Genomic DNA, 59,648 nt, shown 5'->3' on the forward strand with positions numbered 1-59,648 from the left:
AGCTAAACGATGATTGATTGAAAATAATGAATGTTATATATTAACATACTGTGAAATAGGAAAACAACTAGATCATTGTTGAGAAACATTAAATAATAACAAAGTTATTAAATCGTCGTTAAATTTTAAGAAGGAAGAAAAAGTATGTAAGACAAAAAATTAAAGAGATGGAAATAGGTAGAGTGCGGACACTGGACTTGAATTTTGAAAAATAGGTAATTTGCTGAATATCTCGTGGTAACTTATTCCACAATCTAAGTCCAGATATTAGGGTGTTATTTTTAAATAATTTAGTTCTTAAAACTGGAAAATTAAATTCATTATTGTGTCTAAAATGTCCACTCTTGTTAGATTCAAAATGACTTTTTTAGCATTGGGTGAAACATTATTTATATATAATTTATAAAAAAAAAATATAAGTAAATAAAATTTATATAAAGTAGTGATTATAATGTTTTGTTCAGATCAAACAAATGAGAAACATGGTCAAATTTTTTTAGATTATAGAGAATTCTCAGAAATATTTCTGACATTTAACTATAAATGATTAGTGACAACACGGACTGTTGCCCCAAATAGGTAAGCAATATATCGAGTAAGAGTATATTAATGAATAGTAAAGCATTTTAGTTACTGCAAAAGGATATATGTTTCTTAATTTATTTAAAATTCCTAACATTTTTGAGATTTATACGTTATATGGTCTGACCATGATAAATCAGAGCGTATAGTGACGCCTAAAAATTTTATCTAGCCAACTTCGATATATAATTGTAAGGGTTCAATTCAGTCCCACTTGCAAATTTCAAATTTTTATTAATGGTGGAGTACGAATGTGTGCTTCTTGTAAACTTGACTACTAGGTTGTTGCCGGCTGAGACGATGTTGTGAGGCGTTCGGCGGTGACAACGGTCGTAACTAGGTTGAATTGTTGTTGAGTCTACTACTGTCGACTGAGACCAGACGTGAACACGTCGAACGGTTTGTGAAGACGAGGTTGTTTTTGGAATGCGTGAATATAAATTACTAACTGAAGACGCGGTTGTTGTTGGAACACATTTGACATAAACTACTAACTAAAGACGCGTTTGACATAAACTACTAACTAAAGACGAGGTTGTTGTAATACGTTGTCAGCACTACTGCCGCATCATCAAACCTTGAATACTTACCGACTCACTCAACTACTACCAACATTTACTATTTACCAACTCACTAACTACTGCCAATAGATAACAAAACCAAATAACTAACTCCACGTCGAAAAAATACGTATTCCAACCCTAACCCAGCTGAGACCTTCTTTTTATCTCTAAAGCACATTCCTAGCTCCAACAAATCATGAGGTGCTCAACTGGGCACCTCGAACCCTGACATACCTTTTCCCCAAATGATGAATATTCCGGAGGAATATTCACACCTTCCTACGCTCATTTCCGGTCACCTCCTCCGGCTCTGTCAGCCTGGTGAGTGGGTCTACTGCATTTTTGTTTCCAGCACGATATCGAATGTGTATATCATATTCTTGCAACGCCAATACCCACCGCATCAATTTAGAACTCTTGGGAGCCACCTCCGTCAGAAAGGTCAGAGGATTGTGATCGGTGTAGATATAGATGACAGACATGCATATCCAACTACGAAATTTTCGCAAAGCCCATAAAATGTCATACGCCTCCTTTTCGATTGTGGCCCAACGACGCTGGGTATCTGACAACTTCTGGCTTGCGAATGCGATCGGACGTTCATTACCATCGTCATCAGGTTTCACTAAACAACATCCAACCGTGTAATCACTGGCATCTGTAATTAAACCAAAGGATCGAGTATAGTCTATGATATACAGACTAGTGGCGTTTCTTAATTGCCGTGTCACCACCTCTAACGCACTCTGATGTGCGGTCGTCCCATGGTACTACACTATATGCTCCTTTCTTTGTGGGATCCGTGAGGACACGAAGTGTCCGGGCCAGATGGGGAATGAAATTTTGAAAATAGTTGAAAAATCCAAGGATCTTTCTGACCTCTTTCTTTGTAGTTGGAGGGCGAATGTCGTCGAGTTTTTGCAACTTTACCGGGTCTATCTCGATTTCACCCGATCCCACAACATGTCACAGATAGGGTATTTTGGCCTCTGCAAATCGACACTTTCGTATGTCGAAGGTTATACCAGCCTGCTTTACCACATCAAAAAACTTCTGAAGGTGTACCATATGATCCTCCCAGGTTTGAGAAAACACAGCGATATCATCGATATATGCCTCGGTGAAGGGCTGGATTTTTTTGGTCATTTCCTTCATGGCTCGAACAAACGTGATACTCGCCGACTTCAAACCAAAGGGCATGCGTTTGAATTCATATAAACCCTCATCACACACAAAGGCAGTCAACCATCGAGACTTTTCATCCATGGGGATCTGCCAGTATCCGCTCCTTGCATCAAAACTCGCCGAATATATATTTATTTACACATCGGTAATCTACGGCCAGTCTAACTCCTCTGTTTTCTTTTCAATATTCAGACTATCGGACTTGCCATTTCACTGGTTGACGGTGTAATTATATCTTAGTTAAACATATCCTTTATCAAACTCCTAACCTCTTCTTTCAGTAATTCCGGCACCTTGTATGCCCGTAATCGCCGTGGCTTAAAGTCGTCCTTTACTGTGATTTTGTGATATATGGTTGAATACAATCCAACTCCTCTTCATCATTTCGAAGTATAGCGCAATTGTTGACTGTGGCTTCTTCAATTCTATAGTTGAATTTACGTAATCTGTTGATATGGACATGGTGTTTCTGACCTTCCAGCTCGACCACAAATGAGTGAGGTGTTTTAACTCTTATAATAGTTCCCGGTCCCTTCCATCGATTACATCATTTATTTCGCATCAGCGTTGGTATCAATACTATCACCCCATCTCCCAACTTGAATTCCCGCTTGCTACTCCTCAAATTATAATAGTGAACATATTGCCGTTGTTCCCTATCGGAGTAGTACTCGGCATAGGTACGTGCTGTCTCTAAGTTATTGCGTACTGACTTGAGATAACCTTCCAGTTGCATACCTATGTTTAAAGGTAAACAACGTTCTTCCACCCAAGATTCCTTTAGAATGGCCAGAGGTCCACGTGGCAAAGTACCAAACAGTAGTGTGAATGGGCTTACATGTGTTGTGGACGACGGTTTTTCCCGCAGGCTCCATAGTACGTAAGGCAACATTCGATGCCAGGTTCGGGGTTGTTCATGAGCTAACTCGTATATCATATTCTTTAATGACTGATTGCTCAACAACTCCGGATGCCTCTGGATGATCTGGAGTATTGAATATGGGACTACATCTCAACCTTGTGAGCATCTCCTGTGTGAGTTTACTCGTAAAGTTAGTACCCCGGTCGGAACTGATGATTTTTGGAACCGAGTTGGTCATGAAAATTTGTACCAACACGTCACATGTTGCCCTGGCACTGATAAACTTCTTGGGGTGCGCCATAGGCCATCGGGTGAATAAATCGACCACCACTAGTGCGTAATTATACTGTAGCTTTGGATCGGTTTCCTGCGGTTACATGGGCCCTATACTATCCATCACCCTTAGTTGACATATAGCACACGACTGACAATGCTGACGCATGCAATCTGACATGTCAGGAAACCCAAAACTGAGCGCGAGGCGCTGTCTGGTTGATTTGGCGGCCATGTGTCCGGCAAACGGAGTATCGTGTCCCAGTTCCATAACCGTCTGGGTTCTATTGGCAGGTAAGCATAATTGTCTTACTATATGTTCCACCACCGTCTCTTTATCATATAGTATTCCATCTTCAATATAAAAATTCTTTTTGTCCAACGGGCCAGCTTCCAATAAACTTGCAAATAAGGACAGTTCCGCTGTTCTTTTAAAAACTCCTCACGTTGCACCGTACATCCCCCTTCCTCACCCACATCGTTACCATCATTATCACTGACTTCCTCCGGTTCTCTTGCTACACCATTGTTATTATTGTTATTACTGTGATTATCTCCATCATCTCCTTCTGCCATGACATTACATTTGTTTACACCACAGAAATCTATTTTACATTTATTAACTTCTTTCTCCTCATGACCATCATTAAATTTGACTGTACCGCTGACATCAAATTTACAATTATTACCATCATCCTCTTCCTTCTCCTCATGACCATCACCAGACTTTTCTGCCCCAGTGACATCAAATTTACAATTATTAATATCATCCTCTTCTTCATCTTTATGACCATCACCAGATTTTCCTGCACCGCTGACATCAAAATTACATTTATTAACTTCTCCTCATGACCATCATTAAATTTGACTGTACCACTGACATCAAATTTACAATTATTACCATCATCCTCTTCCTTCTCCTCATGACCATCCCCAGACTTTCCTGCACCGCTGACATCAAATTTACAGTTATTACTATCATCCTCTTCCTTCTTTCTCATAATCATCATCATTCCACATTGGGTACACTCAGACTCAGGATCATAAAACGTCTGATCTTTACGTTCCTTCTGTGGACCATCACTTGAGTTCTTTCTCTTTAAAATTTTACCCGGGGCGTTTCCTGTCTCTCCCTCTAACCTCACAAACAGCACAGCATATCCTTCTGCCCCTTTCAAACTTTCAACCACATCAGGGGTGATAAGTAGTCTTTTGTGTACATCTGGTATTATGGCACACCAAGCTTCCACGACTGGTGCAATGACTTCACAATGCTTCACCCTAGGAGTCAGCGTTACCCAGGCGGCGTCTACCTTCTTACTCTGTCCATTCAGTTCTGTGATTCGCAGCTGACCCATTCTGTCTAGATTTCACTCATTAAAAAAATTTTCACTGATACAACATACTTTTGCTTCACTGTCCATCAGAGCATCACAGAATTGTTTACTCTGTACCTGGACCTTTATGAAGGGTCTTTAAAAAATCTTTTGGCTTGCGTCCTTTTACACTTCACATCTTGGATCTGTATGTTCAATGGGCCACTTGACATCTGCGTCACTTGGCATCTCATCACCCGTTTTGCTGACTTGTCCCATATTTTTTTTGATAATTTTTGGCAAGATGTCCAGTGTTACCACAGATATAACACCTTACTGATGACACTGGCCAATTTTTTGTCTCTATATACTGCCCCTTTGTGTTTGCACTACCTTGGTCCATCATGGGTGTGCCTCATACCCTGCCGTGAGATTGGTGGAACATGTCATACTCATGTTGGCTTCATAGCGCTCCAGAATATCAGCCATCTGATCATGAGCAAACCATTCCACTCCCTCTCGGTAAGGATATAATCCAACAAATTCTTCGGCAACAGCTCTTTCATTCGATCTGCTACCAGAAATGTCAATACTCGTTCGAATTATTCAGCCCGTCGGCTTTGAAAATAATCTGAGGTAGCTGTGTAATCTGGTTGCAAATGCTGGAAATGTTTCATCCTTCGTCTTTTTGGATAAAAAAAAATTCAACACGTAATTTCGTGGGAGAGAAACGGCATCGTTGAAGTATCTGCTGTTTGATTATATCATAATTTTGTAAATCATCTTTATCGATTTCGTTCAGCACATTTCTCATTTTTGCATCCAACTTAGACACTAATAATTCAGCCCTCAATCTATCTTCGACTTTAAACTTTTCAAATATATCTTCAACCAGCTGGAAATATGGTGCAATCCGGCGTGGATCGGACGGGCACGTGTCAATCATCGGTCCCACTCATTTCTCCCAAGTTGTCCTAGCTCTTTCTCTTGAAGTTTGCGTTCCACCACCCGGATATCTACTTTTTTTTGGACCCTCCTATCCTCGTCCTCGGTCATCAACCTGTGTCTGGACTCTTCTGCCAATATCTGCATTTCCAATTCTAACTTTTTCAATTGCGCTGCCTTTATCGGGTCCACAACGTTTTTCTTGGGTGGATTTATTTTTGATCTTGTTTGCCGCTCCATTCTCCTCTACCAACACTAACAAGACAAAAATTTGTTATTTAACCAATAAGTACACTTCTTACAAATTTTAAATTATTTCATTGAACGTTGTTTTTTTTTTATTGTTTTGAAACCTTTTTATCGTTACTTTTAAATCACGGTCCAACTAACTGACGCACCAGTTTTCGTTTATTCACGTTTATTAGAATTTAACAAAAACGTTGAACGAATATTTTTTTAGCTATTATTAAACTTTTTATTACCACCAATTCGTAATAAATTACAATTATTAATACCGGTTTTACCGAGAATTACTTTTCAACAAAGAAAATATTTACTTGTTCGATATCTGACCGTTGAGTCAACAAAGGCACTTGTTTGTAGTTTAATTTGCTGCAGAATTGATTACTGTGATGCAATAATGTACGGTATAAAAGTTTCCCTTCAGAATGACATGCAATCAATGCTTAATACTGTTATCTGAAAGAGCAGTTCCAACCAGTATCCGAGGTTACAAACAGAAACAGATTAAGATCTTCTGATAATGGAGATCTCGTGATCCCAAGGCACAAATCTTCACGCTTTGGAAAAAGAAAATTTTCGGTGTCGTCAGCTCAAATTTGGAAGGCACTGCCAACAGATCTGAAAAGATTCAGCGGCATGGATCGACGGATGTTTAAGAAACGTTTAAAAAATCATCTATTCAACAATCCACAGCGATGCTAGCGCTTCTGATGTCATTTTGGAGGGGCGCTATACAAGTCATCAAATACAAATACAAAAGTATCTTCTGGTTTTTCTACAATGGAAATTCCACTATTTACCTACACCGATACACACTTTCTTCCTTTTAGTGTGTATCCCACTTCTGACACCAAAAATGTAAGGGTTCAATTCGGTCCCACTTGAAAATTTCAAATTTTTATTAATGGCTGAGTACGAATGTGTGCTTCTTGTAGACTTGACTACTAGGTTCTCGCCGGCTGAGACGATGTTGTGTTGTAAATTAAAATATTTAACTTTTATAATTTAATCTTTGTAATGAATTTAAAACGAAATTTTTTGAGTAAATATGTCAAAGTGGTAATGCACGTTAATTAACTGGCCAAATTGAATTTCTACTTGACTTATAAATAGGGATTTTTAAGAAAATTTCTATTCACTCTTATATAATAAATAATTGAAAAAAATCAACTGACGTCGTCATCATCGATCGTATTTCCGTCTAACGTCATCATCATCGACCGTCATTTCAACTAACGTCAGACGGAATGTGGTTGCCAGTTCACTTCGAAGTTGGAAGGCATGTTTAAAGATATGACAGTATCTAACACCATCATGGAGGAATTCAGGCAACATGTCAATTTCACAAGAGTAATTTTTTTCTTTATCCTTCATGCGTAATTCATTCATTAACTTAAATGTGTTTTAACATATCTCCTCACCACAGCTTCCAAAATTATTATCTAGATGTTTCTTTTTATATTAAACATTTGATAACTTTGCCATTACATGATTATTTTTAAATTTGTTTAATTTTTGGATTTTTTAAAATTAATGTTCAGCATTTAGCTGACAGAAATTTTCCATAGAGTCGATTAATCAATTAATCTTGATCCCTTTTCCTATCTCTTCTCTTTTTTATTTTCAAATTCTTTTTTATTTTTGCCAATTCAGTTGAATCCCAACCCATTCTCTACTTTTATTTATTTTTTGGCATACTTTCCATTTCTCTAATTTTCCTATAGTTTTAAAATTCAAATTTTTTTTTCTATAAATATACAAAGAGTAAAAACCGTCTTATGATATTTTCTTTGTTTTACTGATTTATTCTACTGCTTTGCGAGCAGTATCCATATTTTTTACTGTTGCTTTCAAGTTTCAGCTGGTCGTAAGTTTTCATTTATTTTTGATTATATCTTTTATGTCATCTAATTTTTTAGTCATGTTTGTGCTGTATCTCACTTTGTTTATTCTTTCAACCGTTTTTGGTTTGTTTATTCCTCTCCATAATGATATTATACTGCACAACAAAAAGTGATGGTCCCATCCCACGTCTGCCCTTGAGAAAGCTCTGCATTGTCATAAATTTCATCCATTTTTGTTCAATAAACATAATCTATCATTTTCCACAGTTTTTCCATCTTGTGATTCCCATCTTTACTGTTTTTTTTTGTTACATTCATTTTTTGACTAATTTTAATAATTTTTGCTAATTTTAATTATTTTTCTCCTCTTCATCCCTTTCTCCTAGACCACATTTTTCCATAACGAATTCTATATCTATTATCATTACCAATTATTTTCATTACATAATTTAGTATTACAATTTCCGATTACAATTTTGTCATTATTTAATAATGTTTTCATTATTTTATTTTGATTTATTTTACATAAAATAATTCGCTCTTTTAATCTATATTGAAATTCGTCAGAAAATTGGATTTAAAAATTCATTCATAAATTTATTTCACGTAATTAAAAATTTGCAAATAATGTCATCAATATATAGCAGTCTTCAAATCTTTATTTTATACTACTATCCATCAAACGTCCTGAAGACATTATTTAAGACACACTTGTAATAAAAGGCACAAACACACAGTTTTCATTTCTCACTCAACTCTATTCAATTCTAACTGATGTTATAGGCTTTGAATTGTATTAATAATAGGGAATAAAATTTAATTCAAAATCTTTCATCATTAAATTAATATCATTATATAAGATTATTGTCACGACGATGTAACAAAATAACAAAAACTGTGAACGCATTAATTATTGCAGGCGAACATGTTTGGCATGGACTTGTGTGTTAGAGTCCTCACCACTGGCTTCTGGCCATTTCAATCATCAACTACCACATGTAACATTCCTGCAACTTCCAGGCAAGCATTTGAAACATTCAGAAGGTTGGTATTCCGTCTGCAAATATTAACTTATCAACATATGAACATATATATTCGGATGTGTGTGATGCTTTGTCATAAGTCGTTATCATAGAATTTGTTGTTTTATGATATATTACTCTACTGGCGATGAAGGAAAATCAATCTTCGTTTAGCGTCCAGAGACCCAGTTCCCCAAGGTAGGACGTTGTTTTGTTTGCCATCAAATTTTTGTGCCAAATTAGGCGATCAGTTGTATCCATTTCATTTAAATTTAGAGCTTTCATGTCTTGCTCGATTGTTTGCGACCAGGACTTCTTTGAACGGCCTTTGAGACGTGTGCCAGGTACTCCAACATCTGCAAGAGAAGTTATGGCACGGTTTCTGCTTCGTTTGACATGACCAAACCATGTTGCCGGCATTCGTCCTTTATATCATCTAAACCAGCACGACGCAGGATTTCGGTAGATTTGATGTGGTCCTTTAGACTAATTCATTGCATCCATCGGAGCATTTTCATGTCGGTTCGTTGAAGTTGTTGTTCCAGTTTGGTTGTCATTGGCCATGTTTCTGCAACATATAACAACACCGGACGTATCACAGATTTATAAAGTCTTGATAGTAGTGGTAGTGGGATGTCACGCCACATCAATAAAGGGGCAAGGAGATGCCATTTAATCCAGGCTGCATGTATGCGTGCTCGAACGGCAGCTTTAGCTTTTCCAGTACCTACCTTAATGGCTTCAAAAACATTGCTAATTTTTTTTAACAGTTTTATTTACAAAAGTAAAAAGGTTCATTCTAGCAATAAAATACTAATTTATGGATGGCCTCATGAACAGAATAAATCTCAACTAATTCAGCAGAATTTACACATAACCAAGAATAAAAAATACCAACTGAAAAAAATTAAGCAATACATATATATCTAGCATAATTGAAATGAAATTAAAAATTAGGGATAACAAAAAAAAGAGAAACTGAGTCAATATTATAATTATGAAATAAAATAAAACAATTTACGTTATGAACAGCATAAAAAATATGTTTTCAATAGTTTTTTGAAAGAATTATAAATTACATTAGATTTAATATAGTAAGGCAGTTTATTCCAATGGAGCGGACCGTAAAAACAGAAATTTCTTCCTACAAATTTATCTTTAATTAATAAAGTGTTAATTAATAGTTTGTTGTTATGCCTAGACGAAATGTTGTTTTTGGAAAATGTAAGAGTTTGTAGTAAGTGATTGTCAGAAGTAAAAATAATCTTATTAACAATTTTTTATATGTATAGACAAGATTTATATGAATTAATTTCAAATATTGTTAAAATGTTATTCTCATTGAAAATGTTTATATTTGATATAAAAAATTTTTCCGAAATAGATACGCGACCAATCTTTATTGTCTCGAAAATAACTTATTTATCGTTGTTGAATTTGCACATCCCCAGACTAAGTTGCAATAATAAAAATGGCAGTAGAAAAGCGAATTATAAAGCAGTTTACGAGTGTTGTGGTTTAAATATTTTCTTGTTCTGAGGACTATCTCTAAATTGACGTCAACTTTGGTTATGATGTTGGAGATATGTTTCTTGTAATTTAATTTATCATCAATATAAACTCCCAGTAATCTGAAAGTGTCCACCTTTTGAATAGGGATTTCATTAATAATTACTGGAATATCATCTATACAGCAGGTTTTTTGTTCGGAAATATGAAATTTGTTTTTTTGAAGTTGATCGAAATCTTATTTAAGGTTGTCCAGTGAAATAAATTTGATAAGGATTTGTTGGTATTTGAAACTAGATCTGCTAGGTCATGTGATTTGGAATAAATAGTGCAATCATCAGCATAAATAACACTATGAGATAGTTTTTAATAAGAATTAGTTGCGTCATTCAAGAAAATGTTGAATAAAAGCGAACCCAACACACTACCCTGGGGAACTCCACTAACAATTGGAAACGCTGATGATGATATACCATTAATAGAAACATACTGGCTTCGGTCTGTTAAATATGATCTCAGCAGAAGCAATAATGGTCCTCTGATACCATAGTTATCTAGCTTTTTTAAAACGATTTCATGATGGACGCAATCAAACGCCTTTGAAAAATCATCAAAAACTGCAAGAAAATGAAGATTATTTTTGTGGTTGAAAGTGATGTTATTGGTGAATTTGATTAATGCATTTTCTGTTGAAAGGACTTTGTTGTTGTGGATTGATGCAGTTGCCAAAGGATGTTAATTGCATCAATTGTTGAAGCCAAATTGATAATTACCGATTGTGATGCCTTCTCCCAATGATTTTCTGGACAATTTTCAAAGAGTGTTCTAACAGACGTATACCCCGATATGATAAACAGTTCAATGGATCTGTATAGCGGAACTGTCATGCTATAGTTCCATTCAGTCGGCATTGAGCAATTTGTCCAGACTTCACGGCAAAGTTGTAGTAACGTTTGGATACCTGCAGTACCAGATGCTTTGATAATATCATTTGTGAGTCCAGAGGGCCCTGTTGTCTTTCCATCCTTCATAGCTTTCAGAGCCTCTGTAAGCTCCTCTACAGTGATGTCTGGAATCGGACCTTTGATGGGTGGAGCGTCAAAGTTGACATTGATGGGATTTGTTTCATTTAACAGACGGTTCAAATATTCTTTCCACTGTAGCTTGATCTCATCTTGTTCAAGAACCATCTCATTTTTGTCGTTTTTGTTACATGAGGCACCAACTATGTCTTTTTTCGTACGCTTTGCTTGTTTTGCTATACGATACAGAGATTTCATTTGTTCACCTTTGCTTTTAGTGAGCACTCTGCACTGATCTGTCCGAGCCATTGCAACTTGACGTCTTGCATAGTTGTTCTTCACACGGAAAATTTTGTGGTCATCAACAGACTTTGATTTTTGCCATTGCTTGTATCATTCCACCACCAAGTGTCCCGTTCATGCTGGCGTTCTGTACCAGTTTTCCCACAAACTGTAGTTGCAGCGTTTATCAAAATGGTTTTGTATGTACTCTAATCTGTACTGGCTTGCGATTGGTGGTCTAACTGTGTGGCAACAATCTGTTGAAATTTTTCTCGATGAATACTGCTTTCCAACTTCCACGTTTTGATTTTCCAAGACATTTGCTTAGACTCTTATGTCTATGTTGGGCGACACATGATTCGCCAGGTATAACTTTGACATTTTTGAATAGCTTTCGTCGGTGTTGTTGCTTAACAGCGAAGAAATCAATTTGCGTAGCTGATGGTCCACTTTTGTATGTTATGAGATGTTCCAACCTCTTTCTAAAATATGTGTTCAATAAAAAAACCCGTGACTTTCAGCAAACTCAATTCGTTCTCCATAGCCAAAACCGCCATGCACTTTGTCAAAACCATCTGTTTTCTCTCCAACATGGCCATTGAGATCGCCTCCAATCAGGATTGTTTCAGAATTTGGTATTGTTGAGATGGTGTCAGAGAACGCAGCCCAGAAGTCATTTTTCATTTCTTCTGATTCGCCTGTCTGTGGTGCGCATGCAGAAAAAATAGTCATTATTTGCTTTTCTAGGTGAGTCTTGATCCACATGAGACGTGAGTTAATCCTTTTAATATTCAGTACTTCTTGGGCTAGCGGTTCTTTGACAAAAATTCTAAAACCATTTGTGATGAAGGAAATTAAGTTTGAAAACAACTTGGTAGATTTTAGCGTTAGGCATCTTAGAATTTGTTGGTAGATGCTGAAAAAACAAAGTCTAAGAAAAGTTAAAAAAGGTCTCAAATAAAATAATATTACTTGTTTTTAATACTTTGTTGACCTAAAGCTATAGAAAATAATTTAGCAAATTGAAACGTCACGCTTTCATTTTTGAGATAGCGTAAAAATTATATAATATTTTTTTAAGATTTTACTTAGGAAAACACAGTGGTCGACAGCTAAGTCTGCAAGCACAGCATGGATCTGCAGATTTACATGCTGTGTTTCATGCTTCAAAACGGTCTTCACAAAGCCAGGGTGGTGGAGGTGTAGCAGGAAGTGGTAGCAATGGATCGATGGATGCCAACGACGATGAAAGCTGCAGTGGGGCCGTCGCTCAGGGTAAATCTGGAGGGCTGAGGAAGCATATCCTTCAAGTTTCCACATATCAAATGGTTTGTTACATCGATATATATTGTTATATGTATGATAATAAGTTAATATTTGTAAATAAATATAGTAATATCTATTGTTAAATTATAATTTTAGGTGGTGTTAATGTTGTTTAATTCTCGAGATGTGTGGACTTATGAGGAGATAAAAAATGAGACAGACATCCCAGAACGAGACCTCATGAGATCCGTTCAATCACTTGCTCTCGGTAAGATCACACAAAGAGTCCTCACTAAAGATCCAAAGACAAAGGAGATCGAACCAAACCATTCATTCACTGTAAATGATCAATTCACTTCTAAGCTATTTCGAGTCAAGATCCAAGCAGGTTTGTTTGTACATCATCTAATTAACATTTTTCAACATTTTAACCGATTTTTTTCATTTTCTAATTTCAAATTTTATTTAATTTTTAATTTACAGTCACTAACAAGAGCGATTCAGAACCAGAAAGAGTTGAGACAAGAAACAAAGTTGATGAAGATAGGAAACATGAATATCCTTTTATACTTGGAATTGTTTTTAATGCTATTTCTATTTTTCTGTTAGGGCTGTACCGAGTGCGAATTTTAAAAATTCGGTCGAAGCTGATTTCTGCCGATCTTAAATTTGGATGATGCAGAAGCCGAAACCACATTTGTGCATCAGTTACTAATGAAAGTAACACGCTCATAAGCAATAATAATTTAACGATATCCGGTTATGTATTATTTACCCGGTGCTAACAAATAATACTGACAATATTTTTATGCATTGATGTTGCAAATTTTGTTGAACTTTTTTTAAGCTTTTTTAATTTTTGCTGAAGCTTACTTGAAAAAAGCAAAAAAATTAAATTCAACTTTGGCCAAAATTTTTGCCTAAGCCGAATGTCAAAAAATACCGAATTTCAACCAAAGTCAAAATCGTTACAGCCCTTTTATCTATGTTCTCATTAATTGTTAGGAGGTTGGTTGGCTTTTAAACAGAAATTTTCTTTAACGCATATATTTGATTTGTCATTGAACGATTGAAGCGGCAGTTGTCCGAATTATGAAGGCCCGAAAACAACTACAACACAATGTGCTCGTGGCTGAGGTTAACTATTTTAATTCTAACTTATAAAAATGTTAACGATAAATATTTTTTAGATAATAGTTTTAAACAGGGGCGTCTATAGAAAAAGGGAGAGGAAGCAATTGTTTCCACTTTAAGTTGGGGGAGGATTTTATTGTAAAAAAAACGTTGCATCATAGTTTAACAATATGAAAATGAAAGTAATCGTCTGAGAAAAAGAAAGTATATAAAAGACAAATGCCAGTTATTAAGATAACTACAAACATCTTAATGGAAAAATGTTTTAATTTTTAATAGGGATGGCGTTTGTTGATTGCAAGTTTTTCTAGAAGAGCAAGGTTTAGTAAACAAAAAATAATTAGCGTGGTGCTCCTGGTAAATAAAAAGAAATTAGGTGTCGCCGCTATATGGTCCAGGATTTTATAGCGTGAGTGCAATGCAGAGAAAGAACTGAAATTCCTGCAAAAGTGTTTGATTTCTTACAGGAAAGTTTAGGAGGGTTAATGATTCTTGTAGATTTTATGAAAGATTTTCAAGTTTGATGCAGAATTTGATGTGAATGATGTAATGGTTAAGATGTCGGGTTTAAATACAAAGAAGTCCCCCGCCTATCATCATTCGTAGACTGATCAGACGTCTGACGTTGAAAATTGGCTAAAAAAATTTTATTGTACCATGTTCAACAAAATCAAATATTTAATTTCTTATAACTATTATATCATTGTTTTCAAATTTGTGCAATATCCAACAAAAAATCTTATGTTATTGTTTTATTATTTCATTTTAAACTGTGATAACTGTTGTCAATTGTCAATATTCAGCTAAGTATTAGTAATGGAGAGTATCCTATTTTTATTTTTTGCTCTTGCGTGGACAGGTCACCGAGCAGCTAAAAGCTAGGTTTCTTCCAAGCCCGGTTGTCATTAAAAAACGAATCGAAGGTCTCATAGAAAGGGAATATCTTTCAAGAACTCCAGAGGACAGGTAATCATTATGAAAAATTGTTAATTAATTCAATTAATTTATTTAATTAAATTTTAATTCACGATCTACGGTTCACTTAAACATCTTCATTAATTACTATTTATCATCATTGATTATGCTGGGGCGCACTGGCTATGAGGCGCGTCCCCAGGGGGTGGATAGGGAAAAGTCCTGGGCATGGAGACCTTCTAGGATTGCATCGAATAATACGGAATAAGATGCCGCGAACCAACCTTACCAGAAGAAAGGAGACATCGATGAAAGACGTGGAGGATCCTAGGACAACAGCTCCAACAGCGGATGATTTTCGATTCTACATCCACTGCCGTTGCCTTGTAGAACAGGGACCTTTGACCCAAAGGCTAGGTGCACTGCTTACACCGGTGCTCTCTTGGGCACGAGATAAACTTTAACCGCGCTGCTTTGTGTGCTTTCAGCAAAAGGGTTAGGCTCATTGCTTATAACTGGTGGTTGTCGTTAGGTATTGGGCAATTCCAGATATAAAAATTTTTTGATCCAAACATCTTTCATGTCATCACAAAAAAAATGAAAAGATTCCCTATTTTCTGGAAGACCTTAAATGGTCAAGGGGTGACAATATCCGGGAAGTAAGCAACAGTGGAGAGATGTTGCGGAAAATCGGGCGTCCCCTCCTGGAATATCAGACTTGGCACTTTAAATACTGGATCGCTTACTGGACGCTCCGTGTAGATCGTCGACATGCAGGAAAGGCGAAGGATTGACATCTGTTCTCTGCAGGAAACAAGATGGTAATCAAATGGTGTCTCTTTCATTGGGAGTTACAAGTTGTTCTGGAATGGCCAAATGACAGTCCAAAATGGAATGGGAATCTTCATTCGAGAATCACTGGCACATATGCACCACAGACCGGGTAATCCGAAGACGCCAAAAACTGACTTCTGGAACACATTCTCAGATGCCATCATAAAACACCGTCATCCGAGATACCATTGATATGTGGCGACCTCAACGGCCATGTTGGAGATAAAGCAAATGGGTTCCACGATGTCCATGGAGGCTTTGGCTACGGGTCTCAAAACGAAGACGGTATGCGGATTCTGGAACTTGTTGAAAGCCATAAACTCTTCCTGTTGAACACTTATTTTAAGAAGAGGGCAGAACTTTTGATCACATATAAAAGCGGGATGTCATGCATACAAATTGACTTTATTGTCGTCAGACAACACAGACGACTATTCAGGAATACAAAAGTCATTCCAGGCGAAGCATGCATCCCCCAACATTGATTGCTGGTGGCCGATATGATCATGGAACGATCACGCCCTGTAACTGATCGAATGCCTACTAAAATAATGACATAGAAACTGAAGTTGGTATCGGCACAGCTGGATTGTCTGGAGAAGGTAGACATAACCTGGAAATCTTTTCAGGACACCCTAGTGAACGCTGCAACAGCTGTATGTGGAAAATCTGGACCAAAATGCCAGCACCACCGCGAAACTTGGTGGTGGAACGAGACAGTGCAAAATGCTATCGCCAGTACGAAAGCAGCTTTCAAACAATGGCAGAAGACGAAGACTGATGAAGGTCGAAAGATACCGATCAAAGAAAACAAAAGCGAATCGTCATGTTGCAATAGCTCGTGCAAATCAATGCAAGGTATGGCTGTTTGGAAGTAAAGGCGAACAAATTCGGTTACCCTACCAAATAGCAAATCAGGCCAAAAGACTGAAAAAGGATATAGTTGGTGCCACATGCATAAAGAATAATAAAGGCACCATAATAACCTTGCAGAATAAAGTGAAGAATCACTGGAAGGATTACTTCGATCAGTTATTGAATAAAACAAATCCTATTGGAGTGGACTTTGATGCACTTCCGGTGGGAGGACCGATTCAGGGCATCACAGCTAAGGAGCTTATGGATGCGCTGAAAGCAATAAAGGTGGGTAAAGCGGCTGGTCTCTCTGGACTTACAAATGATATCATCAAGGCTTCTGGTGGGGCAGGCTTCAGAGCCCTCTTACACATCTATCGGGAGATGTGCAGTAAATCGATACTACCAGTGGAATGGAACAGTAGCACAACTGTGCCGATATATAAAGAAAAAGGAGAAAGGTTTTATGCTTCTTATTTCGGGGTATACGTCTTCTGGTATACGTCTTAAAGTTATTGAGAAAGTCTTTAAGAGAAGACTGTTGTCGTGCGTTTCAATGGGTGGTTACCGGTACGGCTTCATGGCACGGAGATCCACCATTGATGCTATCTATATCATTCGTCAACTACATGAAAAATACATGTCTTTGTGGACTTTGAAAAGGCTTTTGACAGAGTTCCTCGTGAGGCTTTCAGGTGGAGTCTACGTAAACAGCTTGTTCCCGGATATCTGGTTTGGCTGGTTATGGCAACTTACTCTAACACAAACTCTGGTCAGCACAACAGCCGGTAACCCGAATGAATTTGATATTAATGTCAGCGTCCATCAGGAATCAATACTCAGCCCCCTGGTCTTTATCACGGTGATGGAAGAAATAACCAAACCGATACGCTCAGATAACATATGGAATGTGATATATGCAGATGATATCGTTCTTACGGCGGTCTCGGAAAAAGACACACCTAAGTAAGTTTGAGGTCTGGAATACCCAGCTTGCCGAACACAGGCTAAAGGTAAACCTTGACAATACAAAATCTATGATCACCGTTGGTACCGCTGAGCCTGTGGTCTCTGGTCATTGGCCATGTTCAGTGTGTGGGGCTGGAGTTGGAAGCAACTCGATCAAATGCCTACGATGTCAGCAGTGGTGTCACAGTCGATACTCGAGAATTACCGACTCACTGAGAAATGTGACTGATTTCGTATGCCCCGCCTGCATCAACCCGCGACAACCGAGCCCAGATAATGATACGATTACCGGGATCGAAACTGTTATTTCATTTCAGTATTTGGGAGATATGCTGGATTGTACTGGAACAGCTGATGCCGCCGTTCGTGGACGCATACGTGCGGTGTGGGGCAGATGGCACCTTCTTGCCTCGGTACTGATGCGGCGTAGCATTCTTCTACCGCTGCGCTCAGAACTATACAACACAGCTATACGTTCTGTTCTAATGTATGGTGCAGAGACGTTGGCCGATGACAACAAAATTCAAACAGCGGCTCCACCGAACTGACATGAAGATGATTCGTTGGATGCAGCATGTTGTCCTAAGGAGCCATATTCATACAACCGAAATCTTGAACCGATCGGGACTGTGCACGTTGAAGAATGCATGTCGTCGTCATTGCCTACGATGGTTTGACCATGTGAAGTGAAGCGAAAACGATACATTAATTTCCGTTACTAGGCACCAGGTGCCTGGCACCCGTCCAAGAGGTCGCCCAAAAAAGTCCTGGACGCAGACCGTACAGGAGGACTTGAAGGCACTTTGTTTCAATGAGACAGACGCAATGGATAGATCGGCTTGGAAGCAGAAACTGATGAATGGAATAAAAAAGTCCAACCCATAACGGATGAAGACTATAAACGAGGATTGATTTTATCATTGATTACAATTTGTAAAGAATTGATTATTTAATAATAAATAATTAAATTTTTCCTTTGCAGAAAGGTGTACACATACGTTGCCTAATCTCCTGATTTTTATGAATGAACGGAGCATCAAAATACATATTATAATAAAACGCTTTTTTATTTGATGATAACTTTTTGAAAATTCATTTGTTCATTTTTCACATTAACGTGAAAATGACTTGTAAAATAAAATTCTCACAAGTATATACATTCATTTTTATTTTGTAACTCTGCACACTCGTCAGGTTTTTAACATTTTCATTAAATGTCTTCAATTACTGGAAAAAGTTTGGTAAATGCTACAGTATGTGTGCGTGTGTTTGTGTGTTGTGTATGTATGTATGTATGTATGTATGTATGTTTTTTTTTATGTTAAAACCAAATCATTGACGAATGACACCAAAAGCCAAGCGTCTGACTAAATTTGATTTTATTTGCTATAACGTCACTCAACCCCGTCGGCATTCAACTCCACATTTTCCAACACACAGACCCGCAAAAACCACTGCTGAATGCACGAGATATTATTCATAGCGAAAAAATATTCCCTACTATCGCCTGACCTAATACTGATATTTTTACAAATCCGATTGTATGTATATATGTATATATGTATGTATGTATGTATGTATGTATGTATGTATGTATGTATGTATGTATGTATGTATGTATGTATGTTAAAACCAAAACATGATGAGTGACACTGAACCGTCAAACATCATGTAACAAATGGATTAACATTTTGATTTGTCGTTAATTGCACATGTCGGCATTCAGTTGGATATTTTCAAGCACACAGACACGCAGGAACCGCTGCAACAAGCACGAAATGTGGTTAGTTGCGAAAAACAGTTCCCTGCTGTCGCCTGATCTGACGCTGATCATTTTGCATATTTCCTTAAGAAATTTAAGGGTGTTGGGGTCCATCGGGCCAAGAACCTCGATGCATATTGGCTGTATGTATGTATGTATGTATATACATATCATCATTCACGTTTATATTTGCCCAGCCCGGGAGGCAAAACCGCCCCGTGTTCGTCCCAATGACTAAAGATCCGGGTTGACCATGTCGAATGAACGCGCACATTTTTATGCATATTCATACAAGGTTTAAGACTCCATAAAACTTGTCAGGTAAAGTTCCTACCTTTACTCAAACTCATCCATGTGAAAAGAGAAGAATCGTTTTTCCTTTCTGAGTGGCATGCTTCTATTTTCCAACAACATTGTGGGGTCATTTATATATATTCTATATATATTTATATATAGAATCATCTCACGCCTAATATAAATATATATATAAATGACCCCGTGTATAATATATATATATATATATATATATATATAGGATAAAGACTGTCGGAAATGCAATTATTGATGAAAATCACAGCATGTTCGGCGTTAGTTAACTTCCAATTTAACTTTTCGATTTTTATTACGGTTGATCGTAAATCATTTTCAAGTTTCTTTAGTTCAAAACCAAAATTTTGTTTTATGCATGATAGAACAGAAAAGTTTTTTTCGTTATTACTATACCATCTTCGGTTTTCTGTTCTGCTCTATCATGCCTAAAACAAATACTTATGAAACCAGTACGGTTTCATGGCAGGGAGATCCACCATTGATGATATCTATATCGTCCGTCAACTACACGAAAAATACTGCAAAGCAAAAGCGACTGTTTCATGTAAAAGGCTTTTGACAAAGTGCCTCGTGAGGCAATCAAGTGGAGTCTACTTAGAGAGTTTGTTCTCGAATATCTGGTTTGACACAAAGACGGAACAATGTGTGTGTGTGTGTGTGTGTGTGTGTGTGTGTGTGTGTGTGTGTGTGTGTGTGTGTGTGTGTGGGTAATAGATCATAATTTTTACAATATTCTACATTTACTCGAAGTTCTGCGACCAACCGACGTAATCTAACAATCGAACAAGATCGCGAGTAGCGACTGCTCCATCTCTCGAGAATTAGAAGTTAAAAGTAATGTAGTTCAAGACTTGTCCAATCAACTAACTGAATTGTTGAATCAATGGGATCACTGTGATGTTGATTGCAGTGTCAAGAATGAACTAAACTTATGCCGGAAAGAATTTATAAATGCATATATGCAGCATGAATTCTGAAATATATACAATAAAAATATATATATGTGTGTGTGTGCGTGTGTGTTTGTTGGTAATAGACCATACTTTCTTTTTACAGTATTCTATTATTCTACAGAATGTTTGGCGTTAATATGTTTGTTGTTCGTTCTTTCGATTTTTCTCACCAAAGTTTTTTGGAGAACGTTTAGTTTATTAAAATTCAAAATAAACTTATTTTCCGAATTCATAAGCCGTGAAATCCTCGACAGCAACATCAAAGTAATATACCAAAACATCAACTACACGCATCTTAAAATTGCAGAAGCAGTCCTAATTGACATCAATAAACCAAAAATAAATATACAACAACAAATGACAACCTCACTCCCAACCTGGCGCTTAATCAACAATGAAAACAAAGACGTAATAAAAACTAGCATTGTAAATAATGACAAAGAAGAATATGATGCTATCAATGAAGAAAAGGAAACCAACGAAGATGGACCAGCCAATAAAGAAATCTGACACCTAATTTCCATTTAAGTTCACTTTCACATAGTGAATATTTCCCTACATAAATCGAAATATGGCCTGCATGAATTGCGGCATGAATTCGGAAAATAAGTTTATTTTGAATTTTAATAAAACCAAAAAACTTTAGTGAGAATAAGCAAGAAACGAGCTACAAACATATCAACGCCAAACATTCGGTAGAATTTATAGACTATTGTAATATATATTTATATATATATATATATATATATATATATATATATATATATATATATATAGGATGTTCTGTTCATACGGTGTTCAAATTGATATGTTTGTGTTTGCCCAGATGCTCAAATATATTGTTACAAACATGAGATCGAGATAAAAACTATTAGTTAGAAATTGTTAAGCATGCATTGAGGAATAAACCGCCTGTAAATTAACTAGAAGGTTGTAAATTAATTAAAGAGTTGTAAATTTTATGTGGCATATTTACAAGCACATAGGTAGCAGAGAAGAGAAGAGGTCACAGAAGACGACAACAAAGGGAAAAATAGAGCGAGAAATAAAGTCGAGCGGGAACAGTTGAACTAGAAGTAAGATTCGATGCGAGGTCGTAAATGTGATTTTTGCAGTTATTTGGGCTGATTTGTTGTTTCTATTGCTGCTGGTATTAAAATGAACGTTCAACTTAGTTTGCGTTTAAAGTAGTTGTGTTCATCTATCGGAAATCTTGAACCTACTGATAAACGAACTCTCGGCTATCGTTGGAAGCTACAACACGGTGTTGGGATATAGAGATTATTGAAGCTATAACATCGGGACTGGTAGTTACGAGGTCGAGGAGGTTACAGCAATATATATACTGTGCCTACTCTACTCTATTTTGTTGATTCCTTGTTTGTTTAAAGTGAATATTTAACGCTCGTTTAATTAGTTTTACAATCTTCAACTTCGTTAAATATAATAACACTTTTACGTGTTTTCATTATCGATGTTTCTACTGTTTCTAAATTTATCGATAGGAAGAATTCCAATTGCCCGTTGTTGAATATTTATTAGCGGATGTCTTTGTTCTATGAGCATTGATTCGGCTAGTCGTAAATTATAGTGGTTGGTACTATAATGTAATATTTCAACATTGTGGTCCAAAATTTGTCTATTAATTTTCTGTTCTATCATATTTTATTGTTGTCATTATTATTATTATTATTATAGTTAATATTATTAAAACTATCATTATTATTATTATCGTTATTATTATAGCTGCTGTTGTTGATGATGTTGTTGTTATCATTATTATTATTATTGTTGTTAGATTGCTGGTTGATCCGATTAACGTTTTTTGTTGTTCATTCTTCGAGTTGGAAGTGTTGTCGTGATTCGTTGTTGGATGTTGATGTAACGATTTTCAGATTCGATAAAAATAGCTTCTGCGATTCTTAGGTTGATTGTTGTATAAAATTTTTATGTTGTTATCTAGAAGGTTCCTAGTTATTGGGGTGTTGTGGAAAGTTTCTAGATGGTTTTTTATTGCACCGTCTCTTGTGCATAGTGAGTGTATGCGATAGTGTTGTAGTAATCAATCAATCTTCGTTTTGCGTCCAGAGACCCGGTTCCCCGAGGTAGGACGTTTTCTTTGCCATCAACTTTTTGCGCCAAATTAGACGATCAGTTGTATCCATTTCATTTAAATTTAGAGCTTTCATGTCTTGCTCGATTGTTTGCGACCAGGACATCTTTGGACGGCTTTTTGGACTTGTGCCAAGTACTTCAACATCTGCAAGAGAAGTTATGGCACTGTTTCCACTGTTGTAGTAATCATCCCTATATATATATTATATATATATATATATATATATATATGTTGGTAATAGACCATAATTTTTACAATTTATAAATAATTTTAGAATTTATAGAATATTGTAAATATATATAATATAGAGACAATTTTCATCAAATTTTATCGCTATAATATTGTTTAATAATTAAAATTTTAATTTTTCTCATAATATTTTGTAATTTATTGTTTACTTTATTAAATGAGGTTAAGAAAACAGAAATCATTTTTCCTTTCAGAGTGTCACGTTTCTATATTCTAATAAGGGTAAACTTGGAGACCACAAACTGGTTTTTTCAGGAATATATATATATAACGCGTCTTCCATATCCATATTATATATATCCATGGTCACAACTTATAGACACACATAAGCTCCTCCCACGGTGCAACTAATAGTTAAACTATGTAGAGCTTCATGTTCGTTGCCTAGGGACCTTATAGTGTACATAACTTTTTTTTATTATTCTTTAAAAATCAGGATCTGACAGACGCAGAAATTGTTACAGCATGCAAGGCAGTAGTACAAAATTAAACAAGTAAATAAATAAAAAACGGAGAAAAAAATGTTTAAATATATAAAATAGAATAAAATAAATAATAATAATAATAAAATAAATTTTAAAAAAATATAAAATAAACTGACAATAAAACCTTGAACCTAAGAATAAACGAACTCTTGAATATCGTTGGATGCTACAAGACGGTGTTGGAGATATAGCGAGTATTGAAGCTGTGATGGTAGTTACGAAGTCGAGGAGTTTACAACACTGCGGTTAGAAGTGGGATCTTCAGGAGATTACACACTCATGACGGAAGTAAGATTTTGATAGCTGGAAACTCACTGCAGTAAAGAACGTCAGAGCTAGGAGAACTCAATATAATTAGTCTGATGAGAGAAGCTTAATTATTGACGATTGGTTGTATTCCATGATTTACCTGTCGATTAGTTATTGTGCTGTATTTTAACGATTTTGACGATTGAATAAACAAGTGATTGATCACAGCAATATATACAAGTGATTGCCAGCCCTTTTTTGTTTCTGATAAAGTTCATCAAAAATAAGTCTGTTCAGAAGTCAAGAATCCACGAAAAGAGAAATAACTGTACCCTACAAGTTGAAGGGGTTATAACAATATGAAGAATATTAAATAAAATATAAACGGTTTTTTGAGTAATTTTTATTTTACAATTCTTAGTGAATTTAAAAAGAAAAAAACAAGAATGAAAAACATTGTTAATGTAATATACTTTTCAACGCTTTCAAATTAAAATCAATCTAAATTTTAAATACGCTTGGTTCACGTTATGTAAAATGTTATAGCTCAATTCCCATACCTACTTTAATGTTCAACTAGGTTGTTTTTTGCTTATATAATTATTATATCTTAACTTATGAAATTATAAAACTTATATACCTACCTGTGTGACTTAGTTATACCCATGGATATACCTCAATAGATATTGTATATCTCGATATGCTCAACACGTTAAAGTTACAGAAAATATATTTCTATGTTGTATTATTTTTTAATTTTGGTTAAAATAAAACTAATGTAAAGCAAACTTGATTTTAAAATATATTTTGGGAATATGGCTTCATTTTACCCGCTTACGGCTTTGGAACAGTTTCATGACTTTTTTGTAAATAAAATTACTTCTTTAATTTAAGAACATCTAATTCTAATTTTTCTCCCCATAACTTTACTAAACTTACTACTGAATTTTTTTCTGTATTTACTCCAATAAATTTTCTAGAACTTACTAAAATTATTAATTCTATGTCGTTTACAACTTGTTCTCTTGATCTATTCCCTTCTAATTTACTTAAAGAATATTCTTCAATATTTTATCCAATCATTCTTAAATTAGTTAATTTATCTCTCCCCCTCCAAATTTCCTACTTCTCATGAGAATTCCATTTTTATTCCTATTCTTAAAAAAATCATCCTTAGATCCTACCTCCTTATCCAATTACTCAAAATACATAATGATATACTTCTCTCTAGTGACAATAGTAATCTTAAGGGAGGGTGGGGTACGTTGAGACAAAAAATTGCAAAATGCTGCAAAATGTAGAAATTTATTTTTATTTTAAAATATATCCCACATACAGGTCAAGGAAGGAACTAATGTTTTATTTCCAAATTTCATAAAATACTTAATAACCAAATTAAATATAAGAGTTTTGCAAACATATTTTTTTGTCTCAACCAGTCCCATAGTGGTCCACATTTAGAAACCATATGGGGTTGGTTGAGACAAACATATATAATATCAATTTAATTATTGTCACAGTCAATACAAGTAAAAAACTTTGGTGCTTTTTCTTCTAAACCATGGCAGGCATTATGATACCACCTCAAACATGTGACCTGTTAGTTCATTCTATTTGTATCATCAGAATACTTGATCCCACATGTTGAACAAGGAGTCTGGTCTTCATTGGTTCACAGTGCATTTCTTCTATTTTTTTTTTGTTAACTTTTTTAGGATCTGTTATAGTAAAGTCCTTTAATAAACATTTTTTGGCTTTGTCCTTCAATGTAGGTGTTAATTTCCTTTTATTTGTATTATTAGCTTCCAGGAGACCTTTTTCTGGAGTGTCTGTAGCTATGAGACTTCTTCTTTTTATCTACCTATGTTGTTTGTTTTTCTATTCCCTGCTTTTGAATATCCTTTAAACTGCTCCGGCGTTAAAAATGTAACAGGTGCTAGCTGACCAGTATAGCTAGACGTTGAACTAAATTTATTATGAGTAGGATCCAGATGATCTGAAACGGATGGACAAGGCCCACTAAGAGTAGGATCCGGATAAACAGAAACAGGACAAGGTTTATCAAGAGCAGGATCCAAACAAATGATTAGATGTACAAGGTCCACTAAAAGCAGGATCCGGACGATCTGAAACAGCACTCGATAAAAAATCTTCATCTGAAAAGATATTACAGTCAAAAGGATAAATTCCAGTTTTGGCGAATCATAAATACTAGTTGGTTCACCAGGATTTTTTACTAACCATGAGTTTATAGCATCATTGTGAAATTTAGTAAATGAAAAGTACACAGAAACATCCAATGGTTGTACCCGATGAGATGTGTGGGAGGTATTGTAAGAACTACAACACCGTGTTCCCATGAAATATAATTACTAAAGTCATTAAAAATGTTTTCTTTTATCTTCACATTTAACTTTAGCATTAAAACAATGGTTAAACAGAAACATATAGAATCCATTTAAATTAAATTAATTATACAAAATTAGCAGCCAACTTTTGCTAAGTCGATAACTGGAAGAGATAGATGACTTTCATGGTTGTCAAGGATGAGCAACGAAGGATTTTCCAAGGAACTGTAAGAGTGTTTTATGAAATGTTTCATCACTGGCAGAAAAAGTTCTGCAGTCATCCAACCAGTTTTGCCTGCCAATCCAAGCGTCCCAACCGGATCACCTTTCAGCATACACTTTTGAAATCAAACTCGAGGAAAGACCATCGCAGGCGGAAGAAATGTTCCATTTACACAGATTATACAACAACTGGTTACTAAACTCCCTTTATCTGCACTTGTGGCTTGGTTAACTTGTTTCATCCCTTTTGCTTTAACTACTTTTGAACAACGTTTTTGAACATATGTTGTTGCTGTTTCATCTAGATTAAAAATCCTAGAAGGATCTGTCAACTGTGGTGATAACCCTAACTTTTCTAAATTTTTATAAAATTGACCAATGTTGTGTCGGTTAAATGATGTAGTCCGTGAGAGACTACATGTTTCAGGGCTTCTAATACTAAGAGATGGATGCCGCTTCATGAACAACCTAAACCACCCTAAACCTGCGCATTAAGGTCGTTACAACGCTATATGTAAATAAAAAAAATTTCGAAATCTTATCGGGGGAACCCCCTAAATTGTGCCACTTGACTAAAAAATGACATTTGTAAAGTTTTAGCTCAATTGGATAATGCTAACCCGTGCCTCATCGAGGTTGAAATTTCGAAAAAAAATTGGAAAATTTTGAAAAAAAAACGCAGTTTTTGGTTTGTAAAATAAAAACGGTTCACTCTAGAAACATGATTTTGGTTTTATTTTGTTCATTGATTAGTTTTCTTCAAATGTTACTATGATCACTATTTAGCTACAAATACATGACATATTTCTGACATATTTGCATTGTTACAGTTACACATTGAAAAAACGTTGAATTTCTCTATAACACAAAAACACACAATAACTTATAAAGAAATGTTTTTAAAATAACACCGTTGTATCTAAATCACTATTATTAACAAATAAACACATTTTTTATTCATATTATATTGTTTATAGTTGTTATACATCAAATAAATTTCTACTTCAACTCATTGTTCAAAAGGTAGAGGCTCGGATAATGAGGCTTTTGAGCAACCAGGTAATTTTGTCCGACATTCAGCAATTACTTGCAAAAGATATTATTTTTGATCTTCCTCTTTTGTAATACATGAGTTGTAACCTGTTATTAATTTAACACCCCTTTTTGCTGTATCATTTGTAACTTTTAATCCGTCCACAATCTTTTTACTCATTAAATATTCTTCATTATTACCCATAATTCTGGATTGGTATGCAAAAGTTGATCATTAATATTAAATCTTTTTAAAAAATTACTTGATTGTGATGAAATAAAATGGTCCGCATTTTTGTCCAATATTTCTGATACTTCATTTATTTTTATTAGTGGTTTCATATCACTGTAGTCATCAAGTTCTTTATCCTCATTTGCTTGAGATATTAATTTTGTTGCCATTCTCTTTTTTACACAATTACTTAATGAAGCATCGAATAATGAAAAAAACAGCCTGCTCTGAATTGAGGTACTATATGCGGTTGATAAATTTTGAAACTGATATATCTGAGATAAATTTATTGACTTTATTTTAATTTACCAAAGATTTTAACAATTGTAAATCTTGGTTTGGAGCAAGTACAGGTTTCGGGACATCCAACCACACTTTCACATAAATATTTATAATAAATAGGCAAATATCATGGAATCCTTGCTTTTCAAAAATTGTCAGTTGAAACTGTTCTCTGAAAATGTATATTTTCAACGAATATATCGCTTTTGCCATCCACCTTGCGTGATGAAAAGCACTAGGAGCCGCAAACACGATGTTTTCTGACGGAAAGCGTTCTAAAAATATAAGACAAAGATTAATCAATCCTTTGTAATCGCTCCTTGGATGATGAACTGTTAATTGTTATAGAAGATAACTTAAAATTTGACCCGGATTAATCAATTTGCTGGCTACACTCTTATCTTTAACTTCAGATCTAAATTTTTTTATCAATGTTGTTCCATTCAGTTTTAAATTTTTTGAAAATATCCGATTGAGGGCCTGTAGTCTTTCCCATCACAGCATCAAAAACGGATCTCAAAACTACCTCAAAAATGTGGTGGCGACATGGAAGATACAATAATTTTTTCTCCATCAATTGCACTAATAAAACGCAAGCACCTTTAATGCGGCCAGTATTCACGGCAGTTGTGTCAAAGGACATTGCTTGAATCTTGTCAAGTGCACCCCACTTTCCATGTTCTGAATAAACAGATTTTGCAATTGTACTGCCAGCACCATTTTCTAATAGGGGAACTCCAATTAACTCTTCTTCTTCTCCACAGCTAATTAAGACTGCAACTCTTTCAACATTTTCTTTATTTAACATATCTGGAAGTAATTTCCCATCCCAATGTATAACTGCTCCTTACCAAAAATGAGAAATCGTAGAAAAACCAAAAGATTTTAATATTAATACATAAAAACAACATAGAGCACCCGGGTTAGTAATAGTAAATAATTTATTGTGTGTTTTTGTGTTACGGAGAAATTCAACGTTTTTTCAATGTGTAACTGTAACAATGCAAATATGTCAGAAACTATAACTTGTAGCTAAATAGTGATCATAGTAACATTTGAAGAAAACTAATCAATGAACAAAATAAAACCAAAATCATGTTTCTAGAGTGAACCGTTTTTATTTTACAAACAAAAAACTGCGTTTTTTTTCAAAATTTTCCAATTTTTTTTCGAAATTTCAACCTCGATGAGGCACGGGTTAGCATTATCCAATTGAGCTAAAACTTTACAAATGTCATTTTTTAGTCAAGTGGCACAATTTAGGGGGTTCCCCCGATAAGATTTTGAAAAAAAATTTCTTGTGACCACCCTACTGTGTTTTCATTCTTCAGTTTTCCATGTTGTTGGAAATCTAATTCCATTAATTTTGGCCATCCCGTATGCAATTTTTTTTACATTCTTTTGTTGAAATTCCATACATCATTTTTGAACTTGTCAAGATATATTATTCCAGACTTTTTTCCTGTTCTGTTGTAAATATTCTTCGAGTTGCATAGTTTGGTTTGAATTTGACAATTTCTCCAGGATGCGCAGTTGATGCTTTTGTGACATAGCGGGCCAATGTTTGGAATGACAAGCCATGAACATGAGCTATCTTTTGTAAAGAACCACCATCCATTCTTTGCCTACAGGATGACGCATGGTTTCTTCAGAAAACATGCCATTGCTGGTTTTTCTTAACTTATTTCTCATTTTTGTCTGCAAATCAATTATTATAATAATAATATAATCATTTAATAATTATTCTATTAATTAAGAAATCATGTTTAACATCAATTTTGTTATTGTCTCAAGGTACCCCATACGTCTCACTGTGGTCCATCATTGTTGTCTCTAGGTACCTCACACAGTCGTCGACATAATTATTCGACGTAGTGCCAAAACCAATTGGAATAAAAATTTGGCTTCTATATGAACTAATTTCTTATTGAAACGTCAAACTTTCATGTAGGAGTGATCACAGTATCATTACAAATAATTGAACCATTACATTCCAAACCAAATATTAACATGTCTAGAAATCTGTCAAAAGATCAAAAATCAGAATTAAAAAACGCAACTCACGATTTTCGTCGCAGAAAATTATATTGTTAACTACCGGTCCTACTAAAGTACAGATTACGTTAACTCTAAAGAAAAAATTATGTACCGCTTAACAATTATTTGATTTGTCTCACTGTACCCCGTGTCTCAACGTACCCCACCCTTCCCTACTCTTTGCCTTGCTCTTGACCTTTCCTCTGCTTTTGATACTATTCTCTTGAGGCTGCTAAATTTTTCTTTTAATATTACTGATTTTTGTCTATCTTGGTTTTCTTCTTATCTCTGTAATCGTTTTTCTTCTGTTGTTCTCAATAATACTACTTTTAACTCCTCTACTCTTTCTTTCGGGGTACCTCGGGGTTCTATCCTTGGCCCTCTTCTATTTACCTACCTTGTATTATTAATAACTTTTTTTTCACTACTCAACTATATGCTAATAATTCTTATATTTTTACTTCTTTTCCTCCATCTAATCTCAATAGTGTTCTTCATGATCTATCTCTATGTCTTTTTTCAATTATTGCTTGGTATGACTCTATGTGTCTTAAACTTAATCTTTCTAAATTTGAATTAATTTGTTTTAATAAATTACTATTCCTCCTGATTCTCAAACGTTTGATGTTTCTCATAAGTTTCGTAGTCTAGGCTATATCTTTGATTTTAGTATGTCTTTTTCTTCTCAGATTAATAGTGTTGCTAGAATAAAAAATAAAAAGACTACGTAGAATAAAAAAACTTTTGCTTTTGTTGATGATCCTACTCTTCTCCTTCTTGTTACTTCGTTAGTCTTATTTAGGATTGATTATTGTAACTCGCTCTACTATGGTCTTCCTGGTTCTATACTCTATCCTTTAAGTAAAGTTTTTAACTCTGCTGCTCGTCTATTTGCAAGTGCCCCTTTCTTTTATCATGCATCTCCAGATCATGTTCTCTTGCACTGGCTACCTATAAAATTAAGAATAATTTTTTAAATTTGCACACAAATATCAATCTAAATTATTTCCTAAGTAATTATCAGAGCGCTGTTGAACATTGCGGAAATAGCGCTTTACAAAAAAATTGATTGATTGGTTGATTGATTGGTTGGTTGGTGGGTTGATTGATTGATTGATTTGTTGGTTGGTTGATTGATTGATTGATTGATTGATTGATTGATTGATTGATTGATTGATTGATTGATTGATTGATTGATTGATTGATTGATTGATTGATTGATTGATTGATTGATTGATTGATTGATTGATTGATTGATTGATTGATTGATTGATTGATTGATTGATTGATTGATTGATTGATTGATTGATTGATTGATTGATTGATTGATTGATTGATTGATTGATTGATTGATTGATTGATTGATTGATTGATTGATTGATTGATTGATTGATTGATTGATTGATTGATTGATTGATTGATTGATTGATTGATTGGTTGATTGATTGATTGATTGATTGATTGATTGATTGATTGATTGATATATAACGATTGCAATGATGATGATGAGCCTATTTAGTGTTTGAAAACACATGCTATACAACTACTCCAAACAAAAGTAAGACTCAATGCTCTTCAAGACGTTCCAACACTTTTGAATCCAGTCATGAAAAGATTATTCTTCATACCACCCAACAAAAAAAACAAGCCATTGAAACACTACAAAACTTGGAAGGTCGAATAGGGAAAAGGTTAGGAAATCTAACAACTTTGAACCTTTACCAAAAAATTAGTATTGTTGATTTCACAGAGTTGCATGATCCAGATGAATTATCAGAATATCTCAACTATAAAAGTTGAAAAAGATATTGACCCAGTCACATTTTGTAAAGAAAAAAAACTTGTATATCTTTTACTTTATGAAGTAGCTTGTCAAATTTTATGCATGCCAGCAACTTCATCTGCTAGTGAACGTGTCTTCAGCATTGCAGGTCGAATATTGCAGTGTTAATAATTTGTTATTTTTACATAGCAACATTTAATTGTTTAGTTATAACCAAACAATTAAGCACATGATATATATAGATTATATCATATATTGGAAATTCTTAATTATCGATACATATTCCATGTGACAAGAGGGCCGTAATAATTTTATAATCGTTGATAATTTTGCCATCTTTTTTGAAAACAAACATGTTTCGGGTAAAGTCTTAGCACTCCATGTTTCGTAGGTGTCATGAGCAATGTTAATTCAATTATAAAAATTGCTAACAATTGCTTGGAGGTTCAAAAATATTTATTAACGTATAAGTTGTCCCAGGATTACTTAATTACTAATGCTGTTCATTTTGTGTTAACAGATGTGAATATTTTCAGACAGCCTCTAATAATAGAAATATATCTAGTGATGTACCGCGAAAAGCATCAAAGATGATCAAAGGCCTTAAAAAACTTTAATGCAAATATAGATTGAGAGAATGTGAACTGACTACTCTAAAAAAGGAGATGCAGAGGAAATATGATACTGACATACACACTGTTACCAGATTTTCCATTTGAGGCTAGAAAAGAACTACGACGGTCAAATCAAACAAAGATTTTTTAGCCGCAGGGTAGTAAACACCTGAAATGAGGAATGACAAAATGGTTTCCGTGGAATCTACAGTTTTGAGGTCAAGCTCGGACGACTCGGATATTAAGACAATTAATTGGCTATGGTTCTCACACAGACACTGGTCTATTGAATCACTATAAACCATGCTATATTATGTTATATATAATAAATACTAATACATTACATATATAGAGAATAAAATCTTTTTCTTCTTCTTGTGTCTTATCTTTTTAGAACATTGGTGATCATCGACCTCCACAAAATCCGATTTTTAACACTTTGTAGCAGTTGAAATATGATGATATTCCACAAGTAACACAAGGACTTCACGAATGTTATTTGTTGTTGACCGCTATCTCTTCTCGCTTTCTAGTAGTTGTTAGATTTTCCATTCCCTCCTTCCGCATGATGGGCGGAAAAACTTTAACTGCCCCGTCGAATTATCTGTAGTAATTTCTTCTTTATAATAATTTTTTATAATTCTTTTCAAAAAAACCACATCTCAGCAGCGTTAATTTTTTTCCATTTCTTTAAAAATTGTCCAGGACTCAGAGCCGTACGTAAGCACAAAAAAATGTAACATTCTAACAGGTTTAATTTTGTTGATATTCTGATTTTACTGTTGGCAAAGATGTTTTTCCTGAATATTAATCTTTTGCTATAGCTATTCTTCGTTTGATATCCATATCACCTTTGCAACCTGAGGTAATCAGACCTCCGAAATAATTGAAGTTGTTGATGTTAAGTTTTATGTTTTATTTTTAAAACATTATGATATAAAGTTATTTTCTTTTGGCTAAAAGTTCTTTTGCTTTGTATGTAAATTTACATTTTGTTGTTCCGGTTGATAATAAACGAGTCAAAAACGTTTCTAAGTTTCATTTCTTCTTTTAATGTCTTTTAATATTATACTAATATCAATTAATTAAACGATCTACGTTACAAGATATTTAACAAGTTATGGGACCTTTCGTTGTTTTTAACAATTAAATGATTTGGCAAAAACATTTAGAATAAAGAAATATCGGAAGATTTTTTTTTGAAGACTGAAGTGAAGAGAAAACACGTGCTTCCTCATTCTCTTAAAGTCGATATTTTGCTTCTAATTAAAAAGGTCAAATTGAAAGACAAGAAAGAAATGGATCTAACAAAAGTGCAAATCAAACACCTAGAAGGCAAAAGTAATTGGTTGAACTGGAAATCAAGAGTTTGTATAATTGTATAATACTACGTGGCTTTTCTGATGCAATGGACGTAGTAAATGGCAAATTAAAAAGTCCAGATGAATTAAACGATGGCTCAAATGAAGATGAATTAGCAAAATATTAAACTGCTTTGAACAAATTCAATAAGGCACTAATTTCCTCACTCTTTGCTCCTGTGATCTCAAAACTTGCTAGTCTTTCTTTTAGCAAAGGTGTTTTTCTTACCACTTTTAAAACTGCCCAAGTTTATCCACTCTTAAAAAAATCTAATCTTGATCCATAGGACCCCTCAAACTATCGCCTCATCTCAAACTTGTCTTCTTTTTCTAAAATTCTTAAACAGTTGGCTTTAAACAGAATCCTCTTCTTCAAATTTTCCCCCTTTCCAGTCTGCGTATTGCCCTGGCTTCTCCACTGAAACTGTATTTCTCCATTTATATGATAATCTAACTAAAATTTGTGGTAACGGGAGCTGTGCTGCTATGATCTGTTTGAACCTACCTTTGGCCTTTGACACGATTAATCATCAAATACTCCTTGAAAGACTAAAAATGGGGTTTGGCGTCGCTGACACAGCTTTGTCCTGGTCCAGTTCATATTTTTCAAATCGCCTCCAATTTATTAAACTTGGCACACAGGTCTCTTCTGTTTTTTGCTTATCTACCGGAGTTTCTCAGGGTTCTGTATTAGGACCAATGCTTTTCACCATTTATACTAGTCCCTTTTCTGACATCTTTAATAATTATGGCTCATCCTTTCATCAATATGCTGATGAAACAAGTATAGTATCTGAAATCTACCACCGAAATATCACTTCTCAACTCGATAGACTTAACTCTAGTGTCTCATCAATAAAGGATTGGCATTCACTTAATTTCTTTTAACTAAATGCCCAAAAATCTGAAATAATTTTTTTTGGCACACCACAGCAACTCACAAAATATTTTCCACCCTCCAACGTGACAATTGCTGGATTAAGCCTGTCTGCATCAACAAGTCTTAAACTTCAAGGTATTACTCTTGATCTGTCTCTAAAAAGAACACACTTTTGCTTTCATCAAAATATGTAATTACATTGTTTGGTCTATTCGACCTTTTCTCACAGTCGAAATGGCTTCCACGCTAGCACGCTGCTTTGTATTATCTCGCCTTGACAACTGCAACTTTCTGTTATATGGCACTCCGGCGTACCTAATTTCCTCTCTTCAGATCATTCAAAACAGATTAGCCAAACTTGTTTTAGAATTACTTCGTTTATCTTTTAGTTGAACACTTTTTGCTCACCTGCACTGGCTGCCGATTAATCAGCGCCTTAAGTATAAAATTTCTGTCATCACATATAAAACACTCTACACATCTCAACCATCATATCTTTACAAACTCATTAGCCTTCGCTCATCGCCATCACCTTCGTCTGCCGTCATCATTGCAACTGCATCAACCAGTCAATACATCAGCTCTCGTCAATAAAGGCTTTTCACATTGCTCACCATCAGTATGGAACAGTTTGCCACTCATCATCCGTCAACAATCATCAATAAAAACGTTTAAAAAGCGATTGAAGCAGCATCTGTTTGAACAAGCCTTTGGTGGCCGTGCTGACACTTGTTTATCCGAGCGCCTCTGACGCTATGCATAGGGCGCTCATAAATTACATTATTATTATTATTATTACGAGACAAACTTTACCTCATCCAAACTCTACAAACAAGAAAAATACAATAAGAATCTCAAAAATGATTTGTCAAATGATTATTTAAATTTTAATGTTTTAATTAAAACTTTTGAGATTAGTCCTATAGGTTTCTACAATCTTTTTAAATTGTCATTAATCGATTTAACTTGGCCAGACATTTTAAAGGATAACCTAACAAATTGTGCAATTAGTTCATCGTATGCAATATACTGTGAAAGGAACAAAACATGAACAATTTTTTGTATCATTTTTTATCATCCTTTTACTCTAATATGAATGATGAGAATTGATGACTATAATCATTTATATATTTATGAAATTTGATTATAGATTTTTGAGGTTCAATAATAAAAAGTGTTTCCATTATTATTATTATTATTATTATTATAAAGCAGATTGTAATGCTATGATAATTTTGCCAAATAATATGACCGATGAAACGTATGAAAAAGTTCGTTCATTTAGTAATGCCAGAGATGTTTGGCTAGAACTTTATAGATTGTATGATGAAGTAAATGAAGATAAAGCATACAATTTATGCATGAAGTTCTTCAGTTACAAAATGGATGAAAGTGATGATGTTGTCTCTCATGTTAAAAAACTCAAGAATCTTTGGAAAGGTTTAAATGTCGAGTTATGATGTCCTGGTCCAGTTCATATTTTTTCACATTGCTCACCATCAATATGAAACTTTCTGCCTCAAATTTATTAAACTTGGCACACAGGTCTCTTCTGTTTTTTGCTTATCTACCGGAGTTCCTCATGGTTCTATATTAGGACCAATGCTTTTCACCATTTATACTAGTCCCTTTTCTGACATCTTTAATAATTATGGCTTATCCTTCCATCAATATGCTGATGACACAAGTATAGTATCTGAAAACTTTGCCAGAAAAATATTTCTCATTTGCTGCAAGTTGGAGATTGTCAAACAAAACTAAAAAAAAATTAGTTGAAACACTCACAGATCAATTGTGTAGCTCTGAAAGATCTTTGGAAGGAAAAACTGAAAGTAATAAAATATTATTTGTCAAAGCAACAAATGAAAAGAGATCTCAAAACATGGAAGGTCAGAAACAAGATAAATTTGTCAGCAAATCAAAGCGGCTGATACTGCAAATTGTAAAAAATTGTGAAAAATGGCATTCCGATGGTAAACCAGCAAAACCAAGAAAAAACAATCTACGCGATGACAATAAAAAATCACTAGTTGTTATGGAATCAAGTGTTTTTGCAATTGATGAGTTAGCGTACACTGGAGAATAGTTTTTTGACAATGGTGCAACGTGTCATCTAACTTTCTGAAGAGACTTATTTCAAAGTTTTGAAAAATTTTCTCAACCGAGTAAAATATATGTTGCAAATGTAGAAGCTTTTGAAAAAGAAATTGTTCATTTTCAAGTGAAAGTGAATAATAAATGGCTAACAGTTTAATTCAAAAATATCTGGTATGTGCCAAAAGTAAAAAGAAACTTGTTCTCAGTACTTGCAACTCAAGATAAGAACAGAAATAGCTTTTTTGTTTCAACCTCAAGAAGTAGTCATCTACTTATTGACAATGTGATAAATTTTGTTGGAATAAAAAACAATAATGGAGGTTTGTTCAAACTTGTAGCAAAAACTGTTAGACCGTTGAATTCTGAAGTTGAAGTTAACTCTGTCAATGATCAAGATGCATTGCAGTTATACTATGAGCGAATCGGACATCAGAATAAGAAACATGCTAAAATAGTCATGAAACGTGAACTAAACATCGATAAACATGTAGACAGTGAAGGATGTGTCTATGGAAAGTTACATCGATTGAAATTTGGTACTCGAGTAAACGCATCAAGACCAGGAGAATTTATTTACACTGATGTATGTGGTTCTTTTTGCTTCTCATTTCAAAATTTCAGATACTCTGTTTCGTTCAAAGATGATTTCACAGGCTACAGATTTGTTTACCTTGTAAAACAAAAATCAGATGTACCAGAAAGAGTCAGACAAATGCTTGCAGAGTCAAGATCAGCTGGTCATAAGGTCTCAAAAGTATTAAGTGACAATAGAGGTGAATTTGACAACAAAGATGTCAGATCAATTTTGCAAAAATAAGGAGTTAGACATCGCTTAACTATGCCTTATATACCTCAACAGAATGGTTGCAGCGAGCGTGATAATCGAACGCTAGTTGAAGCAGCAAGAGCTATGAAACTGGCTCATGAAGAACTGCCTCAGGTCCTTTGGGCTGAATTAGTTAATACTGCTGCTTAATTACTCAACCGAACTGGACCATCTACTGTAGAAGGAAAATAACCATATGAATTGTGGTTTAACAAGAAACCTAAGATAACACATCTACGAATCATTGGTTCATATTCCTATGCAGAAACGACGAAAAATGGATACTAAAGCTGTAAAGGGTATTTTTGTTGGTCATGAAGGTGATGGCTACAAAATTTTTGTTCAGTCAGAAAATAAAATGCTTTGATCAAGAGATGTTATTTTTGATGAGAAGGTTGTTAAACCAAATTCAGTGATTTTGCAAGAAGAAAGTTGTTCAGATGATACAGTTTCGAATGATGATGAAATCAAAAAGGATAATAAAGAAACTTTAATTAAAAAAAGTATTTCAACTGATGAAGATGTTCACAACTGTAGTTCAGTTCATCTGATGAAAAAGATCAATCTGATTGTTGTAATCAAAAGATCAAAGGTATGGTTTTACGTGACAGGAATAATATCAAAAGGCCATCTCGTTATGATCCTTTTGCTATGTCTGCATTTTGTGAAAAATTTGAACCAGATAGCTACAAAGATTCCATTCAAGATGATGAAAAAGATGAATGGTTTAAAGCCATGAACAGTGAAATGCAGTCATTCGAGGAAAATCAAACCTGGGATTTGATAAATCTTTCAAAAGGTCATAAGGCAAATGGGTAAAACACAATGCAGATGGTTCTGTTGAACGTTTTAAAGCTAGTGGTAAAAGGTTTTTTGCAAAAAAAAGGGAATTGACTATGAAAAAACCTATAGTCCTGTGGTCAGAAGTTCAACTATAAGAACACTATTAAGTGTTGCTGCAAATGAAAAGATATCACTCATGCAGTTTGATGTGTCTCCTGCATTTTTATACAGCAAACTAGATGAAGATATCTACATGGAGCAGAAAAAGTCTGTAAACTCAATCAAAGTCTCTATGGACTTAAACAAGTTTCAAAATGTTGGAACAAACGCTTTGCTAAATTCTTGAAAAAAGACATTTAAAACAAATCGATGCAAATACTTGTTTGTTCATTAGAATACACGATGGAAAGAAACTCAAACTTGCACTGTATGTTGATGATGGACTAGTTGCAAGAACCGATAAAGAAGAACTAACAAATTTTGAAAAAGAATTAAAGTCAGAATTCAAGATAACATCTTAGAAATTAATCAAGATGAGAAGGGAAATATTAAAGTCCATCAGTCATCGTATAAAAGGATGATTCTTGAAAGGTTTGGGACGAGCCAGTGTAAACCCTGTACAACTCCAATTACAAAATCTGAAAAATTCGATGAAGACAAAAACGAACACGAGAAAGTGAAATTTCTTTACAGATCAGCAGTTGGTGCATTGATGTACTTGATGACGGGAACAAGACCAGATATTGCATATTCAGTTGGAGTAGCATCCAGAAGTTAGAAAAAGATCATACCGACATACCGACATCAGCAAGTCACAGCTGATGTCGGTATTGTTTACAAGTCTGGTCAAAACAATACACTAGTAGCCTATAGTGATGCAGATCATGGAGGAGATAAATCTTGTGGAAGATCGACATCAGGTGTAATCTGTATGTTTAGAGAAAGCGTGATCAGTTGGTTTAGCCAACGTCAACCCTCAGTTGCGATTTCAACTATCGAAGCAGAAATCTTTGCCGCAAGTGAAGCAGCTCGTGAAGTGGTATGGCTCAAACGATTGTTGAACGACATTGTAGATCTAAAGAAAAAGCCAGAAGTTTTTGTCGACAATGGAGCAGCGATTCGTTTAGCACATAATTACGAACTTCACAGAAGAACAAAACATATCCACATTAGACACTTTTTTTGTCAGAGAAAAGGTTGCAGAAAAAGAAGTTTCGACAGAACTTCTAGTTGATGATGCTCTAACAAAACCAATGGTAGGACCAAGACTTAAGAATCTGATGTGTGAAATAGGTCTTCAGAACATTTATGTTAAGGTCATCTAATGTTTTTAAATAAAATGAGGAGGTGTTAAGTTTTGTTTTATTTTTAAAACATTATGATATACATTTATTTTCTTTCGGCTAAATATTCTTTTGCTTTGTATGTAAATTCAGTTTTTGTTGTTCCGGTTGATAATAAATGAATCAAAAATGTTTCTAAGTTTAATTTCTTCTTTTAATGTCTTTCAATATTATATTAATATCAATTAATTAAACGATCTACGTTACAAGAAATTTAACAGTTGACTTGTTTCACCTGTTTACCAATAATGATTTTGAAGCCGATTGGGGCGATTTTGCATTTTTTGCATTGCTGTTAATATGCAAGCCAGGATGCAAGCCTTTAATCACTTTTAAAAAACAGAATGAAAACAATTGTTTGCAGTTTTTCCATTGATTCCGCTATAAGAGCTGTAACATCAACATAATTTACATTGTTTATATTCACTCTTCAAAGTGTCTTTTTCATCAATGCCCGATCTTCCAATATTTTCACAAGCTCAACGGTTATCATGCTGTCAAAAGCTTTCGAGTAATCGACAAAACATATAAACAAGTCTTTCTTCATTTCAATGGTTCGTTCACTAATCGTTCGTAGCATAAAGATAGAGTTTCTTGTGCCAGAAACTTTGACAAAACCACATTGGACATTTGAAATTTTAGATCTGATTTTGTTTTGTGCTCCTATCAATATAATTCTCTAGAAAAATTTTGTGAAATGACTCATCAAGCTGATTTTTTACATGTAGCTCACATTCGGTTGCATTGGGTTTTTTAGACAATGCAATAAACATTGATTTGGATGAATCTTCAGGAATTTTTCCGCTGTTATATATCTCATTCAAAATTTTTTTCACTTTCTCGATGCTAAATTCATCAAAAAATTTAATTTCTTTAGATCTATTTTATCTGAGCTTGGTGCTTTATTTGATTTCAGTTTGGAAAGAACGACAAGAACTTCGATCTATGTATCTTTGGTCCTTTTACGTCTTTTTAAATTGGAAACTTTTCACCAGAGATATCATCAAAAAGATCATTAATGTATTTAGCCCGTCTTTCAAGTACTTTTTCTTTCCCCAAGATTACTTTTACGGATTTAACATTTAGGCATCCAGAAACGGTACAGTGATTTTTTTCCAGTGATTTCTTTGATGTTTTTATTCATTGCATTTGTAAAACTCTTTTTGATCTTTTTAATGATTTCGCCTTGTCATCTAACAATTTTTATTTTGCCTCCATGCACATTTTTTTTTATTGTTTTGTCCAGCCTTTTGTATCCGTCAGGATTGCAGTCTTTCACCTTCCTCCGTTTATTCATCATACGATACTGTTATCCATTTTTGACCTCTTCTTTGCTTCTTCACAGGTATAACTTCTTTTGATGATTCTGGGATGGCATCTCAAAGTATTTCATATTTTGAGTTATTTACGTTTTCCTTCAATAAACGAAAAAGATTCCGTACTTCAGCGTTATACTTTACTTTAATCACATCATTCTGTAACAGACTGACAAAATTCAAACGTGTTGTAGCCACTTAATTTTTGATTTTTTCAAACGTCATCTTAATTTTACAACATCTGGGTTATGGTCACTACCACAATCAGCTCATTGTAAAAAAAATATTTTGAGATCATATATTTAGTAATGTAATCAATCACATTTTTTAAATTGTCTCCGGGACCTTTTCAAGTATATTTATGACCTGGATAATTGTCAAATCAGGTGTTGGTAGTAATTTGATCATTTGCGACACCATTCAATCAAGTTTTTTCCTCTTTAATTTCTTTCAGTTATCACGTGAGGACTAACTACGTCATGTATTTTTTTCTGAGCCAACTTTTCAATCCAGGTCACCCATCATAATAACAAATTTTCAAAATTTACATATTTTTAAAGCATCATCTAGATCACTCTGATGCTTTTTACAGAGAATAAAATATTAGATCAAAAGTTCTAAACTATCTTAGTTTTCCATATTTCAATCTTCCATTTGTAAAAGCTTGTTAGCGCAACAGACGTTTTATTGACGTGTTTTCTCAACTGGGTAAGTGCGTTTCTAAGAATTTTTTATTTATAAGAGCAGCGTTTTTTCTTCATTAATTATTGAAGCCATTTATTAGAAAATTATTTATTGGTAAAACGGGAGATAGATACTCATATGGTATCGTCCATGTTTACAAACATTCATAATGTACTTTTTAATTGACTCCGCCCATTTTGAATTATCTAGCGCTTGATTATTTATTTATATCAAATTTAAAATAATTTAATACAAGTTAATTCTTAGGTAAGTTTTTTAGATCATTAATTGTCAAATAGTTGAAAATAGTGAACATTAAATAAAAAAATGTTGAAATATGAGTAAATTTCTGTTTTGATAATAATCAATGTATTAAATTAAATTTAATTCAAATTTAATTAAACGGTTGACTCACGAACGTTAAAAACTCACGGTTTCGACAAATAATTGAAATTCACACAAAAACAAGATGATAATGTTTTTGATTTTATATGAATTTATTTGACTTTATTAAAATTAAAGTATTTATATGATGTACAAAACTAAAAATGTGTTGGTTCCTTTGAACGCTAAGAATATGTCGTCTATGTACCTGTTGTAATTCATGACATTGACAAATTCGTTATTTAGTGTTGTGTCGAGGTAGTCTAGGTACAGGTTTGCTAGGGTGGGGAAGTAAATCTTTCCCATGGCGCATCCATTTATTTGCAGGTATTGTTGTTGATTGAATGCGAAATCATTATTTTGTAGGGTCAGGGTGAGGGCCTCAATTGTGAGGACATTAAATATATTGTTTGGCATATATTTTCGTAGTGCTTCCTTTTTTATTTCTATTGAGCAAGAGTTGGTCATGTTCGTATAGAGGCTTGAGACGTTTGCAGTCACAAGTATTTATTGATTATTGGTGAACACCGCCACAAAAAGCCATCCAAAGAAATGCGATTTCATAATTCCATAGGGGACCCGCATTGGCATGTCATTTGACTTGCTAGAAGGCCATGTTGCATAGCCCATGTTACGGCCTCCTCCTTTTCAACAAAATTTTTCATCATTTCACTCAAAGGTACGCCGGCAACGGATGGAAAAGCCATTTTAAATATACAAAGCCTTGTTGTTTGAACCGTGGCGCAAACCAAAAAAAAACCAAAGACTGTTTTTATTATAGAAACAATTTTTAAATCATATTAATAAATATAAATAAAAACCATTAAAAATAAAATTTATTTTTATGTTTTATAATTCTATAATTATTAATTAATAAGTAGAGTACTTTTGAGTTTTTTTTTTATTGTAGAAACAATTTTGAAATTGTAATAATAAATATAAAAACAATTTAAAAACTGTAATAATAAATATAAATCATAAGTTAAATAATTATAATTGAAAAATACAACTCCTAAGGATTTTTTTGATCATAGAAAAATTTTAAATCTAATCAATAAATAGTTAAGCACTAGTTAATTTTAAATGAGCGGTGTCATTTTATTTTAACATACATTAGGTTTGTTTGTAAACAGTTTTAAATAAACTTGTCTTTATTTTGAGGATATTAACTTTAAAGTTGAAAAATATCAATGATACAATGAGAAGTACACTATTGTTGTAAGTAAAATTAGTGAGGCTTGAAAAATTAAATTTTTTTTGCAATTGGAAAGTCAAATAAAGTTTTTGAAATTTATTGCAGACTGGGTTTAGAGAATGGAATATTTCAATGAAAATTATTATTTAAACTAAAAAACATTCTTATTATGTTTCTGTGATTGTTGTTGTTGTTGTTGTTGTTGCCCCTAGGCTCTAAAGCAACTGCCTTTTCGCGGTGGAGCCGATTGGACCGTCAAATCAGTCGTTCCAACAAACAGTTGCAATAAAACCCTCCATTTTGTGTAGGTGATTAATTCCATTGATGTTTTTGATGTTTTTGTTCTAATTCATGATCTTGTTTGGTTCTTTAATTATTTTTCATCTGCATAGCAATTTTTTTAAATTCAAATAAATTACTTAAGATTTGTAATTTTTTGTTTGTATTTTTGATTATAGTACATAGTTTCTTTATTTTTTATTTTATTATTTTTTTTTTTGTTATACAAAGGACTATTAGTTTGGCTTATACAGAAATTAATATATCATGTTTCGAATAAATTTTGAAAATAAAAAACAGTAAAACTGCTGATATTTGCCACCATGAAATTGAAAGTATGTATTGTTTTAATATTTCAAAAATTTAATTTCAATACTTTTTTAGAATGTTTTTACCTTTTTTAATAGAAACCATTGTGCTAACTTTTGCTTAAAATTCTGATTTTTATATATCAAAAAGCTGTTTAGATATTCAATATTTAACTTATTTAACAGTGAAAAGTAACATTTTAATAAAATTAGAAAACATTCACAAAAGTAGCCAAAAAATTATTTCAGTTGAAAAACTTATATATGTATTTTGTTATTTACATGATTTTTTTCATATATGTAAAATTTATGTAAACTTTTTGCGCCAAATTAGACGATCAGTTGTATCCATTTGATTTAAATTTAGAGCTTTCATGTCTTGCTCGATTGTTTGCGACCAGGACTTCTTTGGACGGCCTTTGGGACGAGTGCCAGGTACTTCAACATCTGCAAGAGAAGTTATGGCACTGTTTCCACTTCGTTTGACATGACCAAACCACCGCAGACGGTGTTGCCGGCATTCGTCCTTTATATCATCTAAACCAGCACGACGCAGAATTTCGGTAGATTTGATGTGGTCCTTCAGACTAATTCGTTGCATCCATCGGAGCATTTTCATGTCGGTTTGTTGAAGTTGTTCCAGTTCTGTTGTCATTGGCTATGTTTCTGCAACATATAACAACACCGGACGTATCACAGATTTATAAAGTCTTGATCGTAGTGGTAGTGGGATGTCACGCCACATCAATATAGTGGCAAGGAGATGCCATTTATTCCAGGCTGCACGTATGCGTGCTCGAACGGCAGCTTCAGCTGTTCCAGTACAATCCAAAACATCTCTTAGATATTGAAACGATCTGTTTGTATTATATTTGATTGTTATAAGTGTTCATGCAAGGTACATTTTTGATACCTATCAAACATTTACTGAAAACCATGAGTTAATGAATCAACAAACAAATGAATCGACTTTAGCTTGTTTCAGTAGAATGCACTAGAATAATATTGATTTCATGTTTTTGGACTAGCGATAATATTTTTTCATTATAAATTTTACACCATGTTTTTACATTTGAGTTATTTTCAAGTTCAACTTCGTCACATAAGTTTATTTTTATGTCTAATTGTCAGTAATGCAATTAATATGGTTCTGTTGAAATAGAAGCAATCTTCTTTATTTATAAACGCTGAAACATAAGATATCGTTCTATAACGTTTTATATAACATTTTAATAACATTTTTTATAACATTATTTATACATATTCAATTTTGAGAAAAAATATCAAAGTTTATTTTCTTATGTACGAATCAGTTATATTTTTATTTGGCAATAGAAAAAAAGCAGCAAAGTATTCAATGAAAAATTATTAAAAAAAATTTTCCATGCTACAGTTGAACTGCAATGCTGTAAGCTGGGCACCAGCCATCAAATCAGATTCACTTTACGATAATGGAACAACCATGTCACCTCCAAAGCAATTTGTCTCTGGTTAAAATTTTGAGGTTTGTGCAAAATTTCATATTTCCCATATATTTTCATAAACTTCGTCGATTAAAGATACTACTGACAGCGGTGTATTAACTTCAAAGATATCTTAATTCCGTCACCAGGTTATCGATATTTCGTAGGTTCAAGATTTCTGATAGGGCCTAAACGCAACTTCTTCCAATGCAAACTTGGTTAAAGGTTTATAAAAATATCAAAGTTTATTTTTTTCATGTCCGAAATCAGTTATATTTTTATTTGGCAATAGAAAAAAAGCAGCAAAGTATACAATGAAAAATTATTAAAAAAAAATTTTCCATGCTACAGTTGAACTGCAATGCTGTAAGCTGGGCACCAGCCATCAAATCAGATTCACTCCACGATAATGCAACAACCATGTCATCTCCAAAGTGATTTGTCTCTGGTTAAAATTTTGAGGTTTGTGCAAAATTTCATATTTCACATATATTTTTATAAACTTCATCGATTGTCACTACTGACACCAGTGTATTAACTTCAAAGATATCTTAATTCCGTCACCAGGTTATCGATATTTCGTAGGTTCAAGATTTCTGATAGGGCCTAAACACAACTTCTTCTAATGCAAACTTGGTTAAAGGTTTATTCGAATGCCAACGGTAATACTTACACTAAATCATTCACTAATCCAAGTAACTACATAAATCACAACTTCCTTTTTGCTTCAAACCTTGCTATTATAAAAAGCACGTGTCTTGTCTATACAGTTCTATCATAAAAAGCACGTGTCTTGTCTATACGGTTCTACAATCGTAATATTCTACAGCTCTACAAAGATAACAAATAATCAAGATAATGATAGTTAATTATATAGCGCAATTTCACGGCGGATACATCAGTATTTAGGGGATTAGAAATTTATTTATATGAAGAAGTCTTATCTACCTCAATCTTAGCTATTACAATGTCAGACCACTGGGAAAATTAAGGAGTGCATAGTTTCGTTGAGCCTGATCATCCGTGCATGAATATGTATGTATGCATTTATAGTCTTTATTTTTATATTATGTACAATTATACGGGTATATATAAACCTTCCTGTACATAGCACGAGATCGTAAAATTTGCATAAATCTGAGGGTATTTAACGCCGTGCTCTATCAATCTATTTAGTTATACTTTTATTTATTCATGTTACTTGTTCGACGATTGGCATAGTTTATTTATTAAAATTGTTACTAATTTTATTTTGCTAATTTTAGACGAGAATATTTCATTCAAAAAACGGTAAAATACCGATTTTAAAATGAATGCAAACAAACAACAGGAGGAAGATGCAAAAATGAGGATTAGAGTTTTTCCGGTTAGTTAGGGATTTTAAATATTGCACAACAAAAATATATTTTAATTTAATTGAATAAAACGATATTTTTTTTCTAAAGATGACAATGGATGAAGAATGTGTGAACAGTATATGGTCCCTTCTGAAAAATTCCATTCAAGAAATTCAGAAAAAAAACAAAAGTGGGTTAAGCTTCGAGGAGTTGTACAGGAGTGCATATACAATGGTGCTTTATAAACGTGGAGACAGGTTGTATGCTGGACTCAGGGAGGTCGTTACAGATCATTTGGTGAACAAGGTGAGATTATTTTAATTTAATTATATCATGATTTAGAATATTTTAAAGGTTAGATTGATAAATCGAATACATTGCACGTGTAACATACTTAAAAATGATTACAAGTCGTGTGCGACTTGGGAAAAGCTAGTGAACGTTTATTAAGGAATGTTCAATTTTAAACATGACTCAGACTCCGGGTAAAAACTTGTAATTCCAACTTTTACATAATAATTTTGCTTTATTATCACTCCTAAAATACACTTAAAATCAGTCAATATAATGGTTTTCCTCAGTAAAATTATTTTTTTGTTATAAAAAATTCTGAAAAAAATTATGTAATTTTAATCATATTATTAGTATTTATTTTCAGTATTAAGGTGATTGCATATTGCTACACATATTCATCTACTAAAAAACATGATCGTAACAAATTTTTAGAAAAAAATTCTTCTTAATTAGTTTTTAATGTTTTCAACTTTTGTACAATATTTATACGGTCAGTAAAATATCTCAAATCGTAATAGTGCTGTCTTGAGCTGCTGCTGTATTTAAAAATTGCATAGTGATCCGGATCAAAAGCTAAAAATTTCTATCAAAAGTTTATCAGGCATTATACGTTTGTGAATTTCCACCATTTATGGTTTCTTTAAGAGAGGACATTTTAATCAATAATAATAACGTTTGTAATGCAATAAATAAAATGAGAATCAATAACATTACACAGGTTAGAGAAGAAGTTTTGGAATCACTACAAAACAACTTTCTGCAAGTTCTCAATGCTGCTTGGAACGACCACCAGACATCCATGGTCATGATTCGAGACGTCCTTCTGTACATGGTAACAATGCAGTTATTCTTATCAGTCACGCAATTTCACCTGTTTAATAATTCATATATCACCATCATGAACATATTCCATTTTTTTCAAAGTCTGGCAGCTCGATGCCTTGTTTTTATCACAAAAGTTGTGTCAAATTAAGAAGTTTCTCAGGCACTCCTAATTATTTAAGCACAGCATCTAAGCAGACATCGCTCCCTGCATCTCCTGCTGACAGAACAAATTCTCAAATGAGAAACTTCTCTCTACTATCAAATTTACCTCACCTGCTTTTCTCTCTTTCAAAAGATGCCTGCTTATAAATACACTTCATACAATTAGTTATCGTTTATAAACATTTAAACTTTCATGGTTTAACTATTAGAGCAGAAATTAATTTAAAACCATGTTTTATTTCACCTTGTTTTTCAGATGCCAAAAAATTTTTTATTTTCAATTTAGAGTTTCTAAATTGTCAAAGTGTTTCTACTTTGCCAAGGAATGCCAATTATTTGTAAGAAAAATTTGAGGGATTTTAAAATATTTGTCAGAATCCAATTGTTCTTTTCAATCAATCTTTTTTATCAGTTGAATTTATTAATAGTTTGAACCACAAAATATTTGCGTGAACTGTCATCATAGTTTATTTTTACTATTTCATTCCTCCAAACTTAAACTCCATTATCACTTTCTTATGATAGGATCGAGTCTATATACAGCACAACAACATGATCAATGTTTATAACTTGGGTCTCATGATATTCAGAGATGAGATCATTCGCCATCCACCCATTCATCAACATCTGCGAGAAACATTTCTGTCCATGATGGTCAAAGAAAGGAATGGAGAAGTTGTTGATAGGTTCGTTTAATCTGTTTTTTTAGTTCGTCATCTTTTTCTTCTAACCTTTGACGTCGTTATATTCATTATTTTTTTTGTTGCATTCATTTTAGTCCTCAGTTTATTTGTGTTACAAATTTAATGTTTAATTCCTATGTTCATATTCATATAACATAAATTATTGCATCAGCATTTATATGTTGATGCAATAATTTAAATGATCATTGTTCTTTTATTATTCTCCTGAGTTGTGATGTTATTTCAGTCTGATATTGAATAAAACATGTTATTAAGCATTTTTTTAAAGATTGGTTTTTACATTTCTTATACCAAAATCTTTTTTACAGGTGTTTTTACAGATCTAATGCTTAATTTTTAACTTTTTACAGGGGAGCTGTGAAGAACGGATGTCAGATGTTGATGGTGCTTGGCATAGATTCTAGGGCAGTTTATGAGGAAGATTTTGAAAGACCCTTCCTCGTGCAATCTGCTGAATTTTATAAAGTTGGCGTTTGTTCTGAACAATAATTTTTTTAAAATATATTATTGAAAAGCTAATTACTAACGGCTGTTTGTCACTTGTCAGATATGAATAATTATTTACTGTTTTTTTATTCTTCAAAAACTTTTTATTTTTGTTTACAAATTGATGAAATAATGAATTTAAATATTATATTGCAATTTAAAAACAAACAAAATTATACAATGAATAATTCGTTCCTCAGTTGGAAAGTGAGAAGTTACTTTCAGAAAACAGTGCATCAGTGTATTTAAAAAGGGTGGAGGCACGAATATTCGAGGAGCAGGAGCGAGCAGTTAATTGCCTGAACGAGTCAACCAAGGAACCAATAGTCAGAGTAAGTGATTCTCTGTTTTTTCTTATTATTTCTATGTTATTAATTTTCCAATATCTACCAGATAAAGTCACTAAATAATGATAAAAATATTTTTTAAATTATGCAAAGGTTGTGCAGGAAGAGATGATTGGAAAGCACACGAGGGCGATTGTTGAGGTGGTTACTACTTTCAATTTCCAATTTAATTGCTCTTTTTATTGCATTGCAGTCTGTTTGCATTTTGTCATTATTTGTAGATTGACGTTATTATTCCATTATCAAGCTTCTATTTATTTATCTTCTATTTATCAACTTTTATCAAGCTTATTCTTGTATCAGTTTTGTTCACATATCAAAGTTGTTCACAATGGATCAAGCTTGATCACAAGTCAAACTTTTTCTTACCATACTTGTTTTGTTTGTTGATCATTCAACTTGATTGAAATTGTTTATTTAACTTTCTTTGTGTAAAAATTTACTTAGTTCATACATCAAATTTATTTTTGCAGATGCCAAATTTGGGAGTTGTGCATATGCTGAAGAACAACAAGACAGAAGGTAATGCTTCATACGATATTATTTAGTTTTTTTATATGCAATTTTTTCATATCAGTGTTTATTATTATATCACTTTCATTGTGCTTTTTGTGTTTCATGGTGTGATGGGCAGTTGAGTTTAAAGTGAGATGGATCAGAAAAAGTTGGTTCTGGCTAAAATTTTATTTCACAAAAGACTTTTAAAATTGTTTGATGAGCCAAATTATTGGTTCCTTTTGCTTTAAACGAAGTACTATTGATTAATTGTATATATATATATATATATATATATATATATATATATAGAGAGAGAGAGAGAGAGAGAGAGATAATATATTTGTAGATTAATAAATTTTTTAATCTCCACTCCCACTGCAACACTGACATGCGGCTTTAAATAACCAACAAAAATTAATTTTGCAGATTTGGATTGCATGTTCCGATTGTTCTCCGTGGTGCATGATGGCTTGAAGACCATGTCTGATTGCATTAGCGCTCACTTGAGAGAACAAGGAAAGTCGCTGATCACTGAGAATAGCAATGGCTGCAATCCAATCACCTACATTCAGGTTCGTGTCAAATGTTTTTTCTTCTTTTTATGGCACCAAGAAGTCAGACCTGCATTGAGAAGTACAGCATGATATAATTCATCAGATTATTACGATAGTTTTTTTCTTTACATTTGAACCAGTTCAACGCATAAGTTTCAAAGCATTTCATTTCTCTTCACTACCTGGTAAAGAATATGCAGTGCACAATATTGCCAGAAATTGTTTAGTTTTAGCATTTTTAAAAACGTAAATATATAAAAAAAAATCAAAATAATTATACTAAAATTGTCAAATGTTTTTGAAGTATTTTCTTATTTTATTGCAAGGCAGTTGTGTTTATTTAAAATTGTGGTGCAAATATTTTAAAAATTTCTTGAGAGTCATAGTTGGACAAATTTTCATCTGACCGTTTGCCTTCTGAGTTTTTCATAATAATTAAATACCCGAGTGTTTATTTATTAGTTGAATTATAATTACATTTTCATCAAGTTAATTTGATTTGCTCTAACAAGATTTGTTTCTTTTCAAGTACATAACATAATTGTTTGATTGTTGACAGAGTTTGCTGGATCTGAAGGATCGATTTGATCATTTTTTGCACGAGTCATTCAGCAATGATAGACTTTTCAAACAAATGATATCTTCAGACTTTGAGCATTTTATCAACCTTAACTCCAAGTCTCCTGAATACTTGTCATTATTCATTGATGATCGATTACGTAAAGGAGTGAAAGGGGTTTGTCTCGTTGTTTTGTTAATTTTCATATTTGTTTGAGTATATTACAACGTTTATTGTTGTTTGTCAGTTTCAACGGTGTTTTTTTGACACAGAACAGTTGAGACACTAAACCTTGCTTTAGAATTTAAAAAATGTTCTATTCATTTAAAAATTATTTTAAAATTTTTGATATATTTATAAGCATAATTGGTGTTTCTATGAATAAATGAAAGATATGAAAGGCTTCGTACAAGCTGGTGGATTATTTTTGATTCTCATTGCAGATGTCCGAGCAAGCTGTAGAAACAGTGCTGGACAAAAGTATGGTCCTTTTTCGGTTCTTGCAAGAAAAAGATGTGTTTGAGCGCTATTATAAACAACATCTGGCCAAACGACTTTTGCTCAATAAAAGTGTGTCTGATGATTCGGAGAAGAGTATGATTTCCAAGTTAAAGGTTGTTTTAGTTTACAATTGGGTTTTGCCACTATAAATGGTTGCAATCTAAATATTTAAAAAAAGGATAGTGAGGAAATGCGTTGATTATCACTAAGCTATGTAAATTAAAATATTTAACTTTTATAATTTGATCTTTGTAATGAATTTAAAAAGAAATTTGTTAAGTAAATATGTTTAAGTAAAAGTGCTAATGCATGTGAAATAACTGAGCCAATTGAATTTTTACTTGGCTTATAAATAGGGATTTTTAAGAAATTTTCTATTCATTCCTATATAATAAATAATTGAAATAATTCAATTGGTGTCTCCACTACCATCGACCGTCATTTCAACTAACGTGATTATCTTCCACTGTCATTTCAACCGATGTCATCATCATCGACCGTCACTTCAACCAACTAACGTTTTGTCGTAATTGACTGTCATTTCAATTGACTTCATCATCATCGACCGTCAGACGGAATGTGGTTGGATGTTCACTTCGAAGTTGGAAGGCATGTTTAAAGACTTGACAGTATCTAACACCATCATGGAAGAATTCAGAGAACATGTCAATTTCACAAGAGTAATTTTTTTTCTTTTTCCTTCAAGCGTCATTCGTTCATTAACTTGAATGTTTTTAACGTATCTCCTCACCACAGCTTTCAAAATTATTTTTTAAATGTTTTTTTTATTAAACATTTGATAACTTTGTCATTACATGGAAATGTTAAAATTTTTTAAATTTTCATGATCAATCTTTTTCATTGATATTTCTAAATTAAAGTTCAGCATTTAGCTGACAGAAATTTCCCATAAGAGCTGACTAATCAATTAATCTTAATTTCTTTTGCTCTCTCTTCTCTTTTTGATTTTCAAATTCTTTTTTTATTTTTTTGCCAATTCAGTTGAATCTCAACCCATTCTCTAATTTCTTTCATTTTTTTAGCCTACTATCTTCTCTAAATTCAAATTTGTTCTCTTTTCTATAAGTTTTCATATTTTACCAATATACAAAGTAAAAACCGTTTTATGATATTCTCTTTGTTTTACTTATTTATTCAAGTGCTTTGAAAGCAGTATCCAGATTTTTAATTAATTCAAAATCTTCTATCATTAAATTAATATTATTATACAAGAAAATTGCCGCCACGATATAAAAAAATAACAAAAACTGTGAATGCTTTGATTTTTGCAGGCGAACATGTTTGGCATGGACTTAAGTGTTAGAGTCCTCACCACTGGCTTCTGGCCATTACAATCATCAACTACCACATGTAACATTCCTGCAACTTCCAGGCAAGCATTTGAAACATTCAGAAGGTTGGTATTCCGTCTGCAAATATTAACTTATCAACATATGAACATATATATATTCGGATGTGTGTGATGCTTTGTCATAAGTCGTTATCATGGAATTTGTTGTTTTATGATATATTACTCTGCTGGCGATGAATGAAATTAAGTTTGAAAACATTTTTGTAGATTTTAGCGTTAGACATCTGAGAATTCGTTGATAGATGCAGAAAAATAAAGTCTGAAAAAAATTAAAAAAGGTTTCAAATAAAATAATATTACTTGTTTGCATGATCTGCTAAGTTGAATAGATCAAGCAACTGAACTTAAAATGAAGATTCCGGTAGTGATAAAAAAATTATAAAATACCTGCCACATTTTTGTGTTTTAGTTTGACTTTATATAATTGTGTTTCTTATCAATATTTGGTAGTTGTGTTTTTTATTAATTTTTTGCTGACATAAAGCTATAGAAAATAATTTAGCAAGTTAAAACGTCATGCTTTCATTTATGAGATAGCGTAAAAATTATATAATATTTTTTTAAGATTTTACTTAGGAAAACACACTGGTCGACAGCTAAGTCTGCAAGCACAGCATGGATCTGCAGATTTACATGCTGTGTTTCATGCTTCAAAACGGTCTTCACAAAGCCAGAGTGGTGGAGGTGTAGCAGGAAGTGGTAGCAATGGATCGATGGATGCCAACGACGATGAAAGCTGCAGTGGGGCCGTCGCTCAGGGCAAATCTGGAGGGCTGAGGAAGCATATCCTTCAAGTTTCCACATATCAAATGGTTTGTTACATTGATATATATTGTTATGTGTATGATAATAAGTTAATATTTGTAAATAAATGTAGTAATGTTCATTGTTAATTTATAATTTTAGGTGGTGTTAATGTTGTTTAATTCTCGAGATGTGTGGACTTTTGAGGAGATAAAAAATGAGACAGACATCCCAGAACGAGACCTCATGAGATCCGTTCAATCACTTGCTCTCGGTAAGATCACACAAAGAGTCCTCACTAAAGATCCAAAGACAAAGGAGGTCGAACCAAACCATTCATTCACTGTAAATGATCAATTCACTTCTAAGCTATTTCGAGTCCAAATCCAAGCAGGTTTGTTTGCATTTCATCTAATTAACATTTTTCAACATTTAGTCTGATTTTTTCATTTTTTTATTCATGATCATTTATCATAACTTTATTTAATTTTTAATTTGCAGTCACTAGCAAGAGCGATTCAGAACCAGAAAGAGTTGCGACAAGAAACAAAGTTGATGAAGATAGGAAATATGAATATCCTTTTATACTGGAAATTTTTTTTATTTCTTTGTTAGGGCTGTACCGAATGCGAATTTTAAAAATTTGGACGAAGCCGATTTTTGCCCAATATTAATTTGGCTGCAGCCTTATCCGAATTAATGCATCAGTACATAAACAAAAATATTTTACGATATTCGGTTATGTATTATTTACCTGATGCTTATTTGATGCATTCTTGTTGCAAATTTTGTTAAAAAATTTTCCACACTGGCATTTATTTGTACTGAAGCTTATGTGAAAATTAGAGAAAAAAATTAAATTTAGTCGCGGCCAAAATTTTTGCCTAAGCCGAATGTGAAAAAATACCGAATTTCGGTCAAAGTCAAAATTGCGTACAGCCCTATTCTTTATGTTCTTATTAACTTTTGAGAGGTTGGTTGGTTTTTAATCTGAAATTTTCTTTAACACATACATTTGGTTTGTCATTGAACGATTGAAGCGGCAGTTGTCGGATAATGAAGACCCGAAAACAACTACAACACAATGTGCTCGTGGCTGAGGTTTACTATTTTAATTCTAACTCATAAAAATGTTAACGATAAATATTTTTTAGATAATAGCTTTAAACAGGGACGTCTATAGAAAAAGGGAGAGGAAGCAATTGCTTCCACTTTAAGTTGGGGGAGGATTTTATTGTTGAATCATAGTTTAACAATATGAAAATGAAAGTAATCGTCTGAAAAAGAGAAAGTTTATAAAAAACAAATGCCAGTTATTAACATAACTGCAAACATCTTAATGGAAAAATATTTTAATTTTTAATAAGGGTGGCGTTTGCTGATTGCAAGTTTTTCTAGAAGAGCAAGGTTTAGTAAACAATAAAGTAACTAGCGGGGTGCTTGGTAGATAAAAAAAATTTGGTGTCGCCGCAATATGGTGCCAGGATTTTATAGCGTGAGTGCAATGCAGAGAAAGAACTGAAATCCCTGCAAAAGTGTTGTTTGATTTCTTACAGGAAAGTTTAGGAGGATTAATGATCCTTGTAGATTTGATGGAAGATTTTCAAGTTTGATGCAGCATTTGATGTGAATGATGTAATAATTAAGATGCCAAGCATTGCTGTTGCGTGACCGGGTTTGAACGCAAAGAAGTGTCGGCCTATCATCATTCGTAGACTGATCAGACGTGAGCCGTTGAAAATAAGCTAAAAGAATTTTATTGTAACATGTTCAACAAAAAAAAAATATTTAGCTTTTTATAACTACTATTATTTACAAATTGTGCATTGTCCAACAAAAAATCTTATGCAATAGTTTTGTTATGTCATTTTAAACTGTGATAACTGTCGTCATCCAACAATGTATTAGTTATGGAGAGTATCCTATTTTTATTTTTTACACTTGCATGGACAGGTCATCGAGCAGCTAAAAACTAGGTTTCTTCCTTGCCCGGCTGTCATTAAAAAACGAATCGAAGGTCTCATAGAAAGGGAATATCTTTCAAGAACTCCCGGGGACAAGTAATCATTACGAAAAATTGTTAATTAAATCATTAATTAAATTAGTTAATTAAGTTGTAATTGTCAAAATACGGTTCACTTATACATCTTCATTAATTACTTTATTACTTCATTTATAATTACTTCATTATAACTAATTACATTAATTACGAAAAATTGTTAAGTAAATCATTGATTAAATTGGTTAATTAAGTTGTAATTCACGATCTACAGTTCACATATACATCTTCATTAATTACTTTTTATCATCATTAATTACTGTTTGTAAACAGTTGATTATTTAATTATAAATAATTAAATTTTTCCTCTACAGGGGGTTGTACACATACGTTGCCTAATCTCCAGATTTTTATGAATGAACGTAGCATCAAAATACATGTTATAATAAAACTCTTTTTTATTTGATAACTTTTTGATTATTCATTAGTTCATTTTTCACTTTGGCGTGATTATAAAGGACATGTAAATAAAATTCTCACAAATATATACATTCATTTTTATTTTGTAACTCTGCACACTCGTCAAGTTTTTAACATCTTCATTAAATGTCTTCGATTGCTAGGAAAAGTTTGGTAAATGCTGCAGTATGTGTGCGAACATTTGTATGTATATATGTGTGTGTGTGCGTGCGTGTATGTATATATATATATATATATATATATCATGCATTTTTATAGGCGCCATATATTCGTTCCAGGGACTAAATCTCGAATGAATGCGCACATTTTTGTATATATTCATACTAGGTTAGGATTCCATTAAACCGGTCAGGTAAAGTTTCTGGCTTTACTCCGACTCACCCAGGTAAGAAAAGAAGAATCATTCTTCCTCTCTGAGTGGCGTGCTTCTATTTTCCCAACAACATCATACATAGCGCGGTTATGTATACATATATAAAAATACATACATATATATATATCCAGGTACTAAAACTCGAATGAACGCTCACATTTGAATTGCAACTACGAGCTACAAACATATTAACGCCAAACTTTACCTGACAAGTTTAACGGAATCCTAACCTAGTATGAATATACATACACAAATCGAAAAAACGAACTACAAACATATTAACGCCAAACATTTGGTAGAATTTATAAAATATTGTAAAAATTATGGTTTATTACCAACATATATATATATATATATATATATATATATATATATATATATTAGAATTACTTTATAGTAAACTATAACCAAACTCAAAAAGCAGCGGTTGATTGAATTCGATAACAGTTTGCATAGCCAACTACAAGCTGAAGCGCATCGACACCGTAATGCTTTCAGCAAACACGTTTTATTGAAACAATTGGTGAGTGCCGCCAAACAACTCCGTAATCCAGATATCGTGGTGAGAAAGTCCGACAAGTCTAACATGTATGTTGTCATGAATAAAGTTGATTACCACAAACAAGTACAACATATTTTGGCCGATGATACAAAATTTAAACGAATCGACAAAGATCCAACCTCTAGTATGTTGGTAATAGATATATATATTGTTGAACTTTTGAAATGCATTGAAATTGTTTGAAATTTTTGATTTATATCAATTGATAAATAGAATAAATGTACCAACCCACGTTCATGGTGGAACATTAGATTTAATTGCCTTTAGTTCTGACCTTCCCTCACAATTTTTTTCCGTTGAGCCACCAAATGTGTATTCAGACCACAGTTTAATTAAAATTTGTTTCCCTATTTCTGTTCCCACACCTCAGAAAAAATGGAAACTTACTCGTTCATGGAATCAAATTAACGAAAATCAATTTTTTTCACTAGTTCTCGAATCATCTATTTCAGGGCCGTTCAATTCATCTTCAACTGATACCCTGTTGGATTTGTTTAATTCTGAAATCGTGAGGATTGTGGATATTGTTGCTCCTTGTCGTTATGTCAAATCTACTCATGTACTATCTGCCCCTTGGTTTGACTCTGAATGTCGTTCATTAAAACGCAATTGTCGAAAACTGGAACGATTGTATAGGAAAATGAAAAATGATATTAATGGAAATGCATGGCGCTTAGCGTTAAAAGAAAAAATTCAAAAATTTTCCCAAAAAAGTAACAAATTTTGGTCAAATCAAGTTGATTCGTTTAAAAAACAACCAAAAAAATTGTGGAATATCCTCGACAAAATTTTATCTAAAAATCACAATAATAACCAATCAAATGATTTTATGACATTTTTTATCAATAAAATCAATAATATTCGTAGCACGACTATAGAAAATACTAACAAACCAATCCAATTTGAATATGTCTCTAGGGTTGTCTTACCTGAAGCAATTGTTAATCTTTCCAATTTTCAAATGTGCACGCCAGATGAATTGCGTAAAATAGTTTGTGACTCCCCTGGCAGTTCTTGTTCTCTTGATCTGATTCCGACATACATATTTAAAATATTTATAGATCTTTTTTTGCCATTTTTGACATTTTTTGTCAACCAATGTTTATCAACTAGCAGTTTTCCCAACCCTTTGAAACATGCTATTGTAACCCCACTTCTAAAAAAATCAAATTTGGACGACAACGTTTTATCAAATTACCGTCCTATCTCTAATCTTTCATTCATTTCTAAAGTCATTGAACGAGTTGTTATCAAACAATTGTTACAGCATTTAAACAAAAACAATTTGTTGCCAAAGAATCAATCCGGCTATCGTCAATATTTTTCCACGGAAACTGCACCCATTGATATTTTCTTCCAACTGTTCTCTTCAGTTGACAGTCAATGCGTTTCTTTTTTGGCATTACTTGATATGAGTGCTGCATTTGATTGTGTCGATCATACTTGTCTCATGTATAAACTCTCCACAATTTTTTTTCTCTCTGATTCAGTCTTATCGTGGTTCGTTTCCTATCTTTTAGGCCGCACCCAGCAGGTTTCTTACAACAACACCCTCTCTGACATAAACAAACTATCGTTTGGTGTCCCCAGAGATCTGTGTTGGGACCTCTGTTGCTTCTTATGTACACTGCTGATGTTTTTGATATCATTCAAAAATATGAGTTCAGCTCCCACGCCTTTGCTGATGATATTCAGTTATTGGTATCTTGTCCTGTTGATTCGATTGATGCTTCTCTGAATGAACTGACTGATTGTCTCATCGAAATTGGATCTTGGATGAGTATGAATCAGTTAAAGATAAATCAATCTAAAACACAAATATTACCGGTTGGTTCTTGGCAGCAGCTATCGAAGGTCAAAATTTTCCACATCTGTCCGTAGTCTTGGAGTTATTATTGACTCAAACCTAAAGATGGATTTACGTATTAATAATTTAGTGAGGGTCTGTTCCAACCGTTTATTACGCAATGTCAAAAAATCACTAAACACGTCTGTTCTTCAAAGCTTGGTTTCCTCTGTCGTCTTTTCCAGACTGGACTACTGCAATGGCCTTTTTTATGGTGTCACCAAAAGGTCTTTTTCAAAGCTTCAGTCAATACAGATTCGTGCGGCCAAGCTGGTTTTGGGTGGTTCGTGGTTCGATCATGTTACGCCTATTTTGAATAGGTTGCACTGGTTGAGGGTTGAAAAACGTGTTTCCTTCAAGTTGGCAGTTTTGATGTTTAAATGTGTCAATAATACAGCACCTTCCTATCTCATCGATAGATTGGAATCAGACAAATCTCATTTTTCAAAATATTCCTTCCGATCAACCGAGCGCAATTTATTTTTTATCCCAACCACAAAGTTGGTGACGAGTTCCCGCAACTTTGCGGTTCTTGGCCCGATTGTTTGGAATGGTTTACCTCCATACTTACGTGACCCTAACCTATCATATTTACAATTTCGAAGTCAACTTAAAACTTATTTATTTGCACAATGAATGTCCGTCTTATTTGTCTATGATTTAGTAGCGCTTTTGAGATTCAACAATAAAAAAGCGCTGTATATAAATTTCCGTAATAATAATAATATATATATATATAGTTTGGCACGAGGTTTTCGTTATAACAAATTG

General features: G+C 33.5%; 4 protein-coding genes across 4 annotated transcripts in view; 3 read left to right on the forward strand and 1 right to left on the reverse strand.

The window, feature by feature from the left end:
* Nucleotides 1-18,628, forward strand: part of HELRODRAFT_84693 (hypothetical protein) — a gene marked incomplete at both ends in the record, with an annotated part of 55,440 nt that extends 36,812 nt beyond the window's left edge. The window contains 10 exons of the mRNA XM_009025293.1: nt 7,212-7,319; nt 8,733-8,857; nt 12,730-12,822; nt 12,868-12,976; nt 13,071-13,302; nt 13,398-13,492; nt 13,920-13,926; nt 13,990-14,051; nt 14,908-15,014; nt 18,604-18,628. Coding sequence (XP_009023541.1) covers nt 7,212-7,319; nt 8,733-8,857; nt 12,730-12,822; nt 12,868-12,976; nt 13,071-13,302; nt 13,398-13,492; nt 13,920-13,926; nt 13,990-14,051; nt 14,908-15,014; nt 18,604-18,628 — 963 coding nt within the window. The remainder of the gene's footprint in view (nt 1-7,211; nt 7,320-8,732; nt 8,858-12,729; nt 12,823-12,867; nt 12,977-13,070; nt 13,303-13,397; nt 13,493-13,919; nt 13,927-13,989; nt 14,052-14,907; nt 15,015-18,603) is intronic.
* A 6,990-nt stretch (nt 18,629-25,618) lies between these two features.
* On the reverse strand, nt 25,619-28,689 carry HELRODRAFT_177097 (hypothetical protein; the record flags this gene model as incomplete). The annotated part of the gene is made up of 6 exons (XM_009025318.1): nt 25,619-25,921; nt 26,260-26,338; nt 26,687-26,819; nt 27,476-27,576; nt 28,099-28,213; nt 28,482-28,689. 6 exons carry the CDS (start codon nt 28,687-28,689, stop codon nt 25,619-25,621), a joined length of 939 nt encoding a protein of 312 aa, XP_009023566.1.
* A 12,862-nt stretch (nt 28,690-41,551) lies between these two features.
* On the forward strand, nt 41,552-56,161 carry HELRODRAFT_101759 (hypothetical protein). The gene is made up of 21 exons (XM_009025319.1): nt 41,552-41,632; nt 45,584-45,696; nt 46,500-46,600; nt 46,680-46,877; nt 47,584-47,697; nt 48,378-48,538; nt 48,907-49,021; nt 49,243-49,374; nt 49,483-49,530; nt 49,863-49,911; nt 50,314-50,459; nt 51,001-51,177; nt 51,444-51,614; nt 52,074-52,181; nt 52,794-52,918; nt 53,439-53,685; nt 53,780-54,011; nt 54,119-54,227; nt 54,664-54,718; nt 55,571-55,675; nt 55,989-56,161. The coding sequence occupies exons 3-21, from the start codon at nt 46,544-46,546 to the stop codon at nt 56,013-56,015; spliced, it is 2,376 nt and encodes a 791-aa protein (XP_009023567.1). The 5' UTR covers nt 41,552-41,632; nt 45,584-45,696; nt 46,500-46,543; the 3' UTR covers nt 56,016-56,161.
* Nucleotides 56,162-57,491: 1,330 nt separating this feature from the next.
* Nucleotides 57,492-57,689, forward strand: HELRODRAFT_147251 (hypothetical protein; the record flags this gene model as incomplete). Its single annotated transcript, XM_009025320.1, has 1 exon — nt 57,492-57,689. A coding segment is annotated over one exon (198 nt), but the record flags the coding sequence as incomplete, so codon positions are not given.
* Between the last annotated feature and the right edge of the window lie 1,959 nt (nt 57,690-59,648).

This window comes from Helobdella robusta, assembly GCF_000326865.2.
Source record: "Helobdella robusta unplaced genomic scaffold HELROscaffold_41, whole genome shotgun sequence".
NCBI lineage: Eukaryota > Metazoa > Annelida > Clitellata > Rhynchobdellida > Glossiphoniidae > Helobdella > Helobdella robusta.

What these genes read in the sequence shown, in the direction of transcription:
- HELRODRAFT_101759 (XM_009025319.1), top strand. Translation starts at nt 46,544, where the DNA reads ATGAATGCAAACAAACAACAGGAGGAAGATGCAAAAATGAGGATTAGA. An exon ending in TACGTAAAGGAGTGAAAGGG is followed by an intron (nt 51,178 to 51,443) that starts GTTTGTCTCGTT and finishes TTCTCATTGCAG; the next exon opens with ATGTCCGAGCAAGCTGTAGA. An exon ending in ACAATGTGCTCGTGGCTGAG is followed by an intron (nt 54,719 to 55,570) that starts GTTTACTATTTT and finishes TTGCATGGACAG; the next exon opens with GTCATCGAGCAGCTAAAAAC.